Source organism: Nicotiana tabacum, chromosome 11, assembly GCF_000715075.1.
Source record: "Nicotiana tabacum cultivar K326 chromosome 11, ASM71507v2, whole genome shotgun sequence".
Lineage (NCBI taxonomy): Eukaryota > Viridiplantae > Streptophyta > Magnoliopsida > Solanales > Solanaceae > Nicotiana > Nicotiana tabacum.
Genome location: NC_134090.1, coordinates 181,074,008 through 181,137,336, shown reverse-complemented (window position 1 = coordinate 181,137,336; position 63,329 = coordinate 181,074,008). Strand labels below are relative to the sequence as shown.

The following is a 63,329-nucleotide window of genomic DNA, read 5'->3' as shown; positions in this document are numbered from 1 at the left end:
ATGAAGGTGTTTTGGAAGGACCCCAAACATCAGAGTGTACATAATCCAAAATGCCTTTAGTATTATGGATCGCTGTACCAAATTTAACCCTTGTCTGTTTCCCTTTGACACAATGCTCACAAAACTCCAAGTTGCAAGCCTTGACTCCTTTTAACAATCCTTGATCTGATAGAGTTTTCAAGGATTTTCCTCCAGCATGTCCCAAGCGCATGTGTCATAGCTTGGTTGCTTCTGCCTCTTTGTCGTCACTGGATGTCACTGTCGCTGTCCCAATAACTGTACTGCCACGATAGCGGTACATATTATTATTCTTCCGATTAGCCTTCATTACCACTAGTACACCGGAGAATACTCTCATCACTCCATTTTCTGCAATGATTTTGAACCCTTTTGATTCTAGGGCTCCCACAGAGATGAGATTCTTCTTCAAATCCGGTACATATCGAACATCTGTTAATGTTCTGATCATTCCATCATGGTTCCTTAATCGTATTGAACCAATGCCATATGAGGTAAGAGGGCTGTTATCCGCTGTGTGGACGACTCCATATTCTCCTTCTTGAAATTCCACGAACCAGTCCCTGTTGGGACACATATGATAGCTACAAGCCGAGTCCATCAACCATATGTCTGATGATGTTGATGACTCTGTTGTAACTAATGAGAAGTCTGAATCATCACAATCAGCTACATTTGAATCCATAATGGCCTTTCCATTGTTATGTTTGGCCTTATTCTTCAACTTCGGACAGTCTTTCTTCCAGTGCCCTTTTTCTCGACAAAAAGCACATTCATCTTTGCTGGGTCTGGATCTTGACTTGGATCTTCCCTTCTTTGTCCTCGTTTGATTTTGAGGACGACCCCTCACAAATAGTGCTTCTCCTTCTCCGTCCTTCTGTTTTTCTCGCTTTCTTTGTTCATAGCTGTACAAAGCCGAACAAACTTCTCTGAGAGAAACTTCGTCATTTCCATGGAGTAGAGTAGTTTCAAGGTGCTCGTACTCATCAGGAAGTGACGCCAACAACATCAAGGCCAAGTCACCATCATCATAAGTTGTATCCATATTTTGCAAATCTGTGACCAACTTATTGAAACTGGTGATATGTTCATTCATCGTGGTACCAGGAACATAGGTGAAGTGAAACAGTCTCTTCTTCATGTACAATTTATTTTGACTATTTTTCTTCAAAAATTTATCCTCCAGTGCTTTCCATAATTTACTTGCAGAAGTTTCCTTTGTGTATGGATATTTCTGCTCTCTAGCAAGGTAGGATCGAATGGTACCGCAAGCAACACGGTTGATAATTCTCCAATCTTCTTCTCCAATAACATCTGGTTTCTTTTCTTCAATGGCCAGATCTAGCCCTTGTTGAAAAAGGACATCTAGAACCTCGCCTTGCCACATCCCAAAATGTCCGGACCCGTCAAAAATTTCTACCGCAAATTTCGCATTTGACACAATTCTTGTCATAAGCGAAGATGCCAATGATGACGTATTGTTGACACTTGATGTAGATTCTTCTTGTTTATTGTCTCCCATATTTGACACAAATATTATTTAATAGCTGACGACACAAATCAAGATTATTTCCTTTCTGATGTAGAAGATCAGACTAAGCTGCAACCACAGAGCATACTCAGACAGAACCTTGACTCAGTTACCAAGATAAATCTTTTTTGATGTGGAAGATCAGACTATGCTGCAACCACAGAGCATACTTAGACAGTACCTTGGCTCTGATACCAATTATTGCGGAAGCCAAATGTATATAGTGTGAATAAGTCACAACTACTATACCAAAAATTATGACAGCCACCAAATAATAAATAAGACAATAAAACAACAATAAAGGGAACACCAGAATTTACGAGGTTCGGCTAATTTTGCCTACTCCTCGGACACAACTAATATTTTATTTCACTCCAAAAATACAAGTGAAATAATACTAAAGAGAGAAGATACAAATGCCTTAAACAGATGAGAAGGCAAATGAGAGGTGTGTTTCAATCCTAAACATTAAGCCTTCTTTTATAGGGGGAAAATCCCCCCAACTTTTGTTTTCCCACCGATGTGGGACAAACATTTTGCCAATTTCAACAGTACGATAGTAAATCTCTTAGTAATTTGGCACATTGTTTTTATACTCATGTTTTATTTGGTTGTCTCTAGATATTTCTTTTTAATCTTGATGAATAAAGATAAGTAAGACTTTGCATACATGTATATGTAGGCATCCAGAAGGCCTATATTTGTTACGAACCAAGCCCATGTTACGTATTACTCGCTTTGGACCTAAGCCTCGATGAATTTGTCTTTTTGGTTATGCCACCTCGAATCTCAAAAACACGCATACCATGTGAACTTGTGTCATGCCTTATAAAGCTTTTCACTTTCCTCTCCCATTCTGATATGGAATTTGCCAAAGGTAGCACGTGCACTCCTTTTTCAGAAGCTTGCTAGCCTAGAAGCCTGACAGTCCTGCTTGACCCGTGCTCATCAGCTCGCCCTTTGTCATGAGCATCACATTCATCCTCCCCCCCTCCTCCCTGGGACTTAACGTCCTCGCTGAGGTTTGTCCCACCACCTTCTCAAAGATATGGGATTCGCCTAAACTATTTTGATTGTTGAGGTTTGCCCCGTCATCGTACTAAGGGAGATTCGCTCTGATACTATATTTGTCACGACTCAAGCTCATGACACGTATTGTCCGCTTTGGGCCTAGGCCCCTATAGATTTGTCTTTTGGGCTATGCCACCTCGAGCCTCAAAAGTACGCGTATCATGTGAACTAATTATATCATATCTTATAAAACTCTTTACTTTCCTCTATCATTCCTATGTGAGATTTGCCTAAGATGACATGTGCAACCTTTTTTTAGAAACTTGTCAGCCTAGAAGCATGGTGGTCTTGCTTTACCCGCCCTCATCAACTCGCCTCCGTCATGAGCATCACATTCACCCCTCCTCCCATGGCTCAGCATCCTCACTGAGATTTGCCCCGCCATCTGAACCAGCTGAATATGATGGAGAGGAATAGGTAATCGAAGTACATGCAAACGAGATTGTTTTGGAGAAGCCATCCATAATACTGTCAATGGCCAACGAATTGGTTAGATATGAGAACATGCAGTTGTTTGACATCTCCAAATTAGATCGCATCTGGACTAGCTAAAATGGATGGTGAAGTTTATATATTAATGGGATGGAATTTGACTTGTACCTTCAGAAAAAGAGTATTACAGTAAAGAACAACTAACACTTATTTTTGGACTAAGAACAAAAAAAGGCATGGGGAAAGGAAGAAAAACCTTAAAGGAAAGTGAATATTCCAAAAACAGAAAGGAGAAGACATCAGAAACCACCAAGCAAATTAAGCTGAGGTCCACAAAGGAATTGATTGCTTCTCTTTTTCTTGTAATTCAAACCACACAAGTCTTATAGATGACGACCCCTTATTAGATAGGACAGATGTACTTTACACGTATAAATATATAAGGGCTAGACCAATATGATGTTGATTCTTGATTTTTTCGATTAAATGACCCTCGAGCAAGTTTCTACCATATATATGAATTAATATATATAAGGGCTAGACCAATATGGGCTAGACTATTTTTCACCCCATATAATTAAATTATTTTTCAAGTAGTATCGACATATATAAATTATGTATATACACACATTTACATATTTTATTCTTAGTGTTACACCACTTGGTTAAAGGTGTGTCACCCACCAGATGCAACATCACAGGGCGGAGCTTGCCCATGAACTTAGTAATTTTATTTCAAACTTTATATTTATCTTTATAAATTCATTAAATATGTATTAATTATTAAGTTAAAATATAACTCTCAATAGCTTAAAAGAATTAGAACTTCAAACCCGTAAACTTAAAATCCTCGCACGGTCTCACGGCACCACATAAAACTAAAGCTAAAGAAGTAGTTTACGTGTATCCTATGCATATAGGCCGGCTATATGTCTGTAGCTCGACAGCCAATGACAGTGTTAGCCGTCAACACACCCTTATCATATAAACTTGAATGTCGAATTATGTGCATGAAAAATGATCGTTTTTACCATTTCTTACCACTTCTTAGTTCTTATGCTACTCAATTATTAGGGTTGACCATTAGTGTAAGTGTTTGTATTCTTTTTTTTTCTCTCTGTATATTGTTTTTTATTACGGGAATCTTAGAATAATAGTAAAGTTATTTTTGTATGATATAAGTTATGGGATCGGATCGTGGAAACAGTCACTAATGTTTGTATCAAGGTAAGTTGACTATGTCACGACTATATTGTTTCTTATTACGGGAACCTTAGAGTAGTATTAAAGTTGTTTTTGTATGATGTAAGTCACGGGATCGAATCGTAGAAGCAGTCACTAATGCATCAAGGTAAGTTGACTATGTCACGTCTTTATTGGGGTCACTTCTTATGCTACTCAATTATTAGGGTTGACCATTAGTGTAAGTGTTTGTATTCTTTTTTTTTCTCTCTGTATATTGTTTCTTATTACGGAAACCTTAGAGTAATAGTAAAGTTGTTTTTGTATGATATAAGTCATGGGATCGGATCGTGAAAGCAGTCACTAATGTTCGTATCAAGTTAGTTGACTATGTCACGTCTTTATTGGGGTCACTTCTTATGCTACTCAATTATTAGGGTTGACCATTAGTGTAAGTGTTTTTTTTTTTTTCTGTATATTGTTTCTTATTACGGGAACCTTAGAGTAGTAGTAAAGTTGTTTTTGTATGATGTAAGTCACGGGATCGGATCGTGGAAGCAGTCACTAATGTTTGCATCAAGGTAAGTTGACTATGTCACGTCTTTATTGGGGTCACTTCTTATGCTACTCAATTATTAGGGTTGACCATTAGTGTAAGTGTTTGTATTCTTTTTTTTTCTCTCTGTATATTGTTTCTTATTACGGAAACCTTAGAGTAATAGTAAAGTTGTTTTTGTATGATATAAGTCATGGGATCGGATCGTGAAAGCAGTCACTAATGTTCGTATCAAGGTAAATTAACTATGTCACGTCTTTATTGGAGTACAGTCCTTCTCCGAATACTACGTGAACGTGGGATGTATTTTTGTGCACCAACTGCCTTTTTATATATCGTTTCTTATTAGATAAGAAGGGATAGATGAAATCCTGCACTGATACAAGTGCTGATATGTACGTTGCTCGACAAAGCTTTGAGACAAGTATATAAGACTTTGAGGTAAAACTATAATAGCTATACGTAGTGAAACAGATCCAAGAAGTCTACATCTTAAACTAAACTCGTGCCCTACTCAATGCCATTTTTAATTATATATACGCCAATGAGATCAAAATGTAGATAACATTGCTCCCTCGAGCATTAATGTTTCCTAGTCTTCTTTTCTCATTATTTTTGGGGTAGGAATGGGATCTTAAGAATTTGAGTGAAGCAATAATAATTAGAGGGAATAATTAAGAATTGGAATAATTTAGGGATTTCAACTCCGACTCTCAAATAAATACTATTCTAAATAAATAAGGTGAAACAAAGAAAGACATGAAATTAAAATTAAATTGGAAATCTCACATGAGGTGTATGAGTTACAACTAAAGGAAAGTGAAGCTTCTTGTATTGGAGGTAATGTGTGTTCATGTTGATGCATAACCTTGATAAGACTTGTTTTCATATGGAAATCAAATAATCACTTACTTGAGGTGACTTAACTATTAAAAATGGACTGTTTTATTAGAAAGAAAAGAATAATAAATGATGGCAACCAAATTGCAAAGAAAAAGGCGGTGAAAGCAGCCACTAATTAATACTTGCATTAGAGTAGACTATTTACGTCACACTTTTTGAATGCGGCCCGGCCCTTTTTCGAATTCTACGTCAGCACAGATACTTTGTGCATCAGACTGCCCTTATCCCTATTGTAGAGGCCGAGGGTAGGGGCGGATTTAGGGAGGCGGAAGGGGTACATCCGAACCCTTTTCGCCGAAAAATTACATTGTATACTTAAGGCAAAATCTGTTTTGTACCTATATATATTATGTTTTGAATTCTCTTAACATAGCCTAAAAGCATAGTTCAATGATCAAGATAATTCGAAAACTTTGTGAGGTTACCGGTTCAATTCTCACTAATCCCAATTTTCTTTCATTTTTTCACTTTATTTATTTTTTGAATTTTTTTGCGAAAATTCTTTCTCCGCCACTGGCCGAGGGTGGGCCCTATTGCAAGCCATGACCATAGCAATCATGAAGAGAAACTTTGCTTGGCTGGAAATAAAACCTCCATAAAAAATATATATATATTAGCCTTCAAAAACACAAGGTCTTTTACTCTCACTCATCACCAGAACCATATATAGTAGGAGTACAATATCTGTCTCTTTCTCATCCCTACAGCTTTTTGCCATTTCTTCCCTATTTCTTGCTCTCTTTCTAGCTTTTTATTCTAATTCCATTCTCTATATTCAGATTCTTTCCTCTTTAATCCAAAAAACCTATTGAACAATGAAGGTATATATGATTCTTCATTCATTTATCCTGTTTCATCACTTTCCTTTTTTACTTTTTCCACTTTAATTTCGGAATATTATTTCAGGAAATTAATATTCAACTTTTGCTTTATTTTGTCTGTCTTTGGATATCTGTATGAGTTGTTATTTGCTTTTTGCTAAGTACTGTTTATCTCTACTTTCTACAGTTTATGATCTTTTTTTTTCTTTTTTTTTTTTTGAAATTTTTTATCTGCAGAAATTTATTCTGAAATTAGATTTGGAAGATGATAGAGAAAAAAGGAAGGCCTTGAAAATTGTGGCTGCTCTTCCAGGTAATATTGGACTACGTACCCTTTTCTACATTTTTTACTTATTAAGATTAATGAGGTCAAATATATTAATGACAGTTAGTTTGTATTAATTTACACTAACAGGAAAAAGAAGGAAAAAAAAAAAAGAGCAAATATTTAATATGTGTACGTTGATACTTGAATGACGCCACGTCAAATGGCTCCTTTATAATTACAAGCTGTCCTTCTCCAAAAGTCAGCAACTCACCCTAAATAAAAGATTCAACTTGCGTATCTAAATAATTTAATAGTCAAAGAATTTAAAAAAAAAAAAAAGTTTGCTTTTGAATAATCTATGAGATTTTTATTTATCTGCTGTTGTGTAAAAATGTGCTACTTAAAGTGGGCGTTTGGACATAAGAATTGTAAAATTCCAAAAAAACAAAAAGTGAAAATGGTATTTGAAATTTAAAGTTATGTTTGGAAATGAATAACATTTTGGGTTGTTTTTGAAGTTTTGTAAGTGATTTGAGTGAAAATTTTAAAAAAACAGCTTTTTGGAGTTTTTTAAATTTTCGAAAAATTTCAAAATGCATCTTCAAGTGAAAATTAAAAATATTATTAACAAACGTTGATTTTAAAAAAAGTGAAAAATTTCTTATGTCCAAACGGGCTCGATCAGCCGCTGAGAAGTTTCAACTGTATAAGTTTTTAACCTAGAAAGGAGGATCGTTAATTCGTTGTAGTCATTCAAATTACATTGAATAATTAATAGGCGTTTGGACAGAAATTACAATTTTTCAACAAAAAAATAGTATTTGAAGTTATGTTTGAACATGCATTTCACTTGAAAAGTTTTGCAGTTTTGTGAGGGAAAACAAATATTTACTTGAAAAAGTGGTTTTCTTTTAAAAAAAAAAAATCCAAAACCAAACAATGTCTTGAAGATGAGTTTTGGAAAAAAAGAATTTCTGTTTTATGGACGAACGGGTCTTTAGATATTTGCATTTTTGTTACCAAAAGTTAAAGGATAAACCTTAAGCTATAATTCTATAATTTTGGGTTTGTGAGTATCATAGCTTAGATGATTGTCACAATATTACCTTGATTTAGGTAGTAATCGTGTCACATCAATAGATATAAATTTGTAGCATGGTCAATATACTCCTACTTAATGAGCAAAAATGAACAATGTGAAGTAGGTTCATCCAAAAGTTCGTCTTGAATATATCATGACATTTCTAAAGTAAACGCGACAAAAAATGAGATTAACTCAGCCGAGATTTTGCAGGAATTGATGAAATTTCAATGGATATGAAAGGTAAAACATTAACCGTTATTGGAACAGTTGATCCAATTATTGTGGTGAGCAAATTGCGCAAATTTTGGGCAACAGAAATAATGTTAGTAGGTCCAAAAGAGGAACCAAAAAAAGAAGAACAAAAAGAGGAAGGCAAGAAAGAGGAAGAAGCAACCAAAGAGGAAGCAAAGAAAGATGAGCCAAACAAGGAAGGAGAAGACAAGAAAGAAGAAACAAAAAAGGAAGGAGAAGAGAAGAAAGCAGAAGCAGTTGTAGGCATGGTAATGCCATATAGACCTTATTATTATTATCATCATCCTATGCACACATATAATTACCAAGTTCATCACAACATAGAAGAGAATCCTAATGCATGTGCTATATGTTAATTTATTTTTTACGAATCAGAGCGATAAAAGGATGAATCTTAGTTAATCGTGTGACAGCCAGGTCATTTCGAAAATATCCTGTCACGTTATGTTATATATTTTAAATTGGTTGGGACACTTTGGGATTTTATATGTATGTGTATGTGTATGTGTATGTATATGTATATGAATATCTATATTTTTGTGCTTCTCTTTAGTTGGTCTTGGTTTATACTATAGGTGTTTATCGGGCGGGCTGGGACGAGCTGGACACAAAAATGGTCAGCCCATTAGGGATACGGGCGGGTTGTTAGCGGGCTGAAGTTAATGGGCTGGTGGCGGGCTGGGGTTTTTCGGGTTCTATAGGGCCCGTACGGGTTCGGGCGGGTCGGGCTTTCATTTTTTTTAATATTATTTTTAACTATCTTATATTTTTCTTTTAACGGTCAGATTTAATTTAAAATACAAAATAAAAAAATTAGGCGGTTTTGCGGGCTGCGGCCCGTTAAGAACCCGTTAAGGGCTTAACGGGTTGTGGCAGGTTCGGGTACCCGTTTGGCGAAAACTTAACGTTACTAGCCCGCCCCCCGTCTAACCCATCCCAACCCGCACACATATGCATAGTAACGGGCTGGACCGGGTTGAACCGGGTTGTTAGCGAGTCAGCCCGGCCCGATTAACACCTCTAGTTTATACTATTAATTTGAACCCAAGACTAGCTTTCATGAATATTAGAGGAGTTTTTGTGAATAAACAATGATCCCATATTTGTCTCTTCAGAATTAAATATTAATATTGTGTAGAGAGAATTCAAAAAGAACTTTGCTGCCATTTTTTTTTTTAATTACTACACATAATTTCAGTGAGATGTTGTGCTTGTCACGAACCTCTATTCTTGCAGTAGAATGCAATTTTGATAGTAATATTATTCCATTTAAGGTGGATTTTATTATAGAGAAGCTATTGTAAGCACGTGATTTTTGCCCTATGAAAAGGAGGTGTGACAGTTATGTAGCAGCTTGTTAATTTATTTATGTTTGTAATCCGATAGAGTAACTTGTGAACCAAACAACTCGTTAATGCATCAATGTGAGAGGATTGCTGGTTGTTCTTTGATGGTAAGCAAACTTCCAACCGAGAGGTTGTGAGTTCGAGTCTCCCCAAGAGCAAGGTGGGAAGTTCTTGGAGGGAAGGATGTCGGGGGTCTATTTTGGAAACAGTCTCTCTACCCTAGGGTAGGGGTAAGATCTGCGTACACACTACCCTCTCCAGACCCCACTAAGTGGGATTATACTGGGTTGTTGTTGTTGTTGTTGTTGTTGTTGTTGTTCTTTGATGTAACAGGTCACTTTGGGTGGTCTACCTTGGAACTAAAACCTAGCCGCAGAAAGAAATTTCATTCATTTATTTTTATGTTTTCAAAATAATAAATTAAGCAAATAAAAAAGGTAAATTTCAACCGAAATGGAAAACCAGACAAATAGTAAAGCATATGGTATCTTGATTTTATTATGCTTTTATTGTTACCACATGCAAATTATTGTGTGATAATTCAAATTCGTACCGCGTAGGGAGAGAAAAATGCTTTCTGTCAGATTTTTTCCATTCTCAGAAATGATCTTACGTTTTTGCGGAGACCTGTGTTTTTGGTAAGTAGTGGTCACTACAAACCCTTTGTGAGGAGGTATCAAATCCGAGACATCTGATTAAAAATTTAAATAATATTTAAATGCAGGCATTATTTATAATATCCTAGAAATTTCCAAAATTGTAATCTGAATCAATAATAATGGAAGCCTTTTTTGGCATAATCACAAACGTGGGCGGCATTTGGCGACAAAGAGAAGCTGTCACCTTTTCCAGTTTCTTATAAGATCAAGAAAGTATGTAAAAAACTATAGTAATTATTTTTAAAATAAAATTTTTGTACACTGAAGATATATTAAGGATTGAAAACGAAGAATCGAAGAAAAAAAAACAATGAGGATTGAACTCACAAGTATTATACGTGTAATATATACTAATAGAATGTATGTCTTGAATCTTGATAGTAAATTGTTGCAATTGAAATCTCCAAATGGATCAAAATTTACTATAAATAATAGTATATAGAGTACCATATAGATTACGAAAATTTACTCTCTATAGGATCCATATAACTGGAACCAAACTCTAATTCTCTAACGGTAAATACTTATCCACACCGGGTGTTTACATCAAACTATATTAACTCATTATGGTTAATTAATTTAATTAGATGAGAATGCACGTAATTTACCATGGTTAAATGTTTGAAGGTCATATGCAAGACACATGTCATATATTTATTGGTTTGGTGTAAACACCCGAAGCGAGTAAGTTTTTACATTCTCTAGGTTAACACTACTGTTTTCCTGTTTATTTCAATTAAAATTCGGAAAAAGGTGCAAATTTAACGCTGAAATATTCAATTTTGTCTTATATTTGTCCTTTATTTATCTTTTACATTTGTCCTTCCTTTAACGCTCCATAGGATGAAATGAATCATGACTAATGATGACAAAATAAAAAACAATAATAATTTTCCATCTATCCACTAAAAATTAATTGGATAATGAATTTTTAAAAATGGATCAAATATGGTTAAGATCCATATTATTCACTTAACCAATGAATAACCAATGTGTTTAACTTTTGCATTGCAAAAATTCAAATTGGGAGTTCCTAAAATTTGGGAGATTAAGGATTCTCCCTGAAGTGATCATATTCCCGAAGCCGAAGATAATATGAATATTCATATTATCTGCTGGCTAACCCATTTTCTAGCCATATTAAATATAAATAGGGTCAAATATATCCGACCCGCCAATTCACTTCACGTTGCTATTAAAAAATGAAGTCACCAATTTTCGTGAATTTGGAAAACTTTATGGGATCAATAATTAGTGACCAAAAGCTTAGCTACTACTTAATCAATTATTTTTTAAAAATATTAGTTTTGGTACGTTATGCAAAGCGAGACAATTTATTGAAATGTTCCAGAGTTAACAATGAGAGATTAAAATTAAGAAAATCGTCCATGCACGTTTTGCTTCTTAATTATTTGACGTGTACGTTTTAGGTTTTGGGTGAGATTTTTATATGGTTGCTCCCTTTTTAAAAATTATTTTAATAAATAATAGTAATCTTTGTTTATTTTAAAATTGACACATTTTTTTAATACTTTTTAGCACTTTCACTTTAGTAACTCATTAACTAAGGGATCCTTCTACATCAATACACTTTTATTACATTTCCTTTTCCCTATCTCTTTCATAATTTTTTCTTCTCTTCCATAAATAACACTTACCCAAATATATTAAAGAATCTGAAAAAAGAACATCTAAAAAATAATCCCCTCTTTTACGAGGTTGCACAATGGGAATTTTAGTTTTTTTTTCTTTAAGTTTTAAGGTTTCTAATTGTCTGAACATTTAGATTTATAATCATGTATGAAGTAATAAATTTAGTAAATATTTATGAATATGTAACCACATATTTTTTATTTAATAATTTTATATTCTATTACATTTGAATATAATAGTTACAGATTCATCGTATTTTTTTAGAATAAATTTAAAAATTTATGGTATTTTTTTAATATAAATTTGTCATAATAAATTTAAAAATCTTTTATGCCATGATTTTCTCGACCTTTTCACTAGTTTCTCTCCCTCCCACAAAATTCAATCAATAAATAAAATGAAAGGCTTTAAACATAAAGCATTCATGAGTCATTTTTATACTTTATATATAATAGTAATATTATATAATATATAAATAATTACAATGTGCTCTAAATATATAATATTTACACAATAAATATGTGATATATTTTATATTATAAAATTTAATATTCTAAATATATGTCGTATATAATTATCATATTGAGAAAACAAATTATATACTATGTATATCCAAAAGATAATAAATTACATTTTTTGGCGTTTTACAATCATAAAACTGAAATTCTGCCCGATTCCCATATTTTCATGTGCTATAGCCCACGCCTTCCGCCGTGAGCCTAGGCCCCCGAACTCGGATCGCCTAATATTTTTTCGAGATATCAATTACGACCTAAGGAACCATAGTCACCACCCCGCCATGACCAAATTATATTTCCCAAATTACATCGTGGGCCCAAGCCCCTAGACTCAGATCGCCTAATATTTTTCTGGGACATCAAATACGATCTAAGGAACCATAGTCACCGCCTCATCATGACAAAATTACATTTTTTGGCGTTTTACGGCCATAAAATTGGAATACCGCCTGATTCCCATATTTTAGTTTGCTATAGCCCACGCCTTTCGCCGTGAGCCCGGACTTCCGGACCTGAATCGCCTAATATTTTTCAGGGATATCAAAATACGACCTAAGGAACATAGTCACTGTCCCATCATGACTAAATTATTTTTTTTTGGCATTTTATGGCCATAAAAGTAAAATTCCGCTCAATTCCTATATTTTCGTGTGCATAGCCCACACCTTCCGCGGTGGGCCCGGGCCCCCGAACCGAATCGCCTAAAAAATTTTCGGAACATCAAATAGGGCCAAAGGAACCATAGTCACCGCCTTTCCATGACCAAATAATATTTTTTTGGTGTTTTACGGCCATAATATTGGAATTTCGCATGGTTCCCATATTTACGTGTGTTATAGCCCAAGCCTTCCGCCGTGGACCCTGGCCCCCGGAACTGGATCATCTAAAATTATTCAAGGACATCAAATACGACCTAAGGAACCATAGTACCGCACCGTCATGACCAAATTACATTTTTTGACGTTTTACGGCCACAAAACTAGAATTCCGTCCCATTTCCATATTTTCGTGTGATATATCCCACGCCTTCTACCGTGGGCTCGGTCCCCTGGACCCGGATCGCCTAATATTTTTTTGGGACATCAAATATAACCTAAGGAACCATAGTCACCGCCCCGCCATGACCAAATGACATTTTTGGCATTTTAGGGCCATTAAACTGCAATTCCGCCCGATTCCCATATTTTCGTGTGATATAACCCACGCCATCCATTGTGGGCCCGAATCCTGGACCCGAATCGCCTAATATTTTTCAGGGACATCAAATACGACCTAAGGAACCATAGTCACCACCCCTCCATGACCAAATTACATTTTTGGCATTTTACGACCATAAAACCGGAATTCCGCCCGATTCCCATATTTTGATGTGCTATAGCCCATGCCTTCCGTAGTATGCTAGGGCCCCGGGCCCGGATCGCCTAATAATATTTTGGGACATCAAATACGACCTAAGGAACCATTGTCACTGCCCCGCCATGACCAAATTACATTTTTTGGCGTTTTGCGACCATAAAATTATAATTCCGTCTGATTCCCATATTTTCGTGTTCTATAGCCCACGCCTTCCGCCGTGGGCCCGGACCCCCTGACCTAGATCGCCTAATATTTTTTTGGGATATCAAATACAACCTAAGGAACCATAGTCACCGCCCCATCATTACCAAATTACATTTTTAGCGTTTTACGGCCATACAATGGAATTCCACCAGATTCTCATATTTTCATGTGCTATAGTCCACGCCTTCTGCCGTGGGCCTGGGCCCCGGACCCGGATCGCCTAAAAAATTTTGGGACATCAAATACGACCTAAGGAACCATAGTCACCGCCCTTCCATGACCAAATTTTATTTTTTGGCATTTTACGGCCATAAAACTGGAATTCCGCCTGATTCTCATATTTTCGGCTGCTATAGCTCACGCCTTCTGCCGTGAGCCCTGCCCCTTACCCGGATCGCCTAAAATTTTTCGGGACATTAAATACGACCTAAGTAACCATATTCACCGCCCCGCATGACCAAATTATATTTTTGGCATTTTACGGCCATAAAATTGAACTCCGCCCGATTCCCATATTTTCGCGTGCTATAACTCACGCCTTCCGCCGTGGGCCCGGGTCCCCAGACACCAATCGCCTAATATCTTTTCGGAACATCAAATATAACCTAAGTAACCTTAGTCACTGTCCCGTCGTGACCAAATTACCTTTTTTAGCATTTTACGACCATAAAACTAGAATTTTGTCTGATTCCAATATTTTCGTATGTTATAGTCCACGTCTTCCGTCGTGGGCCGGGGCCCCTGACCCCGATCGCCTAATATTTTTTCGGGACATCAAATACGACCTAAGGAACCATAGTCACTGCCCCGCCATGACCAAATAATAATATACTTATTAAATAAATAAATATTAATGTGTTACACAAATTATATAATATGTATAATTGGTAAACATTACAAAGATTACTTATTCATCGAAGTATGCACTATTATACAAGCATTCACATTTATACCACCAAATAAAACGTTATCATAATTGAAATAGAGAGAATGAACCAATAAAATCATAATTAATGACAATTTCATTATTAGATGGGAAACTGAAACCCTTTGGTTTTATATTTAAGGAAATGAGATGCGTGATTGTAGGTAATGGTTTAAAATTTTCTGCTAGGAACATAATTATTTAGTTGCCTTGTAGGTAAAATGCCTATTGCTGCTACGTTTGTGAAATTTTTTCTTAAATTTTGTCTATTTATGTTTTTTTTACTTGGTTGCTCCTATTCTCATAAATAATACTAGTAATCTTTGTTTATTCCAAAATTGGCACATTATTTTACTTTTTTAGACAAAAATTATGCCCTTCTATGCCCTTATTCTAAGACACAAATTATTTGGTGGGAGTCTTCCAATCATGGGCGGATTTAATTCGAACCCCTTCGTCGAAATATTATATTGTATATATAAGGTAAAATTTGTTTTATACCTTTATATATATTATGTTTTGAATTCCTTTGACACAACTCATAAGTATAGCTTAGTGGTCGATTTTGAGGTTCAAAATCTTTGTAAGGTCATTGATTCAATTTCCACTTGTTACAATTTTTTAACGTTTTTCTTTTTTAAAACCTTCTTAGCAGACGTCACTGCTTCGGATGGTTTATTTTCAACAGATAAGTACTGGAACTTTTTTTACAGAGCTAGAACATGAAATTGAACCGTCCTTTCCTATTTTTTGCAATAAGACTTTCCTATTCGGTCTTTTACTTTTTTTTATCTATATTCATACTAAGAAGTATTGAGGAGAGGTGATCAGGCAGGATATGACGCGACTTAGGGTTACTGAGGACATGACCCTAAACAGGGAATTGTGGAGATCGAGCATTATAGCGTACTAGAGTGAGACTAGCCAGTTAGGAGTTAGTCTTAAGATGCTATTGATCAACTACTGATGATGGGCTTTATCTGTTGTGTATTAATACCTTACATCTTTCTTGTATTTCTTATATCTCTTATATTGTTGTTACTTTGTTTTTATGGTATTTATGTTATGTTATGGATTTAATGGTATTTTATGTTGTTTTATTATGAGTCTATTGATAGTACTAATATAGTGTCTCTTGTTGCCTCTTTGAGCCGAGTAGGGGTAAGGTCTGCGTACATATTACCCTCCCCAGACCCCACTTGTAGGATTACACTGGGTTGTTGTTATTGTTGTTGTTGTTATTCATACTATAGTCTTCCTTGCATGCATGAAGAATATTGTACGTCGGTAGATCGATATTTTACTATATATGTCATGCGATCTTTTGAACTGACACTAAGTAAAGGAGGTATGGTACAAGTTGAAGTTATATCCTAGTTTTGGATATGAACTCAAATACCTAACAAAAAGTCACAAGACTTTTCATTAGTGTAATTTTACAGCGAAGTGGTGTCGTCTACTACGTATCAAACTACTTGTACTATTCTAAATTTTCTTATAACTGTAGTGTTTCGACGCGTGTCTTAACTAATTTTACGGGATATCTGCTACTTACCATCAACACATATAATTTTATCCATCAAATCCTGAATAAATAGGAAAAAGTTGTCTTGTATTTTTACCTCCGCTGAAATTTGAACCCGAAACCTCACAATTGTAATTTCTAACTCTACTTAATTGATCACTAGGTTACCGCCTATTTGGCGACTTTTGCCTATTGGAATAAGAAAACTATAATTTAAAAGCTCATACTACTTTGAAACCAAGACTAACCTTTTGAGGGATATTAGCCTAACCAAATTAAAGACTATAAATATATCCCTCACGTTCCTCATTCTTATCCATGCAATACTGCAGAAAGCTAGCATTTATGTACACAGATTGATCATCTTTTTTTCCAGTTTATTGAAATAAACTAAACATATGAGTTCAGAGACTGGGAATTTCAACTCCGTAATTTTGTCAAAGCTAGCTACTAATGAAGAACATGGCGAAAATTCGCCATATTTTGATGGATGGAAAAGCATATATATATATATATATATATATATATATATATATATATATATATATATATATATATATGTGTGTGTGTGTGTGTGTGTGTGTGTGTGTGTGTGTGTGTGTGTGTGTATGTGTGTATAGAACCCATAACTTTCGATGCGGAGTAAAAATTTATACGTAAAAATTCATTAAATTTGCGAAAATATTAGATATGAACCTATAACTATAAAAATATAATGGGTTCAATGCTAAAACCCTAAAAATTGAACCCATAAAATTAAAGTTATATTCTGGATTCGCCTATGTATACACACGAGATTTGTCTTTCGAATCAATAAAGAATTATAACAACGATTAGACTGTTATAAAATAAAGACTATAAAGTAAAGACAAGTATAGAGAGAAACTGATGTACATAATGAACTGAAATCTCTTCTATTTATAGAAGAAAGGAAGCTGCTCTGTAAGCTGCTACTACAAGCTGCTGTGTAAGCTGCTACTATAAGCTGCTGTGTAAGCTGCTACTACAAGCTGTTGTGTAAGCTGCTACAAGCTGCTGTGTAAGTTGTTGTTGTACCAGATATGGATAATCTTCTACTGAGAGCAATATTTATCCATAACGGAGTACTGAAAAGATAAGCTTATTATACCCGGTATGGATAATCTTCTACCGGGGGTAATGTTTATCCATAACTGGGTACTGAAAAGATAAGCTTATTATACCCGATATGGATAAACTTCTACTGGGGGTAATGTTTATCCATAACCGGGTACTGAAGTGATAAGCTTCTTCAGGAAGCTTATTTCCAATATAGTACTAAATAGATAAACATATTTACGGTGGAGTCCCATATGGATAAGCTTCTTCAGGAAGCTTATTTACAACGGAGTACTAAATGAACATCCATAATATAATATATTTATAACACTCCCCCTTGGATGTTCATCAAAAGATAATGTGTCTCATTAAAACCTTACTAGGAAAAACCACGTGGGAAAAAAATCTAGTGAAGGAAAAAGAGTACACATATTTAGTAATACGCATTGTTAGGTGCCTCATTAAAAACCTTATAAGGAAAACCCCATGGGAAAAAACCTTAGTAAGGGAAAAAGAGTGCATCGCGTATTTTACTCCCCTGATGAAAACCTTGTTTCAAATATTTGAGTCTCCGCATTCCAATCTTGTATACCATCTTCTCAAAAGTTGAAGTTGGCAAAGATTTAGTGAATAAATCTGTTGGATTATCCCTTGAACGGATTTGTTGCACATCAATGTCACCATTTTTCTGAAGATCGTGCGTGTAGAATAATTTTGGTGAAATGTGCTTCGTTCTATCTCCTTTTATAAATCCTCCCTTCAATTGGGCTATGCATGCAGCATTGTCTTCGTATAAAATTGTGGGTCTTTTCTCACATTCCAAACCACATTTTTCTCGAATAAAATGAATTATTGATCTCAACCATACGCACTCTCTACTTGCTTCATGAATAGCTATTATCTCAGCGTGATTTGAAGAAGTAGCAACAATAGATTGCTTTGTGGAGCGCCATGATATGATAGTACCTCCATATGTAAATACGTAGCCGGTTTGAGATCGAGCTTTATGGGGATAAGATAAATAACCTGCATCTGCATAACCAACAAGGTCTGCACTATCTTTGTTAGCATAAAACAAACCCATATCAAGAGTTCCCTTTAAATATCGCAATATATGCTTAATCCCGTTCCAATGTCTCCGTGTAGGAGAAGAACTATATCTTGCTAGTAAATTAACAGAAAATGCTATGTCAGGCCTTGTAGCATTAGCAAGATACATTAGTGCACCAATTGCACTGAGATAGGGTACTTCGGGACCAAGGAGTTCCTCGTCCTCTTTTGGAGGTCGGAACAAATCCTTATTCACTTCAAGTGATCGAACAACCATTGGTGTACTCAATGGGTGCGCTTTGTCCATGTAAAAGCGTTTTAAGACCCTTTCTGTATAGGCAGATTGATGGATAAAGATCCCGTCTGCTAAATGTTCAATTTGCAGACCAAGACAAAGTTTTGTCTTTCCAAGATCTTTCATCTCAAATTCTTTCTTAAGATATTTAATTGCCTTTTGGAGCTCTTCTGGAGTTCCAACAAGATTTATGTCATCAACATAAACAGCAAGTATAACAAATTCTGATGTCATTTTCTTTATAAAAATACATGGACAAATAACATCATTTATGTAACCTTCTTTCAGCAAATATTCACTAAGGCGATTATACCACATGCGCCCAGATTGCTTTAAACCGTACAAAAATCTTTGTAATCTGATTGAATACATTTCCTGAGATTTTGCTTCAGGCATTTTAAATCCTTCAGGAATTTTCATATAAATTTCATTATCAAGTGAACCGTACAGATAAATTGTAACTACATCCATTAGATGTATTTCAAGCTTTTCATGTAGTGCTAAACTGATGAGAAATCGAAATGTTATGGCATCCATAACAGGTGAATATGTTTCATCAAAATCGACTCCAAGTCGTTGTGAGAATCCTTGTGCAACAAGGCGAGCTTTGTATCTTTCAACTTCATTTTTATCATTCCTTTTTCGCACAAAAACCCATTTATGACCAACTGATTTTATACCAGCAGGTGTTTGGACTACTGGTCCAAAGACCTCTCTTTTAGCAAGTGACTTCAATTCCGATTGAATTGCCTCTTGCCATTTTGGCCAATCAGATCTTCGTCGACATTCTTCGACAGATCGAGGTTCAAGATCCTCACTATCTTGCATAATATTAAGTGCAACATTATATGCAAAAATATTATCCACCACTATTTCAAATCGATTTAAATTAATCCCATCACCGTTCGAACTTATTAAAAGTTCCTCACTCACATTAGCTTCAGGTTCATTGATTTCTTCAGGAATCTCAGAACTAATCAGATTTTGGGTCACTTCAGGGGATCCCTTCATAGTATCGTTTTGATCATTTGTCGATTTTCTTTTTCGAGGATTTCGATCCTTAGAACCCAAAGGCCTACCACGCTTCAGGCGTGCTTTAGGTTCACTAGCTCTCATGCTAGTAGATGGTCCTACTGGGACATCAATTCGGATAGGCACATTCTCTGCTGGGATATATGACTTAGTTATCCTTTTCAAATCAGTAAATGCGTCTGGCATTTGATTTGCTATATTCTGTAAATGGATGATCTTCTGGACCTCCTGATTACATATAGGGGTACGGGGATCAAAGTGAGATAATGATGAAACTTTCCACACAAATTCTCTTTTGATTTCCTTTTTCTCTCCCCCTAATTGTGGGAAATTTGTTTCATCAAACCGACAATCTGCAAATCGAGCAGTAAATAAATCTCCTGTCAATGGTTCAAGATAGCGAATAATAGAGGGTGATTCAAACCCAACATATATTCTTATCCTTCTCTGTGGTCCCATCTTACTACGTTGTGGTGGTGCTACTGGCACATATACAGCACATCCGAAAATTCGTAGATGGGCAATATTTGGTTCATGACCAAAAACTAATTGTGACGGAGAATATTTATTATAATGTGTCGGTCTAAGACGGATAAGTGATGTTGCATGCAAGATAGCATGGCCCCAAACAGTAGTGGGCAATTTTGTTTTCATAAGTAGTGGTCTTGCTATCAATTGCAAGCGTTTAATAAATGACTCTGCAAGGCCATTTTGAGTATGAACATAAGCTACAGGATGTTCAACTTTTATCCCAACGGATAGACAATAATCATCAAAAGCTTGAGATGAGAATTCTCCAGCATTATCAAGGCGAATAGCCTTTATAGGATAATCTGGGAATTGTGCCCTTAATCGAATTATTTGGGCTAATAGCTTTGCAAACGTCAGGTTGCGAGATGATAGTAGACACACATGAGACCATCTTGAAGATGCATCTATTAGGACCATAAAATATCTAAACAACCCACTTGGTGGGTGAATAGGTCCACATATATCCCCATGTATACGCTCTAAAAAGGCAGGGGATTCAATATCAACCTTCATTGGTGATGGTCTAGTGATCATTTTTCCTTGATAACAAGCATCACAAGAAAATTCGTCATTTGTAAGAATCTTCAGGTTCTTTAATGGATGCCCACTCGAATTTTCAGTAATTCGTCTCATCATTATTGATCCGGGATGGCCCAAATGGCCATGCCAAAGCACAAAAGTATTTGAATCCGTAAACTTCTTGTTTACGATAGAGTGTGCTTCAATTGTACTAATTTTTGAATAGTATAAGCCAGAAGATAAAGTTGGTAACTTTTCTACAATGCATTTCTGGCCAGAAATATTCTTTGTAATACAAAGATATTCCATGTTCATTTCATCTATTGTCTCTACATGATACCCATTTCGGCGGATATCTATAAAACTCAACAAGTTTCTTCGGGACTTGGAGGAGAACAATGCATTGTCTATAATAAGTTTTGTTCCCTTAGACAGAAATATTATGGCTCTTCCGGAGCCTTCAATCAAACTTATATTACCAGAAATTGTTGAAACATTTGCTTTTTCCTTATGCAAATAAGAAAAGTATTTCTGATCGTTGAATATGGCATGTGTTGTTCCACTATCAATAACACACATATCTTCATGATTTGTCTTTGATCCAAACATAATTTGAGGGTTATCCATATTCTTCAAAATAACATAAATAAAATATATTATAGTAAATATCATTATCAAAGCATAACTTTTATTTATGTACAACAATTACATAACCATACTATTTATTACAAACAACAAAAATTAAAATATTTACATTTCTACAGATTCACTACCGATTACATGACTTATTTCTCCTTCTGGGAGTGCAAAGTAATCAGCTACATCCAAATGCATGAAGTCTAAATTATCTTCAGAAATAAAATTTGCTTCAGCATTTTTCTCTGTCTTCTTCAGGGAGGCTTGATAAAGCTCAACCAGGTGCTTTGGCGTACGACAAGTACGTGACCAGTGCCCTTTTCCTCCACATCTATAGCATGCATTTTCTGCATTTGGCGCTTGCACCGCTTCATGCTTTTGTTCCTTCCTTTTCCACTGCTGGTGGTGAGGAGGCTTCTTTGGTGCATTATTATTACCATGATTGGGGTTTCTTCCCCGACCACGGCCATGACCACGACTGGGGCCACGACCTCTTCCACGTTTAGCTTGGTGGAAGTTCGTCTCATTCACTTCAGGGAATGGACAAGAACCAATAGGTCGACTTTCATGATTTTTCATTAATAGCCCATTATGTTGCTCTGCTATAAGAAGATGTGAGATAAGTTCAGAATACTTTTTAAATCCCATCTCTCGATATTGTTGCTGCAGGAGCATATTCGAGGCATGAAAAGTGGTGAAAGTTTTCTCTAACATATCATGATCAGTAATATTATCACCACATAATTTTAATTGGGAAATAATTCTGAACATAGCAGAATTATACTCACTGATAGATTTAAAATCTTGTAGCCTTAGATGAGTCCAATCATAACGTGCCTGTGGAAGAACGACCATCTTCAGGTGGTCATATCTATCTTTCAAATTATTCCACAGTATGACTGGATCTTTAATAGTGAGATATTCCATTTTCAGGCCCTCATCAAGGTGATGGCGTAGGAATATCATTGCTTTGGCACGGTCTTGGTTTGATGCCTGATTTTTATCCTTGATGGTGTCTGCCAGACCCATTGCATCAAGATGAATTTCAGCATCAAGCACCCAAGACATGTAGCTTTTGCCCGATATATCCAGGGCTACAAATTCAAGTTTAGAAAGATTTGACATTATTTAGGAAAAGAAAGTTCTTACCTCAGATACTTTCAAAATATTTGCTCGAGATGGTAAAGCTTCGTGCTGATAACGTGTTATAAAATAAAGAATATAAAGTAAAGACAAGTATAGAGAGAAACTGATATATTATTCAAATTCAAACTGATGTACATAATGAACTGAAATCTCTTCTATTTATAGAAGAAAGGAAGTTGCTCTGTAAGCTGCTACTACAAGCTGCTGTGTAAGCTGCTACTATAAGCTGCTGTGTAAGCTGCTACTACAAGCTGTTGTGTAAGCTGCTACAAGCTGCTGTGTAAGCTGCTGTTGTACCAGATATGGATAATCTTCTACTGAGAGCAATATTTATCCATAACGGAGTACTGAAAAGATAAGCTTATTATATCCGGTATGGATAATCTTCTACCGGGGGTAATGTTTATCCATAACTGGGTACTGAAAAGATAAGCTTATTATACCCGATATGGATAAACTTCTACTGGGGGTAATGTTTATCCATAACCGGGTACTGAAGTGATAAGCTTCTTCAGGAAGCTTATTTCCAATATAGTACTAAATAGATAAACATATTTACGGTGGAGTCCCATATGGATAAGCTTCTTCATGAAGCTTATTTACAACGGAGTAATAAATGAACATCCATAATATAATATATTTATAACATAGACATGTCTTTCTGTTTGTTTAAAAGAGCATGACACATTAGCCTCCATTTTCCAATTGTTTTTAGACCATATATTATAGTAGCTCGCAGTTGAAAGTGCCTTCATTTTTCTGTGCTATATATGTTCCTTTGAACTTGTATGGGTCAAAATTCGCCTTTAGAATATTTAGGCCGAAATAACATTATGAGAAGGATTCTCAAGTCATCATTTAAGATGGTCCGAGAGCTGTAGTCCAGGCATCAACGAGGATTAAGGCCGAGGAGATCAACAATCAAGGCATCAACGAGAATCAAGGTCAAGGAGTTGAGGAGAGCCGCAGTCAATGCATCAACAAGATCAAGGTCGAGGTCGAGTACCCGCGATAGAGCTGTAACGGCTAGCTTTTAAGATAGGATCTGAAAGAGAATATTCTAGTGGATATTCTAGCAAATATTCCTTACATTTATACTATTAGGGTTTCTTGGGAAGATGTCTGATATAAATAATAAAAAAAGGAGACAGAATAGAGGCACGTAATATTCATTTGTAAGAATAACACTTTGCAAAAGATTCAATCTTCACTCAATACATAGATCTGCTTTTCATTGAGATTCTTATCTATCCTTTACCATAAGATCCAAGGATTCCTTGGTCATTCTAGGATTTGTCATTCGATCAATATATATATGGTAGGTTCATCTATTTTACCCTTTATTGATTGAATCATTCCTCTTATTTACTTAAATATTATTTATTATTGTTTATTTAATATTATATATTACATCACTATTCTCAATTATTTAAAGTATTTATCACATGGTGCCGTTGTTGTCCGCATAAACGCTTATCAATTAATTTTTTCTAATATTAAGATCTAAGAATATTATTCCAAACTAGAATTAACCTTTGTTTATATAAATTTAATTATTTGAACCAAGATTTATATTCTTGGTGAAATAGAACTGACGAGTAGAAATACCGACACAAAGTAAAGGAGTAAAATTCAAGCACTCAAGCTACAAGCTCAAGTTCGAGTTCAAGATCAAGAATGAAGCCGAATCAAATACTAAGGCGTTCAATATCAAATTACTTGTTTGTGATCAAATACAAATTCAAGTTCAAGAAGGAGATTCAAGACCAAGCTTTACAAACCCTTTAACAGAGGCAGATCCAGGATTTGAGGCTTATGGGTTCCTACCATAATTTTAGATTAATATGAAATAATAACTGGGTTCACAGTTAGATATTTACAAATATTTAAGTGAATTTTTTATTATAAATACAGGGTCTATGCAAAAGTTACTGGGTTCCCCGGAACCCGTATTGTATACTCTAGTTCCGCCCCTGCCCTTTAATCAAATCAAAGTCAAGCTCATTAAAATACTTTACATTCTTGATAAATCAAAGGAATACTATAGAGATTGTAACACTTTCATTTATTGAAATCAAAAATTACATTTGGTACGCAATTTTCCAGTCTTAATTATTTATTTTTCTCGATGCAAAAATTTGTTGTTACAGAGTCTTCCAATGGTTTATTTTGAACAGCTAAGTATTAGAACTTTTTTTTACAGAGCTAGAACATGAAAAGGGCATATCGTCCTCTTCCATCTTAACCTGAGAAATGGAACCATCCTTTTCCTATTTTTTGTAACAAGACTTTCCTATTCGGTCTTTTACTTTTTTATCTACGTTCATACTATAGTCTTCCTTGCATGCAGAATATTGGCAGATATTTACTAGGATCAAAGGGAGCTTGACGTAACTGGTAAAGTTGTTGTCATGTGACCAGGAGGTCACGGGTTCAAGCAGTGAAAACAGCCTCTTGCAAAATTGCAAAGTACGACTACGTACAATAAACCTTTGTGGTCCGGTCCTTCCCGAACCCTAAACATAGCGGGAGCTTAGTGCACCGGACTGCCTTCACTTTTACCACATGTACGGTTGCAAGTTGCAACTATTACTTAAATCAAAAGTGAAGACAGATCAAAGATGTCACATTCCAAATACATAGCACGCAACTTTCGTATTGACTCAATACATTTCACGAAATATTCTTGAATGTTCCTTAGCCAAGAAGAACACCTACATATCATGTAAATTTATACTAGTATTTATTTTATACTATATGTCAATTTACTTTCTCCTTTTCAACGTAAAATTTGAATAATTTAATATGCACCCCTTCTTCGAAATCTATGTCAATCTAAAAGTATCTGAATTGGAACCCAATTAAATTTAAATTCACATCGGAAAACCTCATATTATGGGGTGAAATACTCCCTAATAAGGATGATGACATCATAAACATGGCTTGAACCCGAGATATTTAGTTAAAGATAAAAGAGTATACTACTCCGATCCACCACAACCCTTGTTAACAAAATCTTCCTTTACTAATACTATTATTTTTTTCGATTTATATATATATATATATATATATATATATATATATATATATATATGTGTGTGTGTGTGTGTGTGTGTGTGTGTTAATATAAAAGCAAAATCTATGTTTAAGATGTTGTTGAGTTCCACCCTTAAATAAATTATGTGTTAATCTTTTATAATTAGGAAGTGAGCACCTTAATTAAACCCTACAAAAAGGATTTCACTTGGACCCCGCTCCTTGTCATGTTGTCGTCCAATAAATCCATTTTTCTTTTTTTATCTTCTAAAGATTATTAATTTGTTGTTCAACACACGGTTGCAACTTTTTTAGTACTTGACAAAAAAAGTGTTCTTTATTAACAATTCTAATTCCAACTAAATCACCCAATTTTTCTTAAGATGTTAGTGTCAACATCCCCTCACCCTTTTAACAGTCAAGATCCTTCTTTTACGAAATAATTTAGTTATTACTATTTTTAACAGGACTACTATATTACTGATCGATATATACACACGATATTTGTCTTTGGAATCAATAAAGAATTATAACAACGATTAGGCATGCATATACATTCCATATCCTCCATCCAGCATGCAATCCTCTCCTTTGTTTGTAGTCTTATGTGAAGCGCCAAGAATTAAATGAATATCCATTTAGGTTGCCCTGCATTGTTGCACACCAATCTTCTCCAAGGAACTTTCTGAAATTCGCCACGACAGGTTCCATATGTTTCCTTTATATATTGAGTATTTCTGAAATGATGATCTTCAAACAATTATGTTGAATTATCAAATAACGGAAAATGAATATAACATATGTTCCTTTGAAATGACGAGTAGAAATACCGACACTAAGTAAAGGAGAAAAAATGGGAGACGATTCTTGAAAAAAAAAACATCATTTTCCAAAAGAAGCCATAGTTGGTCTACGAAATGCTACAAGTTGAAGTTATATACTAATTTGGGTATGGTTCTTGGGAAAAACAATATAATTAGACTGTACCGCCCAGAGGCGGATCCAGGATTTAAATTCTATGGGTTCAATTATAATATCTTTAGCATTGAACCTATTATATTTTTAAAGTTATGAGTTCATATCTATTATTTTTGCAATTTTAATAAATTTTTACATACAAATTTTTACTCCGCGTCAAAACTTATGGGTTCAATTAAACCCGTAAGTAGTACACTACATCCGCCGCTGCTTTTACCCTTCCCCTATAAATATATCCCTCACGTCCCTCATTCTTATCCATGCACTACTGCAGAAAGCTAAGCTAGCATTTCTGTACACAGATTGATCATTTTTTATTGATATTTATTGAAATATACTAAAGATATGAGTTCAGAGAGAGGGAATTTCAACTCAGTAGTTTTGTCAAAGCTAGCTACTAATGAAGAACATGGCGAAAATTCGCCATATTTTGATGGATGGAAAGCATACGATAACGATCCTTTCCACCTTGTGAAAAATCCTAATGGTGTTATTCAAATGGGTCTTGCTGAAAATCAGGTTTAGTTTTTTATAATTTCTTAGTTTTTTAATCTGCTATATTATTAATTATTTATATGAAAAAGATGATAGAAAATTCTTCTAATTTTTTTTTTTTTTTTTTTTTTTTTGTGGGCAGCTTTGTTTTGACAAGATAGAAGAATGGATTATGAGAAATCCAAAAGCTTCCATTTGCACACCTGAAGGAATCAAATATTTTAGGACCATTGCTAACTTTCAAGATTATCATGGCTTGCCTGAACTCAGAAGTGTAAGTATCACTCTTTGTTGCATATATGAACACATTTTATGTCTTTACTGTGCTCCTCGTTATTGTGTCTGATTGTCTTCTTTTTATTACTGTTGTACTTATGCTTCATTGAGTCGAGAGTCTATCGGAAACAACCTCTCTATCTCCACGAAATAGAAGTAAGGTCTGTGTACACACTACCCTTCCAAATCCCACTACGTGGGATTACACCGAGTTTGTTGTTGTTGTTGTTCTTATAATATGTCTTTATTGTATATATATATGAAAACATTTTATATCTTTATTGTGCTCCTCGTTGTTGTGTCTGGCTGTCTTCTTTTCAATATTGTTGTCCTTATGCTTCATTGATCGAGCCGAGAGTCTATCGGAAATAGCCTCTCTATTTCTACGAGATAGGAATAAAGTCTGTCTATGTGATATTATACCGGGTTTGTTGTTGTTGTTGTTATATGTCTTTATTTTATTGTATATATGAACACACGCACACTATATATATATATATTGGAACATATAAATAATTATTCCTGCTTACGTTAGGGTAGACTGTCTACATCACATCTCTAAGGGTGTAGCTCTTCCCCGAACCCTCGAGGAACACGGATGCCCTGTGCACCGGTCTGCCCTTTGTATAAATAATTATTCTTGACATATACCTCAAACATATAATTTATTTCAGGCAATTGCGAAGTTAATGGAAAAAACAAGAAGGGGCAGAGTTAAGTTTGATGCAGAGCGTATAGTAATGGCTGGTGGAGCTACTGGAGCTAATGAGAATCTCATATCATGTTTGGCTAATGAAGGAGATGCAATTTTAGTCCCCTCACCTTATTACCCTGGGTATGTATACATACATTGGCTAATATATATATTGACAACATATAAAAAAAATTATATTAATAAATTTTAGTATGTTATAGTAGATAAACTGTCTTATTTTTAAATTAGTCTAAATTTAAACTTTTCATTTAATCTTTAATATGGTTATTTTATGGTCACGTAAATCTAATATCATGTTTCATATTACAAGTTTCCAAAAAAAAATCTTCTTAAAGTTGGTGTTTAGTCAAACTACAATTGAAAATTAGTCATATAAATAGAGTCGGAGGGAGATTATATTTGTATAAAAAATAATTAAATTAATTGACTTGAGATACTTAATGGTCAAGTCTAATTGACTTTCAAAATTAATGATACATAGTCAAAATGTTCAAAGCAACAAGCTAAGCAGTACAGAGGTCAAGATTGCTGCTACTATTTTTATATTTTCTTTTCTCCTTTAAACTCCTCTTTTCAAAAAAAAAAAATCCTCTTTTTTATAATCATAGACTTCTGCGTGCACGGGTTCGAGCTGTAGAATTAGTCATTGATGCTTACATCACACCCCTATGGGGTGCGGCCCTTCCTCCGACCCTCGTAAAATACTTTGTGCATCGGCTTCCTTTTTTTGACTTGCGCCTGCAGAAGCAATAAAATACCAGGCATGTAATAATTTTTTCTTAAAGGGAACCTTGGCGTAACTGGTAAAGTTGTTGTCATGTTACTAGGAGGTCACGGATTCAATCCGTGGAAACAGCCTCTTGTAGAAATGTAGGGTAAGGCTGCGTACATTAGACCCTTGTGGTCCGGCCCTTTTCCGGACTCCATGCATAGCGGGAGCTTAATGCACGAGACTGCCTTTTTCATTTGCCTTAAGTTGAAGAATAACGTATTTTGAAAATTGATTATATGCAGATTCAATAGGGACCTAAGGTGGAGAACTGGGGTACAACTCCTCCCAATTCCTTGCAATAGCTTCAACAATTTCAAGATTACTACAGAAGCTGTCAAAGAAGCATATGAAAAAGCCCAACAATCAAATATCAAAGTCAAAGGCTTAATCTTAACCAATCCTTCAAATCCATTAGGCACAACTTTAGACAAAAACACACTAAAAAACCTCTTGACCTTCACAAACAAACACAACATCCACTTAGTTTGCGACGAAATTTATGCAGCCACTGTCTTTGATACTCCAGAATTCGTCAGCATTGCTGAAATTATCGACGACGAAAGGGATAAAATGGATCAATATATTAATAAAGATTTGGTTCATATTGTCTATAGTCTTTCAAAAGACATGGGATTTCCAGGATTTAGGTTGGAATTATCTATTCTTTCAACAATACTGTGGTAAGTTGTGCTAGAAAAATGTCGAGTTTCGGTCTTGTGTCCACTCAAACACAACATTTACTAGCTACTATGTTGTCTGACGATGAATTCGTAGACAAATTTCTCGTTGAAAGTTCAAAGAGTTTGCAAAAAAGGCACGAAAAATTCACAACATGACTTGAAGAAGTTGGAATAAATTGCTTGAAAGGAAATGCTGGACTTTATTGTTGGATGGATTTAAGGCCACTGTTGAAAGAACCAACATTTGATTCTGAGATGGCATTATGGAAACTGATTATAAATGATTCGAAGCTTAATGTTTCACCAGGATTTTCTTTTAACTGTCCTGAGCCAGGTTGGTTTCGGGTTTGTTTCGCGAATATTGATGATCAAACGGTGGAGATTGCACTTGGAAGAATTCGAAAGTTAGTGGAAAATGGAGTAAAGAACAAGCAGCAATGGGAAAGCAACAACCTACGGCTAATGATATCCGGCTCAATGTATGCATATTTTGATGTATATTACCTCGCATTATGTTCATGTCTCCTAGATTTCAGATGTATAATATAATGAATTATGCTAATTTGTGGTATTTCTATGTGTAGGAATCATTCGGATGCGATTTGGGACGAAAGTGCGCCAATTGGAGTGAAAATGGGAAGAAAAGGCGAAATGGCCCAGATGAGCGCCACAGATAGCGTGGGGCGCTACATGTGGCGCACAAAATATAATGTTAAAAAGTTGAGCGCCAGGGCCAGCGCCCGACGCTGCCCTGGACGCTCAAAACGTGAACATGTCCTAGTTCAAAACGTGAACATGTCCTATTTCGACTAGGACTCTGTTATTTCGACCCCAAGAAGCCCCCAACTCATATAAAAGCCAACATAAACCTATTTTGAGGGGAGGGACGTGACTTTGAGAGAGAAATAAAAGTACGAAACACTCAGGAGCACGGATTTGATCAATTCTTCCATTCTTCTTCTAGTGTTCATTGATTTTATGTTTGAAAACATTATTTTTGATGATTGTATGAACATGAGTGGCTAAAAACCCTATTATTCTAGGGTCATGGGTGCTACATGAATGTTGATGTTTGAAGTTTAAATTGACGAGTTTGATTTTATCATATTAGGTTGTTTTTCTAATTCTGTTTTTAATTGTTTTGCTGAGTAGCTAACAGTGAAATACTATCTATGAATCTAGAGTTGAACTCGAAAGTGGGAATTCTAGATTGCATATAGAATTAAATAGAGCGAGTTCTTGAACCCGGGCATCAGGGAACGGATTCGCAATTAGGATAGAAATATACCTAATTGCCTTGCTTGGTTGAAATACAGGAAGTGTAAATGCATTCTTGTTAGTCTTAATTCCATAGACATATAGGCATTAAGTTAGCTTGAATAGGCGAGTAAGGACTCGACAAATTCTTATGAGTAATATCAACCCTATCAATCAACAATCCAGATAAATCAATTAGTCATTTTAAGCCAAGAACGCAACAAGATTGTTAGCTCGCCTATGACCCTCGAATACCCTCTTCCACTGGTTGTTATTCAAAATTGCTTGAGTGTTGTGGTTGATTTCTAGTTATTTCATTGCTTAAAAAGTTTCTTAAGAAATAAATTAGTCACTTACATATTTTGTGAGAAATCTCTTGAATCGATAAGTTGTTTGAGTTTGAATCAGTCAAAAGTTAATCATAAGTCTTCGTGGGAACGATACTATACTCACTACTCTATTACTTAACGACCAACGTGTTTGGTCGCAACAGCTAAGTTTGTCAAATAAAAAGTACGATGAAAATGTTATGTCATCAAGAATGAATATGAACATAATGCCTCCTTACTTTATAGCATTAACACCAAAACTACCAAGAGTATACTTTCAATATGGATTGAGCAAGCAACATAACTGAAAACCGCTAAGAAACAATTGCTGAAGTTGCTTTCTTGCTTTTCTCTCCCCTGTATGCTACCTTTCCCCTTTGAATCCCTACTTTACATGCTCAAAAGAAGACATTAAGTTTCTTCTTTTCGGACCATTCAATCAAATGGTAGTATAACTAGATTGCTAAAAATTAAACCCCTAAACAATGTATAAGGAATTTAATCTCTATTATCTACAGTTGGTAATGTAGAAGCAGCACTGTTAATAAGGTTATCCACTGGTTCTTCTGAAGAAGCTATCTGTATGCAAGCATCCTTGAGACTGGGAACTACTTGATTTCATGTCATACTTGTATCTCTTGACTGATGACACTCTTATTTTTGTCCTGCTGAAAAAATAACCAAATAAACTTTCATTGTTGTAGCACTAATCGTTTTAAAACAGTTTCATAAAGAAATAATCAAGTAGATACATAAGATACTTCAAACAATCATGGAATAATAGAGTTGCAGCAATACTACTATTATAACTTTGGTGCTTTCATTTGCGAGTTGTGCCATGTATGTAAGATACATATCAGGGATGAAGTTAAGCGTGCTTAGCAAATGTAACAGAAAAGTAAGAGCAGTAATTGAACATGTATCTATGTATCTATTTATAAGCAAATAAAGGTGTTAAGAGCTACCAATGATCCCGGATTCATTGATCGCAGAACTTTGATCCAACCGCCTCTACCGTCAGCTCCTACAGCAATCAAATCAACAGCAGTCACACCTGATCCTTGCAGTCCTCAAGACAGTGATCCAGATCCCTTGTCCTTAACCTTCTTGCACCATTTTCCCAAGTGCCAGTAAGTACCATCAGGACCTAATAATCCACCAGAAAAACAGGTATCTCCTGGGATTTTCTCTGAGTGTTAGAGGAATCAAGTACTTGTTGACTGATTTTCTTTTCACCAAATGAACTTAAATCTCCGCCAAGAGGGTAAAAGCAGAGCAATAAGTTAAAACTAGGAAAAAGAACAAAATCATTTGGTTGAAGTAAATCATCATCATCCAAACAACAAATGAGAGCACTTTAACATCAAGATAAGACAGATGGAAACCTGGATGGGCAAGTATAACTGGTGCAGAAGTCTCTTTCCTGATGCGAAACGAGGGCTGATGCTGTGTAACATCATCTAGAAGCGGAAGATCAGTATCATCGTCAAGAATAATAACAGGGGAATTCCTTGAACCTGAGATTCCATCCTTATTTTCTGATCCCTGCACTTGACTTCCACCAGTTATAATATCTTCTGCCGTGTTTTGTATACTCTTTTCCTTAGACTTAGACTTTCTTTTTCTCCTTGGTCTAGATAAATCATTGCATGAGCCAGTGACTATGCATAAATCTACTTCTGTCGCAGCAGGTGCCTTATTCTGATTCTCATATGAACGTCGGTCAACTTTGGGTTCTTTGCTTCCTTGATACAACTCAAAGTTTTTCTTGGCAGCTCTCAAAGTTCTCAAATTTTCATTATCTTTTTCTTTTCTTTCAAGTGCCGTCTCAAGTTCTTGGACCCTGGTCTATAGATAGCCGCACAATGAAGAATCTTCAAAGCTCAAAAATAATAAAACCATATTTCATTTAGGAAATCCAACACCTACCTTCAACTTATTTATCTTTTCTTTTGACTTCTCAAGTTTCCTAAGAGAACGAGCCTCTCGCCTTCCATGAGTATCGCACTTGGTCACTAGTTCTTTGTAACTCCTGCCAAATGAACGCAATAAAGTTATCCATCAAACTTAAGACTAATATATAAATATCGCTTCTGAGCTTTAGAAAAAGAGATCACTGTAAATGTGAGAGAAGGAAAAGGATTTCTTTTGTAGAACGAAACCTAACACTTTCACAAGTATCATCAAAATGCCATTCCATAGACAAGTGAACAATATTACTCCATCAACATGTAGATACATAATAGCCAACCCTTTTGCAAGAAAATAATAAAATTCATCAATAAACTAACCCGCATAGAATAGGTGCCCATCTGCAACTACATATAAAACTGCAAGAAGCCATTATTTCTTCTGAAACAGAAATACTTTTGGGGCTTTATATGTAAACATATAGCAGAACGTACAAGAACTATTTTTATTTTTCCACTTTGGCATTTAGAAGCTTCAGTTCAATAACTTCAATTTCATTTCAAAATATATCATTCCTTTTCATAAAGAGGAATTAGGAAGCCTGGATTTTAGCAGAGTTGCTAAGATCATCAAGCTTATGTTACTTTTTATCTACATGGCCTGTGCTTGATATCTCATATCAGATCAGAAAGTAATTTGCCCGAGCTCGAAAGGAAACTCAGTGTAATATATCAAAGTTTGTACAATTCAGATTTCCTACGGCAATGAACTTCCAGTGAACATATCCACAACATGTATACAAGGCAAGAAATCTCAAACGCAAAAGAAGAGCATTAGTAGATATGAAGTTTCATCCGATATCGCTGAAAACTTTAACTTCCTAAATTGTTTCGGGTGACCAATGATTTTTCAAGATATCAAGTGTCTCTTTGCTATTGGCATCATCCCCTAATGAAGCAAGTTTCAAGACCTCTTCTTCCTCCAAGTTAAAATAGCAGATTCCGATGTAATAAACCATGAATGGAAAGTGAAAAAGAACTACTGTAAATCTAATATAAGGATGCAACTGCTTGTTTCTTTCAGTATGATTGACTTACAACTTGAGTGCTGCAAGCTCCCTATCTAGAGCCATATTTCCATCTTTTAGCCTTATGCACTCCAAAGTTGATCGATCTAGCTCCTGCAGAACAAATTTCCTCAGAATGTAGTAACTAATAACTTACATCTTTTCCCACCAAGAAGACATTATATACAAGAATATATGACTAGATGCACTAGCAAAACATCAAGAGGAGTATGTACCTTGGATTTAAGATGTAACAACTGCTGAATGGCTGCCTCCTGTTTCACAGCTTCATTCTTTAGAGTCGCTTCTATTTTCAACTCTTCCTTGCATGTGAAAAGCTGAAACAAAAAAGTTGCTTTACTTAGAAAATTTGACGAGATGAAAATGTGATGACATGAATTGTTAAGCAGATCGAGTTTGAACCAAATATGCTCATATAAATATCTATAATTTAGTAAATGGTAGTACAAGATACTTCTCAACTTTACCAGAGCCATGCTTATTCCACCTAAGAACTTGTATTTTGGATCTGAGCAAAATTGTGGCTCTTTCCAATCATTAGCCAAAAAATAAACTGAAACCTACATCTGCATTCTGCGGAAGATGATTGTTTCATTCATCACGTTTAATCAGAAGAGATAGAACTCTCCATGGAACTCGCGAGATTTTATAGCTATCAAATTCCTGTCATTTCATTTTGTCAGCTATGGGCAAAGAGACTTGCAAAAAATTTGACTTTTCTCATCTCCTACCCTCGAGTTTTTGGACAAAAATATCCCTGAACTATACTGAAAATTTGAGGTACACCCTTAAACTACCACAGTTAACAAAAAACATCCTTAAAGTATCCAAACTTTAGCAAGTTTCAACCGTCCGCCAGACTGTTAAAAAGACTATCAGATCCACACATGTGCAACTCGTGACTCTAGAGCTCTCTCATCTATAGAACAACAATAACTATGCCTCACTCCCAAACAAGTTGGAGTCGGCTATATGAATCCTTATTGACCACGTTACTCCGGCTAAACTCATCACATCACATGCCAATATTACATGTCAGAGGGTTATTGGACCATTGACCTCTCTTATGGTAAGGGCACTTTCATGAAATGGAGAAAATACCGCGAATAGAATAAGCATGATGCAATTGCTTCATATTTGACAGCAACATATTCTGTAAATTCATGGCAGCCGAAGCAATAGCGAGATGAACCATTTACCTCTGCATTGACTTCTTTGAGATCTTTCAGCTGTTTCTCCAAAGTAGAAGTCAACTGTAAAACTTTCCCCTCCAATCTTTTGACCTCATTTCTCAGTTCACGTGGATCCTCTTCATGATCACGGGGTTTCTTGGTCAGACTTGTATCATTTGGATCACCAACTGATTGGAAATAAAGCCTATTTGCATTTTGTTCTGAACAAGCCTGTTTGCAAACTGGACAATTCTTCTTTTTTCCATTTGTACAGTATTCAAACCATTGCTGAAGACTGATTTTTGCAACCATAACATATCATAATCAGAATCAGCTAAATAATTATCAGATAAGGAAAATAACTATCTCTATCAGATACAAGCACATTGATAGAATTGTTACAGACCTGGCCAGCAACAACTTAATGTAGTAGTCTTTTTTTTTCATAAGTAAACATAAAGGTGCTTTTTTTAATAAGGAAAATGTTTGACCTTAGGAAATCATTTCCTTGATCATTAGTTGACTATAAAAGCAAGTAACATATAGTAATTGTACAAGGTGTAGAATTTGGTACAGGATAATGGTCCGGGCGGATCTAGCATACATTGCTTTAGCTTGAATCATTTATATGTCTTTAAAAAAATCCACTAAATAAGTACAAACTATAGATTTCGAACCCAATAAATCAAATGTGCTTTGTTAGAATCCCGTACTCAAACCCATAATGTTCAAACCCTAAAGCTACATCTAATAGTTTGGTGATATTATTTAGTATAGAAGGTTAACAGCAATGCACAAATGTTGATTAAAACAAATAATACAATGTAAGAGTTGATATATTTGTAAAGCAAAATGGTCGCAGCTCATAAGTGGCACAAATAAACTTTCCCCTTTGAAAGGAAACATTTTTAACAATACAAAGTAACTAAACCGGCGGATCCAGAATTTAAAGTTTATGAATTCCTATAGCAATCTCAAGTTAATATACAATAATAACTAAGTCCAAAATCAAAAATTTATAGAAATTTATTTGACTTCTTGAGCAAAAGCTAATGTGTCCACGTAAACTCATAGGTTATACAGTGGAAGGGTAACAAATACAAGTTCTAGGTTATAACAAAAAAAAAAAAAAAAAAAAAAAAAAATTAATTTTAATTAAGTAGATTCCAAGTAAAGATACCCAATACAATTATTTGAATACATTCATAAATGAATCAGTTTTAGACTAAATTTGAATCAAAATTTGCTGATATAAAGAGTACCGAAATACATTTAGATGGATATCGGGTCTAACCAAATCTCGTGAAAAACGTGACCGCAAATAGAAATGGATTGGAGGTCTTCAATAATAGGATTTAGATCTTCATAACAGATTGAGCAAATTGTCTTCCCAAAACTATTATTCCCTCCTATCATTTTCTAACTCTTTTCTGTTCCCCCCTTCTTCTGTTTTAGTGACATTAAAGGAAAATGGAGGAGAAGAGGAGGGAAAAGCAAATCAAAAATCAAGGGGCGGAAATAAGAGGGAAAATTCAATTTAGGGAAATTGGAGAGGAATTTATACGGATTCTGCAAAAATAGCAATTGCGACCCGACACCACAAGTCCACAAATTAGACTTCGGCCCGGTGGCTAAAAAGGTAAAATTCACCTTTTTATTCTTTTCCAAAAATAATGTCACTATTTTTATAGTATTTAAAATTTTTAGTTTTATATTTTAATTATAATAAAATTATAGTCACAAATATTTATAACTTATTTAATATTACAATTTTAAACATCATCACATAAATTGAGATGAAGGAATATACCTATTTGCAATAAATTTTCAAGATACGAAAAATAACTGCAATCACAAAAGAATAAAGTGATTTTATTGATAAACATTGCGGGTTATAACTATGTTTATTCCTTGATTCTTTTCTCTAATTTATTTTACGTGATTCGAGGGTCTTAGTGGCGTATTTCTCGAACGTAGGACTTTTAGCAAGATATATTTGACATGTCTTTGATCTCTTAATGAATATTCCAAGAGTTTTATGAAAATTCAGAGATCTCATATTTGATCCCTGTGTGCATATTCCGATAGTTTATGGAATTGCTGAGATCCTATTTGAAGAACATATGTAATTTATAAGCAAGAATCAGGGTTTGGGTGAGGTAGCCACCAAGTAACCCTAATAGAAGCCTAATTTTTTAAGAGTTGTCTTGAAATTAGGACTTATCTTGATCTGTTAAAGTTTCAGTGTCTACAAATGCCTCATACTTCAAGGTTTGTCGAGGTGGAGGCTTACTGAAACTTGAAGACGAGACTTAAAGTACCTGTCTATCGCAATAGATAATCTTGAAACTTGAAGTTTTTGATTTGCAGGAGAAAGAGATGAAGGCCAGAACTCGTCCCACTGGGCGTGCCAATTTATTTGCAACAAATTTATGCAGAGAAAAAAAATGCAATCACAAACAACTATAAAGAAAATGGGTTTTTATTGATAAACATTGTAGGTTACAACTTTGTTTATCCCTTGATTCTTCCCTCTGATTTATTCTACGTGATTCGAGGGCCTTAGCAGGGTATTTCTTGAATGTAGGATGATGCAGACCTCCTAGGGATGTATTTGATCTCCAACTTCTTGAACTATTTGATTGTCAAGAAGTATTCGGCCATATTTTGATCTCTTTGTGAATACCCCAAGAGTTTATGGGATTTTTGAGACCTCATATTTGATCTCTTTGTACATATTCTGATAGTTTATGGAATTGCTGAAATCCTATTTGAAGAACACATGTAACCTTATTTATAGGCATGAATCAGGGTTTGGGTGAAGTAACCACCAAGTAACCCTAATAGACTCCTGATTTTTTAAGAGTTGTCTTGAAATTAGGACTTATCTTGATCTGTTAAAATTTCAGTGCCTAGAAATGCCCCATACTTCAAGGTTTGTCGGGGTGTAGGCTTGCTGAAACTTGAAGACGAGACTTGAAGTACCCGACCATCGCAACATATAATCATGAAACTTGAAGTTTTTGATTTGTATGAGGAAGAGATTAAGGGCAGAACTGGTCCCACTGGGCGTGCCAGAATTTGCAGACAATAAATTTGCGTCAAGAAAATAAAATTAAGGCCGAAAAATATTGCAACAATCGTAGTATTTTATTTCGAATATTTGAGTGTACAATCTCTATGAATCATCTGATTCTTCTTTTCAATAGTAAATAAATTCAAAGGCCTTTGAGCTTGATCTTGAATCTATGTTTGTTGGCACAGACGATGATCTTGTTCTTGAGCTTGAGCTTGATTGCTTGAACTTGAACTTGATTTGTTCTTTGTTCTTAAGCTTGAAATTGATTTGTTCTTCGTTCTTGAGCTTGAACTTGATTGCTTGAACTTGGTTGTTTGAAGCTTGAAACTTGTGGAGGAATTTGCAGCGTTTGATCCACGAGCTCTTTCTTGCTCCTTGTTATACTTCTGGTATCTTTTCTGAATTGTGAAGACCCCTATTTATAGTCGTGGAAGGAGGAGTTATGATAAGAACAAACTCTTTCCGACCAAACAAATTGAAGTGTGACATGACCGCATTTGATTGGCCAGAACATGTCACTTACACACATGGCGCGATTTCATTAGCCTTTTAATGTGACTTGGCATGCCTTGTCATTTTGACACATGGCGTGATCCTATTAGTTCTTTCGTTTGACTTGGCGTGTCAAGAGATGGGATTTAAAAAGTATTCTGAACTTATCTCACATCTTCTTATAGCAGAGCAACATAATGGGCTATTAATGAAAAATCATGAAAGTTGACCTATTGGTTCTTGTCCATTCCCAGAAGTGAATGAGACGAACTTCCACCAAGCTAAACGTGGAAGAGGTCGTGGCCCCAGTCGTGGTCATGGCCGTGGTCGGGGAAGAAACCTCAATCATGGTAATAATAATGCACCAAAGAAGTCTCCTCACCACCAGCAGTGGAAAAGGAAGGAACAAAAGCATGAAGCGGTGCAAGCGCCAAATGCAGAAAATGCATGCTATAGATGTGGAGGAAAAGGGCACTGGTCACGTACTTGTCGTACGCCAAAGCACCTGGTTGAGCTTTATCAAGCCTCCCTGAAGAAGACAGAGAAAAATGCTGAAGCAAATTTTATTTCTGAAGATAATTTAGACTTCATGCATTTGGATGTAGCTGATTACTTTGCACTCCCAGAAGGAGAAATAAGTCATGTAATCGGTAGTGAATCTGTAGAAATGTAAATATTTTAATTTTTGTTGTTTGTAATAGATAGTATGGTTATGTAATTGTTGTACATACATAAAAGTTATGCTTTGATAATGATGTTTACTATAATATATTTTATTTATGTTATTTTGAAGAATATTGATAACCCTCAAATTATGTTTGGATCAAAGACAAATCATGAAGATATGTGTGTTATTGATAGTGGAACAACTCATGCCATATTCAACGATCAGAAATACTTTTCTTATTTGCATAAGGAAAAAGCAAATGTTTCAACAATTTCTGGTAATATAAGTTTGATTGAAGGCTCCGGAAGAGCCATAATATTTCTGTCTAAGGGAACAAAACTTTTTATAGACAATGCATTGTTCTCCTCCAAGTCCCGAAGAAACTTGTTGAGTTTTATAGATATCCGCCGAAATGGGTATCATGTAGAGACAATAGATGAAATGAACAGGGAATATCTTTGTATTACAAAGAATATTTCTGGCCAGAAATGCATTGTAGAAAAGTTACCAACTTTATCTTCTGGCTTATACTATTCAAAAGTTAGTGCAATTGAAGCACACTCTATCGTAAACCAGAAGTTTACGGATTCAAATACTTTTGTGCTTTGGCATGGCCGTTTGGGCTATACTGGATCAATAGTGATGAGACGAATTACTGAAAATTCGAGTGGGCATCCATTAAAGAACTTGAAAATTCTTACAAATGACGAATTTTCTTGTGATGCTTGTTATCAAGGAAAAATGATCACTAGACCATCACCAATGAATGTTGGTATTGAATCCCCTGCTTTTTTAGAGCGTATACATGGGGATATATGTGGACCTATTCACCCACCAAGTGGGTTGTTTAGATATTTTATAGTCATAATAGATGCATCTTTAAGATGGTCTCATGTGTGCCTACTATCATCTCGCAACCTAACGTTTGCAAAGCTATTAGCCCAAATAATTCGATTAAGGGCACAATTCCCAGATTATCCTATAAAGGCTATTCGCCTTGATAATGCTGGAGAATTCTCATCTCAAGCTTTTGATGATTATTGTCTATCCGTTGGGATAAAAGTTGAACATCCTGTAGCTTATGTTCATACTCAAAATGGCCTTGCAGAGTCATTTATTAAACGCCTGCAATTGATAGCAAGACCACTACTTATGAAAACAAAATTGCCCACTACTTCTTGGGGCCATGCTATCTTGCATGCAACATCACTTATCCGTCTCAAACCGACACATTATAATAAATATTCTCCGCCACAATTAGTTTTTGGTCATGAACCAAATATTGCCCATCTACGAATTTTCGGATGTGCTGTATATGTGCCAATAGCACCACCACAACGTAGTAAGATGAGACCACAAAGAAGGATGGGAATATATGTTGGGTTTGAATCACCCTCTATTATTCGTTATCTTGAACCATTAACAGGAGATTTATTTACTGCTCGATTTGCAGATTGTCGGTTTGATGAAACAAATTTTCCACAATTAGGGGGAGAGAAAAAGGAAATCAAAAGAGAAATTGTGTGGAAAATTTCATCATTATCTCACTTTGATCCCCGTAACCCTATATGTAATCAGGAGGTCCAAAAGATCATTCATTTACAGAATATAGCAAATCAAATGCCAGACGCATTTACTGATTTGAAAAGGATAACTAAGTCACATATCCCAGCAGAGAATGTGCCTATCCGAATTGATGTCCCAGTAGGACCATCTACTAGCATGAGAGATAGTGAACCTAAAGCACGCCTGAAGCGTGGTAGGCCTTTGGGTTCTAAGGATCGAAATCCTCGAAAAAGAAAATCGACAAATGATCAAAACGATAATATGAAGGGATCTCCTGAAGAGACCCAAAATTTGATTAGTTCTGAGATTCCTGAAGAAATTAATGAACCCGAAGCTCATGTGAGTGAGGAACTTTTAATAAGTTCGATCGGTGATGGGATTAATTTAAATCGATCTGAAATAGTGGTGGATAATATTTTTGCATATAATGTTGCACTTAATATTATGCAAGATAGTGAGGATCTTGAACCTCGATCTGTCGAAGAATGTCGACAAAGATCTGATTGGCCAAAATGGCAAGAGGCAATTCAATCGGAATTGAAGTCACTTGCTAAAAGAGAGGTCTTTGGATCAGTAGTCCAAACACCTGCTGGTATAAAATCAGTTGGTCATAAATGGGTTTTTGTGCGAAAAAGGAATGATAAAAATGAAGTTGAAAGATACAAAGCTCGCCTTGTTGCACAAGGATTCTCACAACGACCTGGAGTCGATTTTGATGAAACATATTCACCTGTTATGGATGCCATAACATTTCGATATCTCATCAGTTTAGCACTACATGAAAAGCTTGAAATACATCTAATGGATGTAGTTACAACTTATCTGTACGGTTCACTTGATAATGAAATTTATATGAAAATCCCTGAAGGATTTAAAATGCCTGAAGCAAAATCTCAGGAAATGTATTCAATCAGATTACAAAGATCTTTGTACGGTTTAAAGCAATCTGGGCGCATGTGATATAATCGCCTTAGGGAATATTTGCTGAAAGAAGGTTACATAAATGATGTTATTTGTCCATGTATTTTTATAAAGAAAATGACATCAGAATTTGTTATACTTGTTGTTTATGTTGATGACATAAATCTTGTTGGAACTCCAGAAGAGCTTCAAAAGGCAATTGAATATCTTAAGAAAGAATTTGAGATGAAAGATCTTGGAAAGACAAAACTTTGTCTTGGTCTGCAAATTGAATATTTAGCAGATGGGATCTTTATCTATCAATCTGCCTATACAGAAAGGGTCTTAAAACACTTTTACATGGACAAAGCGCACCCATTGAGTACACCAATGGTTGTTCGATCACTTGAAGTGAATAAGAATTTGTTCCGACCTCCAGAAGAGGACGAGGAACTCCTTGGTCCCGAAATACCTTATCTCAGTGCAATTGGTGCACTAATGTATCTTGCTAATGCTACAAGGCATGACATAGCATTTTCTGTTAATTTACTAGCAAGATATAGTTCTTCTACTACACGGAGACATTGGAACGGGATTAAGCATATATTGCGATATTTAAAGGGAACTCTTGATATGAGTTTGTTTTATGCTAACAAAGATAGTGCAAACCTTGTTGGTTATGCAGATGCAGGTTATTTATCTGCTCCTCATAAAGCTCGATCTCAAACCGGCTACATATTTACATATGGAGGTACTATCATATCATGGCGCTCCACAAAGCAATCTATTGTTGCTACTTCTTCAAATCACGCTGAGATAATAGCTATTCATGAAGCAAGTAGGGAATGCGTATGGTTGAGATCAATAATTCATTTTATTCGAGAAAAATGTGGTTTGGAATGTGAGAAAAGACCCACAATTTTATACGAAGACAATGTTGCATGCATAGCCCCATTGAAGGGAGGATTTATAAAAGGAGATAGAACGAAACACATTTCACCAAAATTATTCTACACACACGATCTTCAGAAAAATGGTGACATTGATGTGCAACAAATCCGTTCAAGTAATAATCCAGTAGATTTATTCACTAAATCTTTGCCAACTTCAACTTTTGAGAAGATGGTATACAAGATTGGAATGCGGAGACTCAAATATTTGAAACAATGTTTTCATCAGGGGGAGTAAAATACGCGATGCACTCTTTTTCCCTTACTAAGGTTTTTTCCATGGGGTTTTCCTTATAAGGTTTTTAATGAGGCACCTAGCAATGCGTCTTACTAAATATGTGTACTTTTTTTCCTTCACTGGGATTTTTTTTCCACGTGATTTTTCCTAGTAAGGTTTTAATGAGGCACATTATCTTTTAATGAACATCCAAGGGGGAGTGCTATAAATATATTATATTATGGATGTTCATTTAGTACTCCGTTGTAAATAAGCTTCCTGAAGAAGCTTATCCATATGGGACTCCACCGTAAATATGTTTATCTATTTAGTACTATATTGGAAATAATCTTCCTGAAGAAGTTTATCACTTCGGTACCCGGTTATGGATAAACATTACCCCCAGTAGAAGTTTATCCATACCGGGTATAATAAGCTTATCTTTTCAGTACCCAGTTATGGATAAACATTACCCCCGGTAGAAGATTATCCATACCGGATATAATAAGCTTATCCTTTTAGTACCCAATTATGGATAAACATTACCCCCGGTAGAAGATTATCCATACCGGATATAATAAGCTTATCCATTCAGTACTTCGTTATGGATAAATATTGCTTTCAGTAGAAGATTATCAATATCTGGTACAGTAGCAGCTTACACAACAACTTGTAGCAGCTTACACAGCAGCTTGTAGTAACAGCTTACACAACAGCTTATAGTAGCTTACACTGCAACTTGTAGTAGCAGCTTACAGAGCAGCTTCCTTTCTTCTATAAATAGAAGAGATTTCAGTTCATTATGTATATCAGTTTGAGTTCGAATAATATATCAGTTTCTCTATACTTGTCTTTACTTTACGGTCTTTATTTTATAACAAATTGTAAAAAAAGTAGCATTTGTTACGAATTGAAACTGAAAGGATATGTATGAATTTTTATTTCTTAAAAAATGTGTGTGCTCTTTTTGTCGGCAAGTGCCACCAGCCCAGATTCTCTACTAAAATAAAGAGGAAAAAACTCACTCACGAGTGACAATTACGTACAGCGTGGAGTGGACCTTTTCGTAGCTGAGCTAATGAATCACGCATTCCCTTTGAGCCGTGGCACCCACCAATTTTGACCTTTTCCCAAGTCAACTCCTCAAAATCACTATCAAACACTCAGGGGTGGAGGTAGTGTGGTAGCTACGGGTTCGGTCGAACCCAATAGCTTTTGTTTAAACATTGTATTTGTATTGAAAAAATTATTAAATATATAAAAATATTTAATTGCGAACCCAGTAACTAAAACGAGCTAGGGTTCGATGATGAAATTAGAACCCATAACCTTAAAATTCTAGCTCCGCCTCTGCAAACAATGCCTATTATTAGCAACCTCATAACTACCTATCAAAAGGTTATGGTAGGATGTATAAAATTCCTTTATTCTTAATTAGAGATTTTGAATCGAGCTTGAGAAAATAGAAGAAAAAAAAATCGGTAAAAGAATTTAATTGATTAAATTCGAATAAATCGAAGTCCCAAAGCAGGTAACGGTCCGATCATCGAGGGAAAAAACAAAACAAAAAAAAACTCATTTTTAAGTTAATTTTGTATTAATACTATTGACAACGAAAGAAACTCGATGATAAAAATAAAAGTTAAAGAAGAGAAACTACTATTAGTATTTTATAAAGCCAATTATAACTCAAAATTCTATCTGTAAAATTGAAAATAAAAGGGAAATATAGTGTATACTTAAACACTCGATGGGCAATGCATTCAAAACTATTTAAATTGGAGTAAATTTTGTAGCAAATTGACGAGATTACTTCTCAATTTATATTATGAAAGTACTTAAAATGCCAATATAGAATAACATATGACACCAATAACTGTAAAACCAAATATTTTGAGTTCGAACATTAAGTATAAAGTAGTCTCTTATGGGGAATCTTTACCCTCAAAAGTGGACTTTTTAACACAATTTTTTTTTGGGTGGACGGGGGAGGCAAAACTCTTTTTCTATCTCTTTTTTGTTTTCCACCCGGTGTTCGGTATTCATATTTGGGACAGATTATATTTGGATTCGTGTCGGATAAAATATTTGGGGAAAACGCTCCCTACCAAGAATTTTTAATATCCAACACTCGAACTCAAAACTTATGATTAAGGGAGGAGCAACATCATCCGCAACACCACGTCCTTGGGTGGTTACTCTCTTTTTATCTCTATAAATAAGTACGGAGTAGTAGTATTCCACTTATTTGTCTCTCCCTCAAAGTCTCTTTTCATCTCTCCAAAAGTCAAAGCTTGTCTTTTTCTCTAACTGTCCTCTCTCAAACAAAGTCAAAGGCAAAAAAAGGGCAAAGTATAGAGAGAATATGGAAGCAGATTGGGACCTACACGCGGTGGTCAGAGGCTGCGCCACCGCCGCTGCAACCAACACCACCACCTCCTCCTCCTCAAGCAGCAGTAGCACAATTACTACTATTTCTAACTCTACAAATGTTCATCAAGTTGACAACTTTATCTGTTTTCAAGATTCATTTGAGCCAAAATTTGATACCACAAATGTTGTTCAAGAATTGTATAATCTTTACGAGCCTTTTGTTATTGGAGAATTGCAAGATCTATCAATCCATCAAACACTAAAACAGCAGCAAAAACTACACAATCATCAGCTTATTACAGGACTAATTCAGCCTAAGCATTTCACAAGTAGTAAATCTAGTGCCTCTCGTCGTATTTCACATGCTCAGATGAGTCCAAGAATCCAAAAAAGGTAAATTCAAATTTTCCATTTATAGTTTTTAATTTCATACGAGGAAGGGGAGCCTTGGAGCAACAATAAATTTGTCTTTGTGTCCTATATGTCACGGGTTCGAGTCGTGAAAACAACCACTAATTATATTATGGTAAGCAATCTGCATTAGGGGTGTACATGGACCAGGTTGGTTCGGTTTTTATCAAAACCAAACCAAACCAACTATATCGGTTTGGATGGTTCAGTTTTATCGGATTTTTCGAGTTTTTTTGTTATATGAATATTATTTCAATTTTACTTTGTTAAATTTTTTATAAGTAAATACATGTTTAGTAAAAATTTAAAAAATCAAAAAATATATGATCTATTAAAATATTATTATGAAAGAATTTTCTTAGTAACACATAGTAATAGTTATTTTTTTGTCGTCTGACAATAATTTTATTTTGATGTACCTTTTCACGATTAACCGAATTTAATAATTAAACGTAAAAATAAATATGAACCTATATAATGATATGTTTTATTTAATTTTAAATTATCAAAATACTATTTCAAATTTGAAAAAGATATAAGGATATAATAAATCTTGACATATGAATATGGAAGAACAAAGAGATTGACGCATTTCACTAACACTTGATAAAAAAGTAATCATACAACACATTATTTAAAGTTAATAAATATAGAGCACTTCATATTTAACTAAATATCACATCCCATAAGAGAATCACAAATATTTTAAGACATTTTTTAAAGAAAATTCTATATATAAAAAGTCTTTAAAGTATATATAAAAATTATATATCTATATGTCGGGTTGACTTGGATTTTTTTTTACTCAATACCAAACCAAATCAAATCAAACCTAATCGGATTTTTAATCGGTTTGGTTTAACTTTTCGGTTTGGTGCGATTTTCCGGTTCGGTTTGTATGCCCCTAGTCTATATCATAGCCCTTGAAATATGGCTTTCTCTGTGCTCTACGTCAACGCGGGATGCTTTATGCACTGTCCACCTTTATTTTTTCATATGGAAAGTATTAAATTTCTTTTATGGAAAAAGTAGACCTTTATCAGTTGGCAGGAACCGCCCTTCCCTAAAGCAGTTAAAGAAATTGGTTTAGTCCATTTTTTGTTATACCTAGGGTACGGGGAAGGATTTGCATCTGCTATGATTTCTGTCAAGGAAATTGTATTTGAAATGAATATCAAACCCGAATTTCGCAAGAAATGTGTGATACATAGGAAGAAATAATTTGATGATAATATTGATAATGAAATATCAAAATCTCTCGAATAGTCCTTCAGAGTTGATTACTTATTATATACACTAGACAAGAGTATTTTATCACTTCAAAAAAAAAATTGAACAATTTGAAGCATATGAAAATATGTTTGGTTTTCTATTTAGCATTGAAATATTGAAATCACAAGATGATGAAGATTTGGAAAAAATATTGCCTTAATCTGAAATGTTCCTTAAAGCATAATAATTAATCTGATATTGACGGTTTAGATTTATTTTCTGAATTAAAAGTGTTAAGGGAAAAGTACAATTAGAAGATAACAGTTTAATTAATATACTCAATCAAATAAAAAGACTAGATTCTTTTCCAAATGCATGTATTGCTTACAAAATAATGTTAATAACTCTTGTTACCTTTACTTCAGCGAAAAGAAGCTTTTCAAAATTAAAATTGATAAAATCTTAACTATGATCAACAATGTCTCAATAAAAGTTAAATGCATTAGCTATATTGTTAATTGAGAAAAATTTATTAGGAAAAATTGATTATAAAAGAATTATTACTAACAACTTTGCATCTAAAAAAAGTTAGAAAAATAAATTTTAACTAAAAAAAAATATTTAAAAAATAAATAAATTAAAATCCCTCATAAAATTTGACTTTAGGCCACAAAATTCGTCACCCCGTCAGTTGGCATATATCCATATCACAAAGTCAATATGCTTATGTGTTAATTAATTTATTTGTTTTGATTGTCACGCATTTATTTGGATTTTTTTCCCAGGAAGAACAAGCTGAAGAAGGTATGCCAAGTACCTGCTGAGGCTATGTCGTCAGACAAATGGGCTTGGAGAAAATATGGGCAAAAACCCATCAAAGGTTCCCCATACCCTAGGTTGGTTATTTTTAATCTTTCTTTTTGTACATTTTAGGTTCCTTATTAAACGTCGTCATCGCCTACCATTATCAACTACCATCATATCACTCACCACTACCATACTCAACCATCACTATCATCCTCAATAATAACCGCCACAATTATCGACTACCACCACCCACCATCACTACCACTCCCACCGCATCATTCTCAACCACAACCAACACTCATCCACCTTAACTACCACAACTAACCACCTCATCACCATGAACAACCAACCGGCACCATCATTATAAACTACCACCACCCACCACCACCTACCTCAATCACAACTATTACTATCACTCGCCATTATTAACTGCACCACCCGTCACCACCATACTCAATGGTAATCGCCACCACTACCAATCACCACTAGCTACTACCCTGAACCACCACATCAATTAAAACTACCACCAACCATCGCCTCTAGTCGGCATTCACAAGTACAACCGTTAGCCATCACCACCAGCAACTATCGTATTGTAAAAAAAAAACTATATATTTGATTGATAGAATATTATATTAAAAAGTATTTCATTTGAATTTTATGTTTATTAATTTTCAAATGAAGATAAAGTTTATACATTCAGATGTTAAAATAAAAGTGTCTTAATCATTTACTATTCGGATCTTAATATTCATATGTGCATTCAGATTCAGATATCTTAATCTTAATACACATTTTGATATTCAGATGTGCATTCAGATTCAGACGTCTTAATCTTAAAAAAAAAAAAAAAGAGGCCTAAGAGCACTATTTGGGGTTGTTTGGTTCACATGTTAATTATATAAGAATTACTTACTCTAATTAAAATTACTTGCCCGTTTGGCCAAGCTGCAAAATCAGCTTATTTTGAGAAGTGTTTTTTCTCAAAAGTGTTTTTTTCAAAAGTATTTTTTTTGAGAAGTAGTTTGTGTTTGGCTAATTAATTTGAAAAACACTTCTGAGCAGCAATTAGTGTATGACCAAGCTTTAAAAAATTGATTCTAAGTGTATTTCTTAAAAAAATACTTTTGGAGAGAAGCTATTTTTTTCTACTTCTCCTCAAAAGCATTTTTTTCCTTTCAAAAGCTTGGCCAACACCTTAATTTTAGAAAAAAAAAAAAGCACTTTTGACATAAAAATAAAGCGCTTTTCCCTCAAAAAAAGCTTGGCAAAACAGGCTATTACTCATACATATTCTTATTCCATATTTTATCATGCATAATTATTTTACCAATCTAAACAATGTAATTTTCGAGCGAACGGTGTCAATTGAAACCTCTAGGAGCCATCCGCCACAGATTGTTAGTATTAATTAATATGGTTAGCCAAACGTTATGTTGGTTATGTATGTGATTATTTTCTATGCAGCCAACCAAATACTATAATATTTTAAGCGAGATTTTATTTTATGCTACAATGAATTATTCTTGTATCATCAACCAAACAACTTTAAAGTTTTTATAAATTAAAGAAAAAGAGAGCTAGTTTTCTGAAGCGTGATATTATTTCTTTTGTGGATTAACAGGGGATATTACAAATGTAGCAGCTCAAAGGGTTGTTTGGCCCGAAAACAAGTGGATCGAAATAGATCCGACCCTAACATGTTCAATATCACCTACACTTCAGAACACAACCACCCTATGCCTACTCACCGGAGTTCCCTCGCCGGAATCGCCCGTCAGAAACCGGTGAACTCAAAAGCCAGCTCTGCAGGTGACACTAACAAACCCACCACCTCATCACCGGCGTGCCTCTCTCCGGTACCGGAAAATCAAGAATGCAGTAAAGAAGACAAAGAAGATAGTTTTAATTAGGACGACGATGAATTTGGCGTTTTCCAGTATAGCATTGGATGATTTTCCGAGGACTATGCAGTTTCAGATGGTGGCAAATAACTCTGCAACCACCGTAGACGGCAGTGGTTGACTCAGCTGAAAAAGTCAATGTTGTATCATGCTCTTTTTCAGCAAATTACTGAGTACATAAGATATTTCACCACCACCTCAGTGAAGCAAAGGTTGCAGAGAGCAGCCCAAACTAAATACTTAAGGTGCATTGGATTTAGTAAACAACTTTTTTTACAGACGCAATACGATCTTTTCTCTACTGTAGTTCTTTCAAACAAGAAAGCTTCATATCTGGGCATTATATAGATAATAGAAGTTCATGTCAACTGAATACACGTATCTGGGAATCAAGCACCAGTGGTCTAGTGGTAGAATAGTACCTTGCCACGGTACAGACCCGGGTTCGATTCCCGGCTGGTGCATACTTATTTCTTGTTAAAAAATACTCCCCCCGTTTCAATTTATGTGAACTCATTTGACTGGGCACAGAGTATCTTGTGGTGTAAAATGAGGCACATATATTTTGTGTGGCTATAAATCATTGTGTAAAGGTAAATTGTTTCCAAATAAGGAAATGGGTCATTCTTTTTGGCACGGACTAAAAAAGAAATAGGTTCACATAAATTGAAACGGAGACTTTTCTCTGTCTATGTGCCATGCAACTTCCAAAACCCTAATAATATGTATATCACACACAATATCAACACATATAGTAGCTACATGCCAGTAATATATCAGCACTCTTCATAATCAAGTTTTGTATATTCTCTTGAATTCAAAATGTTTTTAATATGGTATGTTAAATCATTTAAATCGTAGTAATATATAAACATGAGTAGAGCATGCCATCAAGTCAGGATGGCCGAGTGGTCTAAGGCGCCAGACTCAAGTTCTGGTCTTCGTGAGAGGGCGTGGGTTCAAATCCCACTTCTGACAAATTATTTTATTCTATAGCTAACCATGTGATTTTTATTTTATGCATGTAATTTTTCTTGCTTTACAGTTTTAGGTTGCCGAATGTTTCCATTGTAATTTTAGTTGGTGAATAATTCGAGAGGGCGTGAGTTCAAATAATGTGATCTTCGTGAGAGGGAGTGGCTTCAAATCCCACTTCTGATAAATTTGTTTCCTTTTTATTCTGTAACCAACCATGTGATTTTTATTTTATGCATGAATTTTTTTTTTGCTTTACAGTTTTAGTTTGCCAAAAACGTTTCCTTATGGTTTTAGTTGGTGAATGATTTCAAATCATGTGATCTTCGTGAGAGGGAGTGAGTTCAAATCCCACTTCTAATAAATTTGTTTTCTTTTTATTCTGTATCCAATCATGTGATTTTTATTTTATGCGTGAAACTTTTCTTGCTTTACAGTTTTAGGTTGTTAAACGTTTCCTTATAATTTTAGTTGGTGAATGATTCAAGAGGGCATGGGTTCAAATCCCACTTCTAACAAATTTGTTTTTTATTTTTTATTTCTGTAACCAACCATGTGATTTTTATTTTATGCGTGAAACTTTTCTTGCTTTACAGTTTTAGGTTGTTAAACGTTTCCTTATAATTTTAGTTGGTGAATGATTCAAGAGGGCATGGGTTCAAATCCCACTTCTAACAAATTTGTTTTTTATTTTTTATTTCTGTAACCAACCATGTGATTTTTATTTTATGCGTGAAACTTTTCTTGCTTTACAGTTTTAGATTGCCAAGCGTTTCCTTATAATTTTAGTTGGTGAATGATTCAAGAGGGCGTGGGTTCAAAGCATGTGATCTTCCTGAGAGGGCGTGGGTTCAAATCCCACGTCTAACAAATTTGTTTTTTATTTTTTATTTCTGTAACCAACCATGTGATTTTTATTTTATGCGTGAAACTTTTCTTGCTTTACAGTTTTAGGTTGCCAAATGTTTCCTTATGATTTTAGTTGGTGAATGATTCGAGAGGACGTGGGTTCAAATCATGTGATCTTCCTGAGAGGTCAAGGGTTCAAATCTTACTTCTAATAAATTTATTTCCTTTTCATTCTGTAACCAACCATGTGATTTTTATTTTATGCATGAAATTTTTCTTGTTTTTCAAGTTTAGGTTGCCAAATGTTTCCTTATGATTTTAGTTGGTGAGGTTCAATTTTAGTTGGTGAAAATATGTACAACAGACTAAGGAACCTCTACTTCAATAAAGGTGTAATTTCCTAGTTTTGAACTTTACATTAAATTTAAGAAGAAATTAAAGGACATCAAATACTCCAAAATCCCAATCAATCAAACATAAATAGGTAATGAACACAACTCATGACTTGTAAAACAACATAACATAAAGAAAGGAAAGTTTCAAAATAATTCTGATTAAGTTAAAATGTGATTATAGGAACTACAACCCCTCTTTCCTCCTCTTTTTCTTCATTTTCGTTTTCTTCCCAGCAGACATCAATTCTAGCAATCATGTTTGAATCGAAATAAATGTTGCAGGAAATTTAATTCCATAGCATCTTTTTATTTAAGCAATTTAAATTATATACTTAAAAAAAATTTATTCATACTATTAACTAGCTTTAATTCATACTGTAGCTAGCTTACCATTTTTTTCTAAGTTATAAATAAATATATTTCTCTATAGTTGTTGTTTTTAAGTGACAGAAGATTGTGTAAATATCTTTAAAATATAACTTAAACTTAATTCAATTAGCAATTTTTTGTCATTTATGGAAGTTCATGATAATCATGATCACCAAATCTTATATCTTAAATATATACATATTTTTGAGTCGATACGCAAGCGTTAGACGTGCATGTATATTAATTTTCACTAATACTATTCGAACCAAATGAGATTTGATTTACATATTTAAATGATTGCAAATTAATTTGATTTTCTAACGAATAGTGAGTAGTAATAATAATTGAAAGTGACAAATGAATCACCACATGTTGCTATCTTATAACAAGTGTTATTACTTTGAATTTAAGCATCAAAATATTCTGCTTTACGAAAGTTTTAAGATTTGTAAACTTTACCTTAAACAGGTTTGGATATGTAGGAGTATTTAAAGTAAACATTCATTATCTCGTTAATGTATATTTCCACTTTGGTTTATGACACTCCACGTTAAATTTTTTGATTTAGCAAATAATTTTTTTTCTGAAAGAAACTACACCTCCCTAGTTATGAGTTACAAAATAAACATAAATTTGAGATTAAATGTTTTAGAATAGCAGAGCCTCAAACCAAACCAATAAATTTAATCGAAACCGTTAATCGATATTTTAGTAGTTTGATCAGTTTAGTATATTTATAAATCGACCACCGATAAACTGAACGGGTAATATTTAAAATCAAATCGAACCGACCAATAAACATTGCTTGTGTAATCAGAGGCGGAGCCCAAGATTTTTAGCATGTTTGGCCAAACTGCAAAAATCAGCTTATTTTGAGAAATGTTTTTACTTAAAAGTGCTTTTTCTCAAGACTATTTTTAGTAAGAAGCAGTTTGTGTTTGGGTAATTAATTTGAAAAGCACTTCTGAGCAGCAATTAATGTTTGCCAAGCTTTTGAAAACTGTTTCAAAGTGTATTTTTCTCAAAAGTGTTTTTCAAAAAAATGGTCTCGGAGATAAACTACTTTTATCTACTTCTCCAAAATTGCTTCTGCTTCTCCTCAAAAGCACTTTTTCCTTCCAAAAGCTTGGCCAAACACATCAACGTTGAAAAAAAAAAGTGCTTCTAAGATTGGAGAAGCTTGGCCAAACAGGCTATTCAACTTTATGGGAAGGGGCGGATGCCAAGGGTTAGCAACGAGTTTAATTGAACCCATAACTTTTGACGCGGAGTAAAAATTTATGTGTAAAAATTCCTTAAAATTGTAAAAATAATAGATATGAACCCATAACTTTAAAAATATAATGGGTTCAATGCTAAAAACTTTATAGCTGAACCCATAGTTTATATCCTGGATTCGCTTCTGTTTATGGGTTCTGAATCTTGGAAAGACGACTTAAAGTACTAACAATTGGATTAAAAATTTAATATTTGTACATTTTTAATAAATTTCTTAACACAATGGTTCGACCGAAGCTGTACCCGGGCTTCTAGCTCCGACCCGAATGTAATGATGGATATAACATCATGCACCCATGATAGAAAAAGAAGAGGTCTCCAATCCCTTTATAGAGACGGAGTGAAATTCAAAAATAGCCAGATTTATAAGTAATAATTTAAAAATAATTACAGTTTCAAAAGTAATCGATATTTAGCCACTTTTGCATGTAAAGATAAATTTGAACAAAAATACAGTTCAAAATTCGGAAAATATTCCAACATAATATGCTGGAGTTCGAATTTTTTACATGTGAACTTCCAATATAACATGCTGGAATTTTATCATGTGTCGGGGTTCCAACATAATATATTATATAGGTGCTCTAATCTCCGGTATATTATGCTGGAACTCGATACGTGAAATTAAGCAACCACATATTCGTTAAAGCTACCTTTTTTGGCCCCTAGATCCCAACCTTAAATAAACTACCGTTTTAGACGTTTCTCTTTCCGTAATTCTCTCTCTTATCACAAATTTTCTTTCCTTAATCAAAACTAACTCCCAAAAGCCTTTAAAAAGCAAATATAATAACAATAGATAAACGTTCAAATTTTTTTTCTTTATTTACTATTTTCCTTCTTATTAAAAGACAATCAAACTTCCTGAAGTGTTTACAACATCTTTAGGGTTGTTCTAATCATCAAGAAAAACCACCCCTTGATTCCTATTTTTTAGTACTTTTGTTTAATCATATATTATAAGGGGTTGGTTTGTTATTGATGGTTAGATCTTTTTTTCTGTTTTTTTTTTGAATTTTCTTTAATATATTCATATCTGTTTGATTATTTGTTTATTTAATTTATCAACATGAGTGATGAAAAGAAGTACATTACGGCTGAGGAGTTAAAGAAACATAATAAGCAAGATGATTTGTGGATTTCAATTCAAGGGAAAGTTTATAATGTAACAGATTGGGTGAAAGAACATCCTGGTGGTGATATTCCTATTCGTAGTTTGGCTGGACAAGAAGCAACTGATGCATTCATTGCTTTTCATCCAGGTACGACCCGTTCTGTGAGTTTAATTGAACCTATTACTTTCAACTCGAATTATATATACATAAATATATCATTTTATATCGGTGGCGGAGCTATAATTGATGAATGGATTCAATTGAATTCCCTTCGTGGAAAATTGTACTGTGGAATTAATAGGGAAACAACAACAACAACAAAACCATCCCGTATAATCCCACAAGTGGGGTCTGAGGGCAATTAATAGGGCAAAAACAAATTTTTGTGTATACATATAAACTTTTGAATCCTCTTGACATAAGAGAATTTTTCATTTTAGTTGCAAAAGATAGTTCAAAAGTTGTTTTAGGTCGTAGGTTCGAATTTCTTGAATCCCTTTGCTAGATTTCTGGCTTTGTCACTGTATTGAGGGAAATCTACACAGTATAAGTGCCCCCAAAATAGTAGCCGTCAAATGTATATTTTTGTATATTAATGTATAATATACAGGGGCAAAGCTATGTGTGGCCAAGGGTGGTCAAATATTACTTGTTATTGCTTAGACGAATCCACTCTGAACACCGTTGTATAGCCCGACAAAGGGTGTTTGAAATCTGAACACCCTTATAATATACATATTTTACACATAACCAGTATATATTTTTGTATATTTGACTAGCGGCTCTAATTATTTTAGACGAACCGGCTAAATATGTTGAAGCCCATGTCTTGAACCACTGACTCTAGATTCTGAATTCGCCTCTACAGGTACTGCTTGGAAATATCTTGACAAATTCTTTACTGGATATTATCTTCAAGATTACCAAGTTTCAGAGGTGTCTAAAGATTACAGGAAACTCTGTTCTGAATTTGCAAAAGCTGGAATGTTTGAAAAGAAAGGACATGGGGTGATTTACTCCTTATGTTTTGTGACATTGTTACTCACAATGAGTTTCTCTGGTGTTCTTTTGAGTAACAATTTCTGGATTCACATGTTTTCTGGTGCACTATTGGGACTTTCTTGGATGCAAATCTCTTACTTAGGTCATGATTCTGGGCATTACTTAATCATGACAACTCGCGGATTCAACAAATTAGCACAGATTCTTACTGGCAACTGTCTCACTGGAATTAGCATTGCTTGGTGGAAATGGACTCATAACGCGCACCATGTCGCGTGCAATAGTCTTGATCATGACCCTGATCTTCAACATTTGCCAGTTTTCGCTGTCTCTTCAACGTTTTTCAAATCGTTGAATTCTTACTTTTATGGAAGAGAACTCACATTTGATTCCGCGGCTAAATTTTTCGTGAGTTACCAACATTTTACATACTACCCTATCATGTGTGTAGCAAGAGTGAATCTATTTGTCCAAACATTATTACTATTGTTCTCAAAGAGGAAAGTGCCAGATAGAGGTTTAAACATATTGGGAATTCTTGTTTTTTGGACTTGGTTTCCTCTTCTTGTTAGCACATTGCCTAATTGGACAGAAAGGGTGTTATTTGTGCTAATAAGTTTCTGTGTAACATCACTACAACACATTCAATTCACACTTAACCATTTTGCTGCTGATGTTTATGTTGGACAACCAGAAGGGAATGATTGGTTTGAGAAACAAACAAGTGGAACGATCGATATCGCGTGTTCTTCTTGGATGGATTGGTTCTATGGAGGATTGCAATTTCAACTTGAACATCATTTGTTTCCAAGATTGCCTAGATGTCATTTAAGGAAAGTGTCTCCAATTGTTCAAGATTTATGCAAAAAACATAAGTTGCCATATAGGAGTTTGTCATTTTATGAGGCTAATGTTTGGACAATAAGGACTCTTAAAACAGCAGCAATGCAGGCTAGAGGTCTGCTTTGGGAAGCTGTTAATACTCATGGCTAAATTCTGGATATGGAATTTGTTTGTAGTAATAAGTACTATGCTATTAAGTAATGTGTCTATTTTAATTTATGTTGTTGGACTGAAACAGAGAGAAGATGATTGTTGTTTCTTTGTACTTTGTATTTTTAGCTATGTTGATATGGGATTTTGTTTTAAGCACTCCTTAGATCTTTTTTTTTTTTGGTTTCCCACCCGGTATTCGGTATCCACATTGGAGCCCGACTATGTCCGGATTCGCCTCGCGTAGGGCCCCATTCGAGGGGAAACGCTCCCTACCAAGAATTTTTCCATACCCAGAGCTCGAACCCGAGACCTCTGGTTAAGGGAGGAGCAGTCTCATCCACTGCACCAAATATATGCAAAATGGATTGGTATAGTTTATCTTGGTACATAATATAGATAGTCTGTATCTCCTCTGGATTTGTTTTATCTTTCTTGTTCATATATCAGAAATTGCTCAGATTGTATGTTCTTTGATAATATAAGTGAACGTTTTTCCATGCAGATAAGTATTAATAGTATTCTCGGACTTTTATATTCTTATATTTTTATTATTACATGTTACTTTGTTTTGCTTCGGTTATCTCTTATTATCTTGCTATTGTTATTGCCTCTTTATCCATGACTTTCACATTATCGTATTTTTTTTAATACGGCTGCGACTTTGCTTTCCTTGAGCCAAGGGTCTATTGGAAACAACCTCTCTACTTTCACAAAGGGAACCCCACTTATGGAATTATGCTATGTTTATTATTGTTATTCTTAATTATAGTACGTTGTTGTTGTTGTTGTTATTTTAAGTATTTTTACACTTATTTTAAGCACCTTTTAAAATTACAAAACATTGAAGAAAAAGCTAAAACACTGGTTTAACTAGCTTAAAAGCCTATCCAAACACCCTTTAAGTGATTTGTCGAAAACGTTACAATATATCGGGTGAAGTGCACCAGTAGCCACTTTTAAGCCTACTATTTAAAATATATCCACAATTTACAATATATTTAAAGATTAGTCAATTCACTCAAATTATGGATTAAGTATCTTAAATTTTTGTATTAATTTTTAAGCTACTAATTTGGAATTTAGGACCTAATGTCCTAAATTTTTGAGCTGCTAATTTGAATTTCGGAACCACTAAAAGAAATTTCAAATGAGTCCTACAATAATGTTGATTAGACATTTGAGTGTTCCATGTTTCAATTTCATCCACCAATTGGAACCCATAATTTCAATTATCCAATCCAAACAAAAACTTATCCAAATTCCCTCCTTTATTTCCCTCCCTCTCACTCTCAGAATAAGATTTTTCAGCAACCAAACAAAATCCCATCTCTCTCGAATATTCGCATACAATTTTTACTAAAATGTTCAATTTCAATTTCTCAATTCTCTAATTTTGACGTGTTACATGGCGACTCTCTTACCGTCGCCGGACATTTCCTCGTTCTCCGCCGGTCGCCGTCAGTCCAGTATATATTCCGGCATAAACCTTAGAAATGTAAGGAAACTCGCTATTCCAAACGGCGGAAACGGTGTCGTTAATGCGCCGTTGAAGGTTAGTACGATGTCGTCTACGAAACTGGATGAGGAGGAAGAGCAGAAGCGGAATTACTATCTGAATACGGGTTACGCTATTCGGATTCTCAGAGAAGAGTTTCCTGCGCTTTTTTATAAAGAGCTAAACTTTGATATCTACAGGTTAGAATTCTCTTTAGAAAACATCAAACTTTCTACTTTGATGCTACGGCAATTAAACAAGCTCAAATAAAGCGGAATGAAAATAAAGGATTCTTATGGCCTAAGAATTAGCATATAGTTTGTGTTTTGTAAAGCTGTTTTGCATGTGCTTCTCATGCTCTCCTTGGTTCCGGGAGTATACCAATATGTCATCGGTGAAAACAATGACTAGTATGTTGAGGAATGGTTTGAAAACACTATTCATAAGGTCAATGGGATTGAGATGCAGTTGTTGCTGCTATTGTTTTTGTTATTATTGTGATATAATATTTCTGTTTGTTGATGGTTTTCTTCTCTCTCTACAGGGATGATATAGTGTTCAAAGATCCCCTCAACACTTTTACTGGCATTGAGAACTATAAATTGATCTTTTGGGCTTTACGATTCCATGGCAGGATGTTCTTTAGGGCTTTGTGGATGGATATTGTTAGTGTATGGCAGCCTGTAGAAGGCATGATAATGGTTCGATGGACTGTTCATGGCATTCCCCGTGTTCCATGGGAGAGTCGTGGTCGATTTGATGGCACTTCAGAGTATAAACTAGACAAAGATGGGAAGATTTATGAGCACCGTGTTCACAACATTGCGCTGAATGGACCCCCAAAATTCCATGTACTCGCTGTGCAGGAATTAATTGGATATATCGGCTGTCCCTCCACACCAAAGCCGACTTTCTTTGAGATCTCGTTCCATCCCCTGGATAACATTATGCCAGTGGAGAAATTTGCCGAGTTCAGACTTCACCTTGGTTCAATTTTAGCCTCCGTTAAAAGAGATGAGGAGGAAGAATAATTGCAAAAAAAGCATTGTGACAAAGTGCTAAAAGTTTTGATGAATCTTGGCGCTGGTTTCCAGAATTGCACCTGTGCTCTACATATTTACAACAACAACAACAACAACATACCCAGTATTATCCCACACCGTAGGGTGCTCTACGTATTTATACATAACTTTCAAGGTCAGCTCAATGTATCTGGAGTTCACTCTAGTCTCTCTGGGTTCTAATTCTCATCTGAACTCCTGCTACTGGCTTGAGTTTGAAAATTTTACAGCTGTAAATTTTTGTACAGTATATCTTACTACTGAGTTTGCAGTTATTCCCTAGCTGAATATGTTCTCCACAACTTGTAATGAAATAATTCCTTGCATAGAAGTTGTGATATCCAACACATAAAATAGTTTTGGAGAATTTACAGTTCTGCTATTTGTTCTGATCTATTCTGACACTTCTTGTTTAGAACTCTATGACATCCTGCAATCATTTTCTTTCTCAGAAGATATTTCATTGGTAGTAGGTTGAGCTTGAAGATTATACAACTAGCCGTTCGAACAATATTCGATTGAAGTTGGAAAAAATGAGTATCTGAAGTTGAAGTTTGAAAGAGTATTTGGAAGCTAAGTTGTGTTTGGCTTGAATTTCACTTGGAAATAAAGTTAAACTTTTGCGAGTGAAAGAATTATTTTACTTGAAATATTCCTCAAACCAGTTTTTTCAACTTCAAATTCTCTATTTCAAGTTGAAGTTGAAGCCTTGTACCAAAGGCACCTAATATATGGTTGTGTTTATCATGACTTGACAATGCTGATTAAACATGAATTTTCTACAGTTAGCAAATTATGGAGTAGAACTATACTGTTCTATATTATGTCATGTCTGTGATAGAACCTAAAAAACAAACTTTTTCGTAATCCTGTATGCCTACAACATTGTTACAAGGTTTTCCACTGTGCAACTTAAAGAAAATTAGTAAGTACTCAATTTCATGCAATTCACTTTCTTTTTAAAATTTTCCCAAAAAGAACGATACTTTCATTATCTACAAGTACCGATGGATAACCAGTATTTGCAGATAGTGAAGTTCATTATTTGAAAATACTAATATGATATTTGACGCCCCAACGAGCCCTTAAAGTTAAACGCGTGGGACAGCACCTAGCTCCCGTGAGGTACAAGGTCCTGAGAAGGGCCGAACCACAAGGGTCTATTGTGTTGGGATAAAAAATAATCTCGTCCGGGAATAATATCCACATCAAATAATAATAACACAAGAGAGTAACAATAACACCAAATATTTTAGCGGGATAAAATACAATACCCGAGTAGAGCAATATTACCACTATAATATTACAACTCAGTAGTGTCAAGAGACTACTACAACTTTGAAAGAAATAACACTCTTTATTTAAAACGCATCACTACAATATTACTACCACTCACTAGTTATCTCACAGACCACAATCTGTGGATTACTCTCACTGCTTTATGTTTCTCTCGTTATTTTGGTGTGTATCAAAAGAGAAATGGAGCCTGCTATTTATAGAAGATCAGAATGGTTTATTCACTGTAATTTGCAGTGCAAATTACCATCGGTCAAAACATGTGTTTGTGACTTTTGCAATTTGGCAACTTTTTCTAGTCGCCCAACTTGGAAAATCTTTCCAGCCACCCTATTTGTCTTCTGCAACTTTTTCATCTTTTTTATGGGTCCTACAAATCTCTCCCTTAATTTTGATTTTTCTTCTTTATTCCAATTCTGGATCTCAATCTTCAAATTTGAGAGGCTTTGTGAAGATATCTGAAACTTGATCATGAGACTTCACATATTTGAGCCCGACTTCCTTCTTGGCAATGCACTCTCTGATGAAATGATACCTTGTATCTATATGCTTGCTTCGATCATGATACACCGGATTCTTAGCCAAATAGTATGACAGGTACATGATGTTGTTGCTATATATTCGGTTTCACAAGTCGAGAGAGTAACAATGGACTATTTCTTTGAACTCCAAGAAATAACAGAATCACTCAAGAAAAATACAAATCCAGTTGTACTTTTTCTATCATCAATATCTCCCGCATAATCACTGTCACACCTCCTTTTTCGCCCGCGCCGCCCGCGAAGGGGCACGAAAGGGAGTTTTTTCCAATTAAAGGACAATCAAATCGGAATTTATTTATTTATTTATTTCAGAGTCGCCGCTTGGGAGATATATGGTGTCCCAAGTCACCGATTGAATCCCGAATCGAGGAAAATATTCGACTTTCCAAATGAAGTCTGCGAACCAGAAATTCTATGTAAGGAATTCTGTTGACCCGAGGAAAGGTCTTAGGCACCCCCGAATCCCGTGGTTCTAGCACGGTCGCTTAAACTGTTGTAATGGCTAGATATCTAATTTTTATACATATTATAATTTATGTGCTTTTATCAACTTTAAACCGCTTTTATTATTATTATTTTTAGAATTGCAACGTTGTGAAAATGCGTTTCGAACCACATCGCAATCAATGCACCCATGATTGTTGACACGTTTTGACTCCGTTGAGATTTGGATTTGGGTCGAATAAATGCGCACCCGAGTTTAGGGATGTAGTATTATTAAAATCGTGCCTAAAGAATCTAACGCTTTATTACTTTGGAGAAGGTCGTAAAATTTGCTAAACGGCCAAACTCGAAATCTAAGTATTCAATTAAACATTTATTGAGGGCTCCGCAATTTGTGCATTTTATTGGGCGAGGCTTATCTCATTTATTTTAAAAGGACAATCCTAAAATGCCTACATTTTTCTCTATTAAATTTGTCTCTACAAAATGAAAGAGAAAATGTCTTAATTTATTCACATGCTTGAGTTGTTATAGTTGGGTTTCGAATATGATTCATAAAATCTGAAAATAATGCAATCAGGACAGTTCGTTGCCAATGCGGGCCCAGTCCCAACGTGTATGGCATAAAACTAGACCTGGGCCATCTTATTCACATGTTACTACCTAGTTACATTATACTAGGCATGTTCACAGTTTGTCAAATTAAAAAAAAAAACTTGGCAATCTAATTTTAATCTTAGACCATTTACATGCTGAAATTGACCAATAGTATTTAACTAAACAATATTCCTACAAGTTCCGAAATGGTCTATTCGTTTAATGAACTAACTGTTGAATGTTTTAAGAATAGTCTAAATCAGCTAACATGCTTTTTGAGACATGATAATCATCCAACAATAACGAATTAACTAGACAGAGTTACTACACCATTTATTTATTTATTAGGCAATACATAGATAGTTCGTCCGTTAAACTATCGTCAGATGTTCCACTATATATATTAAACAACTACATGATTCTGATTAGAGTAAGCTAAATAATTTATATATATAAATAAAATTCAGAATATAATTAAAATAAATTCAGAACTTCAACTCTTCATTTCGTATTCATGCTTCATGTTTCAGTTTACAGTAACCAGCGTGTCAGTTGTGTACCTGATATTAGAAGCAAAAGAAAAGGGAGATCAGCAGAAATTCAGTAGCATACAACAACAACAACACCCAACAACGAGAAACCAGTGACAGATTTTAAAATCAAGATAAAAATCCAGAAACACCGACAACAATCAACAGACAGAAAGCCAAGGGAATCTTTTCAGATTTGAAAGACTAATTAATGTTCAACCCTTAATTTCTGAATCCATATATCAGAATATTTAGATTGTATATCAGGTGTATACTACTCTCTCTTTTAATTTCCAGAATATTTTTATTTGTATTTTTGGAAGTCTTAATATTTTCGGAATTTTTCTCTCTCTTCAATATTCAGCTCCTCTCTTCTTCTTTTCTTCTGTCCAAGTCCCCTCTATTTATTACCAACTTTCAGTATTTTTAAAATTAAAACCCATTATCTTCCACTCATCCCCTTTTAATCCCACTACCTAATGTTTTGTTCCCCACTACATTAAACAAAT

At 34.8% G+C, this 63,329-nt stretch overlaps 6 protein-coding genes, 2 non-coding genes and 1 pseudogene across 12 annotated transcripts; 8 read left to right on the top strand and 1 right to left on the bottom strand.

The window, feature by feature from the left end:
- The first annotated feature begins 6,332 nt into the window (after positions 1-6,332).
- LOC107789264 (uncharacterized) lies at positions 6,333-8,664 on the top strand. The gene is made up of 3 exons (XM_016611039.2): positions 6,333-6,514; positions 6,752-6,827; positions 8,077-8,664. The coding sequence occupies exons 1-3, from the start codon at positions 6,509-6,511 to the stop codon at positions 8,472-8,474; spliced, it is 480 nt and encodes a 159-aa protein (XP_016466525.1). The 5' UTR covers positions 6,333-6,508; the 3' UTR covers positions 8,475-8,664.
- Positions 8,665-27,102: 18,438 nt separating this feature from the next.
- Positions 27,103-30,010, top strand: LOC107810575 (1-aminocyclopropane-1-carboxylate synthase-like; annotated as a pseudogene).
- On the top strand, positions 29,753-30,219 carry LOC142161689 (1-aminocyclopropane-1-carboxylate synthase 2-like). Its single transcript, XM_075224587.1, has 2 exons — positions 29,753-30,037; positions 30,127-30,219. The coding sequence occupies exons 1-2, from the start codon at positions 29,753-29,755 to the stop codon at positions 30,217-30,219; spliced, it is 378 nt and encodes a 125-aa protein (XP_075080688.1).
- A 1,128-nt stretch (positions 30,220-31,347) lies between these two features.
- On the bottom strand, positions 31,348-36,885 carry LOC107810576 (uncharacterized). 5 transcript variants are annotated; one of them, XR_001653674.2, is made up of 8 exons: positions 36,593-36,885; positions 35,326-35,593; positions 34,342-34,443; positions 34,137-34,219; positions 33,058-33,160; positions 32,514-32,976; positions 32,094-32,305; positions 31,348-31,796 (listed from the first exon to the last, which is right to left on the bottom strand). XR_001653674.2 is itself a non-coding variant. In XM_016635367.2 (7 exons), exons 1-7 carry the CDS (start codon positions 36,712-36,714, stop codon positions 32,199-32,201), a joined length of 1,248 nt encoding a protein of 415 aa, XP_016490853.1. In that variant the 5' UTR covers positions 36,715-36,885; the 3' UTR covers positions 32,093-32,198. The 5 variants fall into 5 exon arrangements, 3 of the variants coding, with proteins under 3 accessions (XP_016490853.1, XP_016490854.1, XP_016490852.1); XR_001653675.2 differs by having other exon boundaries at positions 31,348-31,793; XM_016635367.2 differs by lacking the exon at positions 31,348-31,796 and having other exon boundaries at positions 32,093-32,305.
- An 8,547-nt stretch (positions 36,886-45,432) lies between these two features.
- On the top strand, positions 45,433-50,699 carry LOC107764473 (WRKY transcription factor 22-like). Its single transcript, XM_016583042.2, has 3 exons — positions 45,433-45,935; positions 47,951-48,061; positions 49,597-50,699. Exons 1-3 carry the CDS (start codon positions 45,535-45,537, stop codon positions 49,883-49,885), a joined length of 801 nt encoding a protein of 266 aa, XP_016438528.2. The 5' UTR covers positions 45,433-45,534; the 3' UTR covers positions 49,886-50,699.
- On the top strand, positions 50,270-50,340 carry TRNAG-GCC (transfer RNA glycine (anticodon GCC)). The gene has a single exon. It is a non-coding gene; the product is annotated as a tRNA-Gly (tRNA).
- Positions 50,700-50,770: 71 nt separating the features above from the next.
- Positions 50,771-50,854, top strand: TRNAL-CAA (transfer RNA leucine (anticodon CAA)). The gene has a single exon. It is a non-coding gene; the product is annotated as a tRNA-Leu (tRNA).
- Positions 50,855-54,416: 3,562 nt separating this feature from the next.
- LOC107760728 (delta(8)-fatty-acid desaturase-like) lies at positions 54,417-57,011 on the top strand. The gene is made up of 2 exons (XM_016578828.2): positions 54,417-55,004; positions 55,726-57,011. Exons 1-2 carry the CDS (start codon positions 54,812-54,814, stop codon positions 56,850-56,852), a joined length of 1,320 nt encoding a protein of 439 aa, XP_016434314.1. The 5' UTR covers positions 54,417-54,811; the 3' UTR covers positions 56,853-57,011.
- Positions 57,012-58,141: 1,130 nt separating this feature from the next.
- LOC107760717 (uncharacterized) lies at positions 58,142-59,807 on the top strand. Its single transcript, XM_016578819.2, has 2 exons — positions 58,142-58,550; positions 58,895-59,807. Exons 1-2 carry the CDS (start codon positions 58,261-58,263, stop codon positions 59,379-59,381), a joined length of 777 nt encoding a protein of 258 aa, XP_016434305.1. The 5' UTR covers positions 58,142-58,260; the 3' UTR covers positions 59,382-59,807.
- The last annotated feature ends 3,522 nt before the right edge of the window (positions 59,808-63,329 follow it).

Bases quoted from the DNA above. Each gene is read 5' to 3' on its own strand.
- LOC107789264 (XM_016611039.2), top strand. The intron at 6,828-8,076 runs GTAATATTGGAC...GAGATTTTGCAG, and splicing joins AATTGTGGCTGCTCTTCCAG to GAATTGATGAAATTTCAATG.
- LOC142161689 (XM_075224587.1), top strand. From the start codon at position 29,753: ATGGATTTAAGGCCACTGTTGAAAGAACCAACATTTGATTCTGAGATG. The intron at 30,038-30,126 runs GTATATTACCTC...TTCTATGTGTAG, and splicing joins CAATGTATGCATATTTTGAT to GAATCATTCGGATGCGATTT.
- LOC107810576 (XM_016635366.2), bottom strand. From the start codon at position 36,714: ATGATAGGAGGGAATAATAGTTTTGGGAAGACAATTTGCTCAATCTGT. The intron at 35,594-36,592 runs GTTAGACCCGAT...TGCAAAAATCAG, and splicing joins CACGTTTTTCACGAGATTTG to TCTTCAGCAATGGTTTGAAT. The intron at 32,977-33,057 runs GTAGGTGTTGGA...GGCTATCTATAG, and splicing joins AAAAGATAAATAAGTTGAAG to ACCAGGGTCCAAGAACTTGA.
- LOC107764473 (XM_016583042.2), top strand. From the start codon at position 45,535: ATGGAAGCAGATTGGGACCTACACGCGGTGGTCAGAGGCTGCGCCACC. The intron at 45,936-47,950 runs GTAAATTCAAAT...TTTTTTTCCCAG, and splicing joins AGTCCAAGAATCCAAAAAAG to GAAGAACAAGCTGAAGAAGG. The intron at 48,062-49,596 runs GTTGGTTATTTT...GTGGATTAACAG, and splicing joins AAAGGTTCCCCATACCCTAG to GGGATATTACAAATGTAGCA.
- LOC107760728 (XM_016578828.2), top strand. From the start codon at position 54,812: ATGAGTGATGAAAAGAAGTACATTACGGCTGAGGAGTTAAAGAAACAT. The intron at 55,005-55,725 runs GTACGACCCGTT...TCGCCTCTACAG, and splicing joins ATTCATTGCTTTTCATCCAG to GTACTGCTTGGAAATATCTT.
- LOC107760717 (XM_016578819.2), top strand. From the start codon at position 58,261: ATGGCGACTCTCTTACCGTCGCCGGACATTTCCTCGTTCTCCGCCGGT. The intron at 58,551-58,894 runs GTTAGAATTCTC...CTCTCTCTACAG, and splicing joins CTAAACTTTGATATCTACAG to GGATGATATAGTGTTCAAAG.